The sequence below is a fragment of the Harpia harpyja genome, chromosome 10, assembly GCF_026419915.1.
Source record: "Harpia harpyja isolate bHarHar1 chromosome 10, bHarHar1 primary haplotype, whole genome shotgun sequence".
Lineage (NCBI taxonomy): Eukaryota > Metazoa > Chordata > Aves > Accipitriformes > Accipitridae > Harpia > Harpia harpyja.
Window position 1 is genome coordinate 11,079,951 of NC_068949.1, and position 70,524 is coordinate 11,150,474.

A 70,524-nucleotide genomic window follows, 5' to 3' on the forward strand; every position below is an offset into this window, starting at 1 on the left:
CAAACGTCCGACTCCTTCTCCCACAAGGCAGGTCGCAGCCCTTGAAGCACTTGCGGGTCTTCACCTTCTCTAGGTGCCCTATCTACAGGCAAAACAGCACTGGGGATCTGTGCTTTCCTAGAGACAGCACATCTCATGGTGCTCGTCCTCGGCAGAGCCTCTCCCCGAAAAGGCAAACGTCCGACTCCTTCTCCCACAAGGAAGGTCGCAGCCCTGAAAGCTGGTGCTACTCTTCACCTTCTCTTGGTACCTTATCTACAGGCACAACAGCACTGGGGATCTGTGCTTTCCTAGAGACAGCACATCTCATGGTGCTCGTCCTCGGCAGAGCCTCTTTCCGAAAAGGCAAACGTCCGACTACTTCTCCCACAAGGCAGGTCGCAGCCCTTGAAGCACTTGCGGGTCTTCACCTTCTCTTGGTGCCCTATCTACAGGCACAACAGCACTGAGGATCTCTGCTTTCCTAGAGACAGCACATCTCATGGTGCTCGTCCTCGGCAGAGCCTCTTTCCGAAAAAGCAAACGTCCGACTCCTTCTCCCACAAGGAAGGTCGCAGCCCTGAAAGCTGGTGCTGCTCTTCACTTTCCCTTGGCACCTTATCTATAGGCACAACAGCACTGGGGATCTGTGCTTTCCTAGAGACAGCACATCTCATGGTGCTCGTCCTCGGCAGAGCCTCTCCCCGAAAAGGCAAACGTCCGACTCCTTCTCCCACAAGGCAGGTCGCAGCCCTTGAAGCACTTGCGGGTCTTCACCTTCTCTTGCTGCCCTATCTACAGGCAGAACAGCACTGAGGATCTCTGCTTTCCTAGAGACAGCACATCTCATGGTGCTCGTCCTCGGCAGAGCCTCTTTCCGAAAAGGCAAACGTCCGACTCCTTCTCCTACAAGGCAGGTCGCAGCCCTTGAAGCACTTGCGGGTCTTCACCTTCTCTTGGTGCCCTATCTACAGGCACAACAGCACTGAGGATCTGTGCTTTCCTAGAGACAGCACATCTCATGGTGCTTGTCCTTGGCAGAGCCTCTTTCCGAAAAAGCAAACGTCCGACTCCTTCTCCCACAAGGAAGGTCGCAGCCCTTGAAGCTGGTGCTGCTCTTCACCTTCTCTTGGTGCACTATCTACAGGCACAACAGCACTGGGGATCTGTGCTTTCCTAGAGACAGCACATCTCATGGTGCTTGTCCTCGGCAGAGCCTCTTTCCGATAAAGCAAACGTCCGACTCCTTCTCCCACAAGGAAGGTCGCAGTCCTGAAAGCTGGTGCTGCTCTTCACCTTCTCTTCGTGCACTATCTACAGGCACAAAAGCACTGGGGATCTGTGGTTTCCTAGAGACAGCACATCTCCTGGTGCTTGTCCTCGGCAGAGCCTCTTTCCGAAAAGGCAAACGTCCGACTCCTTGTCCCACAAGGAAGGTCGCAGCCCTGAAAGCTGGTGCTGCTCTTCACCTTCTCTTGGCACCTTATCAACAGGCACAACAGCAGTGGGGATCTGTGCTTTCCTAGAGAGAGCACATCTCATGGTGCTCGTCCTCGGCAGAGCCTATTTCCGAAAAGGGAAACGTCCGACTCCTTCTCCCACAAGGAAGGTCGCAGCCCTGAAAGCTGGTGCTGCTCTTCACCTTCTCTTCGTGCACTATCTACATTCACAAAAAGCACTGGGGATCTCTGCTTTCCTAGAGACAGCACATCTCATGGTGCTTGTCCTTGACAGAGCCTCTTTCCGAAAAAGCAAACGTCCCACTCCTTCTCCTACAAGGAAGGTCGCAGCCGTGAAAGCTGGTGCTGCTCTTCACCTTCTCTTGGTGCACTATCTACAGGCACAAAAGCACTGGGGATCTGTGCTTTCCTAGAGACAGCACATCTCATGGTGCTTGTCCTCGGCAGAGCCTCTTCCCGAAAAGGCAAACGTCCGACTCCCACTCCCACAAGGAAGGTCGCAGCCCTGAAAGCTCGTGCTGCTCTTCACCTTCTCTTGTTTCACTATCTACAGGCACAAAAACAGAGGGGATCTGTGGATTCCTAGAGACAGCACATCTCATGGTGCTCGTCCTCGGCAGAGCCTCTTCCCAAAAAGGCAAACTTCCGACTCCTGCTCCCACAAGGCAGGTCGCAGCCCTTGAAGCACTTGCGGGTCTTCACCTTCTCTAGGTGCCCTATCTACAGGCACAACAGCACTGAGGATCTGTGCTTTCCTAGAGACAGCACATCTCATGGTGCTTGTCCTTGACAGAGCCTCTTTCCGATAAAGCAAACGTCCGACTCCTTCTCCCACAAGGAAGGGCGCCGCCCTGAAAGCTGGTGCTGCTCTTCACTTTCCCTTGGCACCTTATCTATAGGCACAACAGCACTGGGGATCTGTGCTTTCCTAGAGACAGCACATCTCATGGTGCTCGTCCTCGGCAGAGCCTCTCCCCGAAAAGGCAAACGTCCGACTCCTTCTCCCACAAGGAAGGTCGCAGCCCTGAAAGCTGGTGCTACTCTTCACCTTCTCTTGGTACCTTATCTACAGGCACAACAGCACTGGGGATCTGTGCTTTCCTAGAGACAGCACATCTCATGGTGCTCGTCCTCGGCAGAGCCTCTTTCCGAAAAGGCAAACGTCCGACTACTTCTCCCACAAGGCAGGTCGCAGCCCTTGAAGCACTTGCGGGTCTTCACCTTCTCTTGGTGCCCTATCTACAGGCACAACAGCACTGAGGATCTCTGCTTTCCTAGAGACAGCACATCTCATGGTGCTCGTCCTCGGCAGAGCCTCTTTCCGAAAAAGCAAACGTCCGACTCCTTCTCCCACAAGGAAGGTCGCAGCCCTGAAAGCTGGTGCTGCTCTTCACTTTCCCTTGGCACCTTATCTATAGGCACAACAGCACTGGGGATCTGTGCTTTCCTAGAGACAGCACATCTCATGGTGCTCGTCCTCGGCAGAGCCTCTCCCCGAAAAGGCAAACGTCCGACTCCTTCTCCCACAAGGCAGGTCGCAGCCCTTGAAGCACTTGCGGGTCTTCACCTTCTCTTGCTGCCCTATCTACAGGCAGAACAGCACTGAGGATCTCTGCTTTCCTAGAGACAGCACATCTCATGGTGCTCGTCCTCGGCAGAGCCTCTTTCCGAAAAGGCAAACGTCCGACTCCTTCTCCTACAAGGCAGGTCGCAGCCCTTGAAGCACTTGCGGGTCTTCACCTTCTCTTGGTGCCCTATCTACAGGCACAACAGCACTGAGGATCTGTGCTTTCCTAGAGACAGCACATCTCATGGTGCTTGTCCTCGGCAGAGCCTCTTCCCGAAAAGGCAAACGTCCGACACCCACTCCCACATGGAAGGGCGCAGCCCTGAAAGCTCGTGCTGCTCTTCACCTTCTCTTGGCACCTTATCAACAGGCACAACAGCAGTGGGGATCTGTGCTTTCCTAGAGAGAGCACATCTCATGGTGCTCGTCCTCGGCAGAGCCTATTTCCGAAAAGGCAAACGTCCGACTCCTTCTCCCACAAGGAAGGTCGCAGCCCTGAAAGCTGGTGCTGCTCTTCACCTTCTCTTCGTGCACTATCTACATTCACAAAAAGCACTGGGGATCTCTGCTTTCCTAGAGACAGCACATCTCATGGTGCTTGTCCTTGACAGAGCCTCTTTCCGAAAAAGCAAACGTCCCACTCCTTCTCCTACAAGGAAGGTCGCAGCCCTGAAAGCTGGTGCTGCTCTTCACCTTCTCTTGGTGCAATATCTACAGGCACAAAAGCACTGAGGATCTGTGCTTTCCTAGAGACAGCACATCTCATGGTGCTTGTCCTCGGCAGAGCCTCTTCCCGAAAAGGCAAACGTCCGACTCCCACTCCCACAAGGAAGGTCGCAGCCCTGAAAGCTCGTGCTGCTCTTCACCTTCTCTTGTTTCACTATCTACAGGCACAAAAACAGAGGGGATCTGTGGCTTCCTAGAGACAGCACATCTCATGGTGCTCGTCCTCGGCAGAGCCTCTTCCCAAAAAGGCAAACGTCCGACTCCTGCTCCCACAAGGCAGGTCGCAGCCCTTGAAGCACTTGCGGGTCTTCACCTTCTCTTGGTGCCCTATCTACAGGCACAACAGCACTGAGGATCTCTGCTTTCCTAGAGACAGCACATCTCCTGGTGCTCGTCCTCGGCAGAGCCTCTTTCCGAAAAAGCAAACGTCCGACTCCTTCTCCCACAAGGAAGGTCGCAGCCCTGAAAGCTGGTGCTGCTCTTCACTTTCCCTTGGCACCTTATCTATAGGCACAACAGCACTGGGGATCTGTGCTTTCCTAGAGACAGCACATCTCATGGTGCTCGTCCTCGGCAGAGCCTCTTTCCGAAAAGGCAAACGTCCGACTCCTTCTCCCACAAGGAAGGTCGCAGCCCTGAAAGCTGGTGCTGCTCTTCACCTTCTCTTGGCACCTTATCTACAGGCAGAAAAGCAGTGGGGATCTGTGCTTTCCTAGAGAAAGCACATCTCATGGTGCTTGTCCTCGGCAGAGTCTATTTCCGAAAAGGCAAACGTCCGACTCCTTCTCCCACAAGGCAGGTCGCAGCCCTTGAAGCACTTGCGGGTCTTCACCTTCTCTTGCTGCCCTATCTACAGGCAGAACAGCACTGAGGATCTCTGCTTTCCTAGAGACAGCACATCTCATGGTGCTCGTCCTCAGCAGAACCGCTTTCCGAAAAGGCAAACGTCCGACTACTTCTCCTACAAGGAAGGTCGCAGCCCTGAAAGCTGGTGCTGCTCTTCACCTTCTCTTGGTGCCCTATCTAGAGGCACAACAGCACTGAGGATCTCTGCTTTCCTAGAGACAGCACATCTCATGGTGCTCGTCCTGGGAAGAGCCTATTTCCGAAAAGGCAAACGTCCGACTCCTTCTCCCACAAGGAAGGTCGCAGCCCTGAAAGCTGGTGCTGCTCTTCACCTTCTCTTCGTGCACTATCTACATTCACAAAAAGCACTGGGGATCTCTGCTTTCCTAGAGACAGCACATCTCATGGTGCTTGTCCTTGACAGAGCCTCTTTCCGAAAAAGCAAACGTCCCACTCCTTCTCCTACAAGGAAGGTCGCAGCCGTGAAAGCTGGTGCTGCTCTTCACCTTCTCTTGGTGCACTATCTACAGGCACAAAAGCACTGAGGATCTGTGCTTTCCTAGAGACAGCACATCTCATGGTGCTTGTCCTCGGCAGAGCCTCTTCCCGAAAAGGCAAACGTCCGACTCCCACTCCCACAAGGAAGGTCGCAGCCCTGAAAGCTCGTGCTGCTCTTCACCTTCTCTTGTTTCACTATCTACAGGCACAAAAACAGAGGGGATCTGTGGCTTCCTAGAGACAGCACATCTCATGGTGCTTGTTCTTGGCAGAGCCTCTTTCCGAAAAAGCAAACGTCCGACTCCTTCTCCCACAAGGAAGGTCGCAGCCCTTGAAGCACTTGTGGGTCTTCACCTTCTCTTGGTGCCCTATCTACAGGCACAACAGCAGTGGGGATCTCTGCTTTCCTAGAGACAGCACATCTCATGGTGCTTGTCCTCGGCAGAGCCTATTTCCGAAAAGGCAAACGTCCGACTCCTTCTCCCACAAGGCAGGTCGCAGCCCTTGAAGCACTTGCGGGTCTTCACCTTCTCTAGGTGCCCTATCTACAGGCACAACAGCACTGAGGATCTCTGCTTTCCTAGAGACAGCACATCTCATGGTGCTCCTCCTCGGCAGAGCCTCTTTCCGATAAAGCAAACGTCCGACTCCTTCTCCCACAAGGAAGGGCGCCGCCCTGAAAGCTGGTGCTGCTCTTCACTTTCCCTTGGCACCTTATCTATAGGCACAACAGCACTGGGGATCTGTGCTTTCCTAGAGACAGCACATCTCATGGTGCTCGTCCTCGGCAGAGCCTCTCCCCGAAAAGGCAAACGTCCGACTCCTTCTCCCACAAGGAAGGTCGCAGCCCTGAAAGCTGGTGCTACTCTTCACCTTCTCTTGGTACCTTATCTACAGGCACAACAGCACTGGGGATCTGTGCTTTCCTAGAGACAGCACATCTCATGGTGCTCGTCCTCGGCAGAGCCTCTTTCCGAAAAGGCAAACGTCCGACTACTTCTCCCACAAGGCAGGTCGCAGCCCTTGAAGCACTTGCGGGTCTTCACCTTCTCTTGGTGCCCTATCTACAGGCACAACAGCACTGAGGATCTCTGCTTTCCTAGAGACAGCACATCTCATGGTGCTCGTCCTCGGCAGAGCCTCTTTCCGAAAAAGCAAACGTCCGACTCCTTCTCCCACAAGGAAGGTCGCAGCCCTGAAAGCTGGTGCTGCTCTTCACTTTCCCTTGGCACCTTATCTATGGGCACAACAGCACTGGGGATCTGTGCTTTCCTAGAGACAGCACATCTCATGGTGCTCGTCCTCGGCAGAGCCTCTCCCCGAAAAGGCAAACGTCCGACTCCTTCTCCCACAAGGCAGGTCGCAGCCCTTGAAGCACTTGCGGGTCTTCACCTTCTCTTGCTGCCCTATCTACAGGCAGAACAGCACTGAGGATCTCTGCTTTCCTAGAGACAGCACATCTCATGGTGCTCGTCCTCGGCAGAGCCTCTTTCCGAAAAGGCAAACGTCCGACTCCTTCTCCTACAAGGCAGGTCGCAGCCCTTGAAGCACTTGCGGGTCTTCACCTTCTCTTGGTGCCCTATCTACAGGCACAACAGCACTGAGGATCTGTGCTTTCCTAGAGACAGCACATCTCATGGTGCTTGTCCTCGGCAGAGCCTCTTCCCGAAAAGGCAAACGTCCGACACCCACTCCCACATGGAAGGGCGCAGCCCTGAAAGCTCGTGCTGCTCTTCACCTTCTCTTGGTTCACTATCTACAGGCACAAAAACAGAGGGGATCTGTGGCTTCCTAGAGCCAGCACATCTCATGGTGCTCGTCCTCGGCAGAGCCTCTTCCCAAAAAGGCAAACATCCGACTCCTTCTCCCACAAGGCAGGTCGCAGCCCTTGAAGCACTTGCGGGTCTTCACCTTCTCTTGGTGCCCTATCAACAGGCTAACAGCACTGAGGATCTCTGCGTTCCTAGAGACAGCACATCTCATGGTGCTTGTCCTTGGCAGAGCCTCTTTCCGAAAAAGCAAACGTCCGACTCCTTCTCCCACAAGGAAGGTCGCAGCCCTTGAAGCTGGTGCTGCTCTTCACCTTCTCTTGGTGCACTATCTACAGGCACAACAGCACTGGGGATCTGTGCTTTCCTAGAGACAGCACATCTCATGGTGCTTGTCCTCGGCAGAGCCTCTTTCCGATAAAGCAAACGTCCGACTCCTTCTCCCACAAGGAAGGTCGCAGTCCTGAAAGCTGGTGCTGCTCTTCACCTTCTCTTCGTGCACTATCTACAGGCACAAAAGCACTGGGGATCTGTGGTTTCCTAGAGACAGCACATCTCCTGGTGCTTGTCCTCGGCAGAGCCTCTTTCCGAAAAGGCAAACGTCCGACTCCTTGTCCCACAAGGAAGGTCGCAGCCCTGAAAGCTGGTGCTGCTCTTCACCTTCTCTTCGTGCACTATCTACATTCACAAAAAGCACTGGGGATCTCTGCTTTCCTAGAGACAGCACATCTCATGGTGCTTGTCCTTGACAGAGCCTCTTTCCGAAAAAGCAAACGTCCCACTCCTTCTCCTACAAGGAAGGTCGCAGCCGTGAAAGCTGGTGCTGCTCTTCACCTTCTCTTGGTGCACTATCTACAGGCACAAAAGCACTGAGGATCTGTGCTTTCCTAGAGACAGCACATCTCATGGTGCTTGTCCTCGGCAGAGCCTCTTCCCGAAAAGGCAAACGTCCGACTCCCACTCCCACAAGGAAGGTCGCAGCCCTGAAAGCTCGTGCTGCTCTTCACCTTCTCTTGGTTCACTATCTACAGGCACAAAAACAGAGGGGATCTGTGGCTTCCTAGAGACAGCACATCTCATGGTGCTCGTCCTCGGCAGAGCCTCTTCCCAAAAAGACAAACGTCCGACTCCTGCTCCCACAAGGCAGGTCGCAGCCCTTGAAGCACTTGCGGGTCTTCACCTTCTCTAGGTGCCCTATCTACAGGCACAACAGCACTGAGGATCTCTGCGTTCCTAGAGACAGCACATCTCATGGTGCTCCTCCTCGGCAGAGCCTCTTTCCGAAAAGGCAAACGTCCGACTCCTTCTCCCACAAGGAAGGTCGCAGCCCTGAAAGCTGGTGCTGCTCTTCACTTTCCCTTGGCACCTTATCTATAGGCACAACAGCACTGGGGATCTGTGCTTTCCTAGAGACAGCACATCTCATGGTGCTCGTCCTCGGCAGAGCCTCTCCCCGAAAAGGCAAACGTCCGACTCCTTCTCCCACAAGGAAGGTCGCAGCCCTGAAAGCTGGTGCTACTCTTCACCTTCTCTTGGTACCTTATCTACAGGCACAACAGCAGTGGGGATCTGTGGTTTCCTAGAGACAGCACATCTCATGGTGCTCGTCCTCGGCAGAGCCTCTTTCCGAAAAGACAAACGTCCGACTCCTTCTCCCACAAGGCAGGTCGCAGCCCTTGAAGCACTTGCGGGTCTTCACCTTCTCTTGGTGCCCTATCTACAGGCACAACAGCACTGAGGATCTCTGCTTTCCTAGAGACAGCACATCTCATGGTGCTCGTCCTCGGCAGAGCCTCTTTCCGAAAAAGCAAACGTCCGACTCCTTCTCCCACAAGGAAGGTCGCAGCCCTGAAAGCTGGTGCTGGTCTTCACTTTCCCTTGGCACCTTATCTATAGGCACAACAGCACTGGGGATCTGTGCTTTCCTAGAGACAGCACATCTCATGGTGCTCGTCCTCGGCAGAGCCTCTCCCCGAAAAGGCAAACGTCCGACTCCTTGTTCCACAAGGAAGGTCGCAGCCCTGAAAGCTGGTGCTGCTCTTCACCTTCTCTTGGCACCTTATCTACAGGCAGAAAAGCAGTGGGGATCTGTGCTTTCCTAGAGAAAGCACATCTCATGGTGCTTGTCCTCGGCAGAGCCTATTTCCGAAAAGGCAAACGTCCGACTCCTTCTCCCACAAGGCAGGTCGCAGCCCTTGAAGCACTTGCGGGTCTTCACCTTCTCTTGCTGCCCTATCTACAGGCAGAACAGCACTGAGGATCTCTGCTTTCCTAGAGACAGCACATCTCATGGTGCTCGTCCTCAGCAGAACCTCTTTCCGAAAAGGCAAACGTCCGACTACTTCTCCTACAAGGAAGGTCGCAGCCCTGAAAGCTGGTGCTGCTCTTCACCTTCTCTTGGTGCCCTATATAGAGGCACAACAGCACTGAGGATCTCTGCTTTCCTAGAGACAGCACATCTCATGGTGCTCGTCCTGGGAAGAGCCTATTTCCGAAAAGGCAAACGTCCGACTCCTTCTCCCACAAGGAAGGTCGCAGCCCTTGAAGCACTTGCGGGTCTTCACCTTCTCTTGGTGCCCTATCTACAGGCACAACAGCACTGAGGATCTCTGCTTTCCTAGAGACAGCACATCTCCTGGTGCTCGTCCTCGGCAGAGCCTCTTTCCGATAAAGCAAACGTCCGACTCCTTCTCCCACAAGGAAGGTCACCGCCCTGAAAGCTGGTGCTGCTCTTCACCTTCCCTTGGCACCTTATCTACAGGCACAACAGCACTGAGGATCTCTGCTTTCCTAGAGACAGCACATCTCCTGGTGCTTGTCCTCGGCAGAGCCTATTTCCGAAAAGGCAAACGTCCGACTCCTTCTCCCACAAGGAAGGTCGGAGCCGTGAAAGCTAGTGCTGCTCTTCACCTTCTCTTCGTGCACTATCTACAGGCACAAAAACAGAGGGGATCTGTGGTTTCCTAGAGACAGCACATCTCATGGTGCTCTTCCTCGGCAGAGCCTATTTCCGAAAAGGCAAACGTCCGACTCCTTCTCCCACAAGGCAGGTCGCAGCCCTTGAAGCACTTGCGGGTCTTCACCTTCTCTTGGTGCCCTATCTACAGGCACAACAGCACTGAGGATCTCTGCTTTCCTAGAGACAGCACATCTCATGGTGCTCGTCCTCGGCAGAGCCTCTTTCCGATAAAGCAAACGTCCGACTCCTTCTCCCACAAGGAAGGGCGCTGCCCTGAAAGCTGGTGCTGCTCTTCACTTTCCCTTGGCACCTTATCTACAGGCACAACAGCACGGGGGATCTGTGCTTTCCTAGAGACAGCACATCTCCTGGTGCTCGTCCTCGCCAGAGCCTCTCCCCGAAAAGGCAAACGTCCGACTCCTTGTTCCACAAGGAAGGTCGCAGCCCTGAAAGCTGGTGCTGCTCTTCACCTTCTCTTGGCACCTTATCTACAGGCACAAAAGCACTGGGGATCTGTGCTTTCCTAGAGAAAGCACATCTCATGGTGCTCGTCCTCGGCAGAGCCTCTTTCTGAAAAGGCAAACGTCCGACTCCTTCTCCCACAAGGAAGGTCGCAGCCCTTGAAGCACTTGCGGGTCTTCACCTTCTCTTGGTGCCCTATCTACAGGCACAACAGCACTGAGGATCTCTGCTTTCCTAGAGACAGCACATCTCATGGTGCTCGTTCTCGGCAGAGCCTCTTTCCGAAAAAGCAAACGTCCGACTCCTTCTCCCACAAGGAAGGTCGCAGCCCTGAAAGCTGGTGCTGCTCTTCACCTTCTCTTCGTGCACTATCTAGAGGCAGAACAGTACTGGGGATCTGTGCTTTCCTAGAGACAGCACATCTCATGGTGCTCGTCCTCGGCTGAGCCTCTTTCCGAGAAGGCAAACGTCCGACTCCTTGTCCCACAAGGAAGGTCGCAGCCCTGAAAGCTGGTGCTGCTCTTCACCTTCTCTTGGCACCTTATCAACAGGCACAACAGCAGTGGGGATCTGTGCTTTCCTAGAGAGAGCACATCTCATGGTGCTCGTCCTCGGCAGAGCCTCTTTCCGAAAAGGCAAACGTCCGACTCCTTGTCCCACAAGGAAGGTCGCAGCCCTTGAAGCACTTGCGGGTCTTCACCTTCTCTTGGTGCCCTATCTACAGGCACAACAGCACTGAGGATCTCTGCTTTCCTAGAGACAGCACATCTCCTGGTGCTCCTCCTCGGCAGAGCCTCTTTCCGATAAAGCAAACGTCCGACTCCTTCTCCCACAAGGAAGGGCGCCGCCCTGAAGGCTGGTGCTGCTCTTCACCTTCTCTTGGTGCCCTATCTACAGGCACAAAAGCACTGGGGATCTGTGCTTTCCTAGAGACAGCACATCTCATGGTGCTTGTCCTCGGCAGAGCCTCTTCCCGAAAAGGCAAACGTCCGACTCCCACTCCCACAAGGAAGGTCGCAGCCCTGAAAGCTCGTGCTGCTCTTCACCTTCTCTTGTTTCACTATCTACAGGCACAAAAACAGAGGGGATCTGTGGCTTCCTAGAGACAGCACATCTCATGGTGCTCGTCCTCGGCAGAGCCTCTTCCCAAAAAGGCAAACGTCCGACTCCTGCTCCCACAAGGCAGGTCGCAGCCCTTGAAGCACTTGCGGGTCTTCACCTTCTCTAGGTGCCCTATCTACAGGCACAACAGCACTGAGGATCTCTGCGTTCCTAGAGACAGCACATCTCATGGTGCTCCTCCTCGGCAGAGCCTCTTTCCGAAAAGGCAAACGTCCGACTCCTTCTCCCACAAGGAAGGTCGCAGCCCTTGAAGCACTTGTGGGTCTTCACCTTCTCTTGGTGCCCTATCTACAGGCACAACAGCACTGGGGATCTGTGCTTTCCTAGAGACAGCACATCTCATGGTGCTCGTCCTCCGCAGAGCCTCTTTCCGAAAAGGCAAACGTCCGACTCCTTCTCCCACAAGGAAGGTCGCAGCCCTGAAAGCTGGTGCTGCTCTTCACCTTCTCGTGGTGCACTATTTACAGGCACAACAGCAGTGGGGATCTCTGCTTTCCTAGAGACAGCACATCTCATGGTGCTTGTCCTCGGCAGAGCCTCTTTCCGAAAAGGCAAACGTCCGACTCCTTCTCCCACAAGGCAGGTCGCAGCCCTTGAAGCACTTGCGGGTCTTCACCTTCTCTTGGTGCCCTATCTACAGGCACAACAGCACTGAGGATCTCTGCTTTCCTAGAGACAGCACATCTCCTGGTGCTCGTCCTCGGCAGAGCCTCTTTCCGATAAAGCAAACGTCCGACTCCTTCTCCCACAAGGAAGGGCGCAGCCCTGAAAGCTGGTGCTGCTCTTCACTTTCCCTTGGCACCTTATCTATAGGCACAACAGCACTGGGGATCTGTGCTTTCCTAGAGACAGCACATCTCATGGTGCTCGTCCTCGGCAGAGCCTCTCCCCGAAAAGGCAAACGTCCGACTCCTTCTCCCACAAGGAAGGTCGGAGCCGTGAAAGCTAGTGCTGCTCTTCACCTTCTCTTCGTGCACTATCTACAGGCACAAAAACAGAGGGGATCTGTGGTTTCCTAGAGACAGCACATCTCATGGTGCTCTTCCTCGGCAGAGCCTATTTCCGAAAAGGCAAACGTCCGACTCCTTCTCCCACAAGGCAGGTCGCAGCCCTTGAAGCACTTGCGGGTCTTCACCTTCTCTTGGTGCCCTATCTACAGGCACAACAGCACTGAGGATCTCTGCTTTCCTAGAGACAGCACATCTCATGGTGCTCGTCCTCGGCAGAGCCTCTTTCCGATAAAGCAAACGTCCGACTCCTTCTCCCACAAGGAAGGGCGCTGCCCTGAAAGCTGGTGCTGCTCTTCACTTTCCCTTGGCACCTTATCTACAGGCACAACAGTACGGGGGATCTGTGCTTTCCTAGAGACAGCACATCTCCTGGTGCTCGTCCTCGCCAGAGCCTCTCCCCGAAAAGGCAAACGTCCGACTCCTTGTTCCACAAGGAAGGTCGCAGCCCTGAAAGCTGGTGCTGCTCTTCACCTTCTCTTGGCACCTTATCTACAGGCACAAAAGCACTGGGGATCTGTGCTTTCCTAGAGACAGCACATCTCATGGTGCTCGTCCTCGGCAGAGCCTATTTCCGAAAAGGCAAACGTCCGACTCCTTCTCCCACAAGGCAGGTCGCAGCCCTGAAAGCTGGTGCTGCTCTTCACCTTCTCTTGGCACCTTATCTACAGGCAGAACAGCACTGGGGATCTGTGCTTTCCTAGAGACAGCACATCTCATGGTGCTCGTCCTCGGCAGAGCCTCTTTCCGAAAAGGCAAACGTCCGACTCCTTCTCCCACAAGGAAGGTCGCAGCCCTGAAAGCTGGTGCTGCTCTTCACCTTCTCTTGGTGCACTATCTACAGGCACAACAGCAGTGGGGATCTGTGCTTTCCTAGAGACAGCACATCTCATGGTGCTTGTCCTTGACAGAGCCTCTTTCCGAAAAAGCAAACGTCCGACTCCTTCTCCAACAAGGAAGGTCGCCGCCCTGAAAGCTGGTGCTGCTCTTCACCTTCTCTTGGTGCACTATCTACAGGCACAACAGCACTGAGGATCTCTGCTTTCCTAGAGACAGCACATCTCATGGTGCTCGTCCTCGGCTGAGCCTCTTTCCGAGAAGGCAAACGTCCGACTCCTTCTCCCACAAGGCAGGTCGCAGCCCTGAAAGCTGGTGCTGGTCTTCACCTTCTCTTGGTGCACTATCTACAGGCACAAAAGCACTGGGGATCTGTGCTTTCCTAGAGACAGCACATCTCATGGTGCTTGTCCTCGGCAGAGCCTCTTCCCGAAAAGGCAAACGTCCGACTCCTTGTTCCACAAGGAAGGTCGCAGCCCTGAAAGCTGGTGCTGCTCTTCACCTTCTCTTGGCACCTTATCTACAGGCACAAAAGCACTGGGGATCTGTGCTTTCCTAGAGAAAGCACATCTCATGGTGCTCGTCCTCGGCAGAGCCTCTTTCCGAAAAGGCAAACGTCCGACTCCTTCTCCCACAAGGAAGGTCGCAGCCCTTGAAGCACTTGCGGGTCTTCACCTTCTCTTGGTGCCCTATCTACAGGCACAACAGCACTGAGGATCTCTGCTTTCCTAGAGACAGCACATCTCATGGTGCTCGTCCTCGGCAGAGCCTCTTTCCGAAAAAGCAAACGTCCGACTCCTTCTCCCACAAGGAAGGGCGCAGCCCTGAAAGCTGGTGCTGCTCTTCACCTTCTCTTGGTGCACTATCTACAGGCACAAAAGCACTGGGGATCTGTGCTTTCCTAGAGACAGCACATCTCATGGTGCTTGTCCTCGGCAGAGCCTCTTCCCGAAAAGGGAAACGTCCGACTCCTTCTCCCACAAGGAAGGGCGCAGCCCTTGAAGCACTGGCGGGACTTCACCTTCCGTTGGTGCCCTATCTACAGGCACAACAGCACTGAGGATCTCTGCTTTCCTAGAGACAGCACATCTCATGGTGCTCGTCCTCGGCAGAGCCTATTTCCGAAAAGGCAAACGTCCGACTCCTTCTCCCACAAGGCAGGTCGCAGCCCTGAAAGCTGGTGCTGCTCTTCACCTTCTCTTGGTGCACTATCTACAGGCACAACAGCACTGAGGATCTCTGCTTTCCTAGAGACAGCACATCTCATGGTGCTCGTCCTCGGCAGAGCCTCTTTCCGATAAAGCAAACGTCCGACTCCTTCTCCCACAAGGAAGGGCGCAGCCCTGAAAGCTGGTGCTGCTCTTCACTTTCCCTTGGCACCTTATCTATAGGCACAACAGCAGTGGGGATCTGTGCTTTCCTAGAGACAGCACATCTCATGGTGCTCGTCCTCGGCAGAGCCTCTCCCCGAAAAGGCAAACGTCCGACTCCTTCTCCCACAAGGAAGGTCGCAGCCCTGAAAGCTGGTGCTGCTCTTCACCTTCTCTTCGTGCATTATCTACAGGCACAAAAACAGAGGGGATCTGTGGTTTCCTAGAGACAGCACATCTCATGGTGCTCGTCCTCGGCAGAGCCTATTTCCGAAAAGGCAAACGTCCGACTCCTTCTCCCACAAGGCAGGTCGCAGCCCTTGAAGCACTTGCGGGTCTTCACCTTCTCTTGGTGCCCTATCTACAGGCACAACAGCACTGAGGATCTCTGCTTTCCTAGAGACAGCACATCTCCTGGTGCTCGTCCTCGGCAGAGCCTCTTTCCGATAAAGCAAACGTCCAACTCCTTCTCCCACAAGGAAGGGCGCCGCCCTGAAAGCTGGTGCTGCTCTTCACCTTCTCTTGGCACCTTATCTACAGGCACAAAAGCACTGGGGATCTGTGCTTTCCTAGAGACAGCACATCTCATGGTGCTCGTCCTCGGCAGAGCCTCTTTCCGATAAAGCAAACGTCCGACTCCTTCTCCCACAAGGAAGGGCGCCGCCCTGAAAGCTGGTGCTGCTATTCACCTTCTCTTGGCACCTTATCTACAGGCACAAAAGCACTGGGGATCTGTGCTTTCCTAGAGACAGCACATCTCATGGTGCTTGTCCTCGGCAGAGCCTGTTCCCGAAAAGGCAAACGTCCGACTCCTTCTCCCACAAGGAAGGGCGCAGCCCTTGATGCACTGGCGGGACTTCACCTTCCGTTGGTGCCCTATCTACAGGAACAACAGCACTGAGGATCTCTGCTTTCCTAGAGACAGCACATCTCATGGTGCTCGTCCTCCGCAGAGCCTCTTTCCGAAAAGGCAAACGTCCGACTCCTTCTCCCACAAGGCAGGTCGCAGCCCTGAAAGCTGGTGCTGCTCTTCACCTTCTCTTGGTGCACTATCTACAGGAACAACAGCACTGGGGATCTGTGCTTTCCTAGAGACAGCACGTCTCATGGTGCTTGTCCTTGACAGAGCCTCTTTCCGAAAAAGCAAACATCCGACTCCTTCTCCCACAAGGAAGGTCGCAGCCCTGAAAGCTGGTGCTGCTCTTCACCTTCTCTTGGCACCTTATCTACAGGCAGAACAGCACTGGGGATCTGTGCTTTCCTAGAGACAGCACATCTCATGGTGCTCGTCCTCGGCAGAGCCTCTTTCCGAAAAGGCAAACGTCCGACTCCTTCTCCCACAAGGAAGGTCGCAGCCCTGAAAGCTGGTGCTGCTCTTCACCTTCTCTTGGTGCCCTATCTACAGGCACAAAAGCACTGAGCATCTGTGCTTTCCTAGAGACAGCACATCTCATGGTGCTCGTCCTTGGCAGAGCCTCTTTCCGAAAATGCAAACGTCCGACTCCTTCTCCCACAAGGAAGGTCGCAGCCCTGAAAGCTGGTGCTGCTCTTCACCTTCTCTTGGTGCACTATCTACAGGCACAACAGCACTGAGGATCTCTGCTTTCCTAGAGACAGCACATCTCATGGTGCTCGTCCTCGGCAGAGCCTCTTCCCGAAAAGGCAAACGTCCGACTCCTTCTCCCACAAGGCAGGTCGCAGCCCTGAAAGCTGGTGCTGGTCTTCACCTTCTCTTGGTGCACTATCTACAGGCACAAAAGCACTGGGGATCTGTGCTTTCCTAGAGACAGCACATCTCATGGTGCTTGTCCTCGGCAGAGCCTCTTCCCGAAAAGGCAAACGTCCGACTCCTTCTCCCACAAGGAAGGTCGCAGCCCTTGAAGCACTGGCGGGACTTCACCTTCCGTTGGTGCCCTATCTACAGGCACAACAGCACTGAGGATCTCTGCTTTCCTAGAGACAGCACATCTCATGGTGCTCGTCCTCCGCAGAGCCTATTTCCGAAAAGGCAAACGTCCGACTCCTTCTCCCACAAGGCAGGTCGCAGCCCTGAAAGCTGGTGCTGCTCTTCACCTTCTCTTGGTGCACTATCTACAGGCACAACAGCACTGAGGATCTCTGCTTTCCTAGAGACAGCACATCTCCTGGTGCTCGTCCTCGGCAGAGCCTCTTTCCGATAAAGCAAACGTCCAACTCCTTCTCCCACAAGGAAGGGCGCCGCCCTGAAAGCTGGTGCTGCTCTTCACCTTCTCTTGGCACCTTATCTACAGGCACAAAAGCACTGGGGATCTGTGCTTTCCTAGAGACAGCACATCTCATGGTGCTCGTCCTCGGCAGAGCCTCTTTCCGATAAAGCAAACGTCCGACTCCTTCTCCCACAAGGAAGGGCGCCGCCCTGAAAGCTGGTGCTGCTATTCACCTTCTCTTGGCACCTTATCTACAGGCACAAAAGCACTGGGGATCTGTGCTTTCCTAGAGACAGCACATCTCATGGTGCTTGTCCTCGGCAGAGCCTGTTCCCGAAAAGGCAAACGTCCGACTCCTTCTCCCACAAGGAAGGGCGCAGCCCTTGATGCACTGGCGGGACTTCACCTTCCGTTGGTGCCCTATCTACAGGAACAACAGCACTGAGGATCTCTGCTTTCCTAGAGACAGCACATCTCATGGTGCTCGTCCTCCGCAGAGCCTCTTTCCGAAAAGGCAAACGTCCGACTCCTTCTCCCACAAGGCAGGTCGCAGCCCTGAAAGCTGGTGCTGCTCTTCACCTTCTCTTGGTGCACTATCTACAGGAACAACAGCACTGGGGATCTGTGCTTTCCTAGAGACAGCACGTCTCATGGTGCTTGTCCTTGACAGAGCCTCTTTCCGAAAAAGCAAACATCCGACTCCTTCTCCCACAAGGAAGGTCGCAGCCCTGAAAGCTGGTGCTGCTCTTCACCTTCTCTTGGCACCTTATCTACAGGCAGAACAGCACTGGGGATCTGTGCTTTCCTAGAGACAGCACATCTCCTGGTGCTCGTCCTCGGCAGAGCCTCTTTCCGAAAAGGCAAACGTCCGACTCCTTCTCCCACAAGGAAGGTCGCAGCCCTGAAAGCTGGTGCTGCTCTTCACCTTCTCTTGGTGCCCTATCTACAGGCACAAAAGCACTGAGCATCTGTGCTTTCCTAGAGACAGCACATCTCATGGTGCTCGTCCTTGGCAGAGCCTCTTTCCGAAAATGCAAACGTCCGACTCCTTCTCCCACAAGGAAGGTCGCAGCCCTGAAAGCTGGTGCTGCTCTTCACCTTCTCTTGGTGCACTATCTACAGGCACAACAGCACTGAGGATCTCTGCTTTCCTAGAGACAGCACATCTCATGGTGCTCGTCCTCGGCAGAGCCTCTTCCCGAAAAGGCAAACGTCCGACTCCTTCTCCCACAAGGCAGGTCGCAGCCCTGAAAGCTGGTGCTGGTCTTCACCTTCTCTTGGTGCACTATCTACAGGCACAAAAGCACTGGGGATCTGTGCTTTCCTAGAGACAGCACATCTCATGGTGCTTGTCCTCGGCAGAGCCTCTTCCCGAAAAGGCAAACGTCCGACTCCTTCTCCCACAAGGAAGGTCGCAGCCCTTGAAGCACTGGCGGGACTTCACCTTCCGTTGGTGCCCTATCTACAGGCACAACAGCACTGAGGATCTCTGCTTTCCTAGAGACAGCACATCTCATGGTGCTCGTCCTCCGCAGAGCCTATTTCCGAAAAGGCAAACGTCCGACTCCTTCTCCCACAAGGCAGGTCGCAGCCCTGAAAGCTGGTGCTGCTCTTCACCTTCTCTTGGTGCACTATCTACAGGCACAACAGCACTGAGGATCTCTGCTTTTCTAGAGACAGCACATCTCATGGTGCTCGTCCTCGGCTGAGCCTCTTTCCGAGAAAGCAAACGTCCGACTCCTTCTCCCACAAGGAAGGTCGCAGCCCTGAAAGCTGGTGCTGCTCTTCACCTTCTCTTGGTGCGCTATCTACAGGCACAAAAGCACTGGGGATCTGTGCTTTCCTAGAGACAGCACATCTCATGGTGCTTGTCCTCGGCAGAGCCTCTTCCCGAAAAGGCAAACGTCCGACTCCTTCTCCCACAAGGCAGGTCGCAGCCCTTGAAGCACTTGCGGGTCTTCACCTTCTCTTGGTGCCCTATCTACAGGCACAACAGCACTGAGGATCTCTGCTTTCCTAGAGACAGCACATCTCATGGTGCTCGTCCTCGGCAGAGCCTCTTTCCGATAAAGCAAACGTCCGACTCCTTCTCCCACAAGGAAGGGCGCTGCCCTGAAAGCTGGTGCTGCTCTTCACTTTCCCTTGGCACCTTATCTACAGGCACAACAGTACGGGGGATCTGTGCTTTCCTAGAGACAGCACATCTCCTGGTGCTCGTCCTCGCCAGAGCCTCTCCCCGAAAAGGCAAACGTCCGACTCCTTGTTCCACAAGGAAGGTCGCAGCCCTGAAAGCTGGTGCTGCTCTTCACCTTCTCTTGGCACCTTATCTACAGGCACAAAAGCACTGGGGATCTGTGCTTTCCTAGAGACAGCACATCTCATGGTGCTCGTCCTCGGCAGAGCCTATTTCCGAAAAGGCAAACGTCCGACTCCTTCTCCCACAAGGAAGGTCGCAGCCCTGAAAGCTGGTGCTGCTCTTCACCTTCTCTTGGCACCTTATCTACAGGCAGAACAGCACTGGGGATCTGTGCTTTCCTAGAGACAGCACATCTCATGGTGCTCGTCCTCGGCAGAGCCTCTTTCCGAAAAGGCAAACGTCCGACTCCTTCTCCCACAAGGAAGGTCGCAGCCCTGAAAGCTGGTGCTGCTCTTCACCTTCTCTTGGTGCACTATCTACAGGCACAACAGCAGTGGGGATCTGTGCTTTCCTAGAGACAGCACATCTCATGGTGCTTGTCCTTGACAGAGCCTCTTTCCGAAAAAGCAAACGTCCGACTCCTTCTCCCACAAGGAAGGTCGCCGCCCTGAAAGCTGGTGCTGCTCTTCACCTTCTCTTGGTGCACTATCTACAGGCACAACAGCACTGAGGATCTCTGCTTTCCTAGAGACAGCACATCTCATGGTGCTCGTCCTCGGCTGAGCCTCTTTCCGAGAAGGCAAACGTCCGACTCCTTCTCCCACAAGGCAGGTCGCAGCCCTGAAAGCTGGTGCTGGTCTTCACCTTCTCTTGGTGCACTATCTACAGGCACAAAAGCACTGGGGATCTGTGCTTTCCTAGAGACAGCACATCTCATGGTGCTTGTCCTCGGCAGAGCCTCTTCCCGAAAAGGCAAACGTCCGACTCCTTGTTCCACAAGGAAGGTCGCAGCCCTGAAAGCTGGTGCTGCTCTTCACCTTCTCTTGGCACCTTATCTACAGGCACAAAAGCACTGGGGATCTGTGCTTTCCTAGAGAAAGCACATCTCATGGTGCTCGTCCTCGGCAGAGCCTCTTTCCGAAAAGGCAAACGTCCGACTCCTTCTCCCACAAGGAAGGTCGCAGCCCTTGAAGCACTTGCGGGTCTTCACCTTCTCTTGGTGCCCTATCTACAGGCACAACAGCACTGAGGATCTCTGCTTTCCTAGAGACAGCACATCTCATGGTGCTCGTCCTCGGCAGAGCCTCTTTCCGAAAAAGCAAACGTCCGACTCCTTCTCCCACAAGGAAGGGCGCAGCCCTGAAAGCTGGTGCTGCTCTTCACCTTCTCTTGGTGCACTATCTACAGGCACAAAAGCACTGGGGATCTGTGCTTTCCTAGAGACAGCACATCTCATGGTGCTTGTCCTCGGCAGAGCCTCTTCCCGAAAAGGGAAACGTCCGACTCCTTCTCCCACAAGGAAGGGCGCAGCCCTTGAAGCACTGGCGGGACTTCACCTTCCGTTGGTGCCCTATCTACAGGCACAACAGCACTGAGGATCTCTGCTTTCCTAGAGACAGCACATCTCATGGTGCTCGTCCTCGGCAGAGCCTATTTCCGAAAAGGCAAACGTCCGACTCCTTCTCCCACAAGGCAGGTCGCAGCCCTGAAAGCTGGTGCTGCTCTTCACCTTCTCTTGGTGCACTATCTACAGGCACAACAGCACTGAGGATCTCTGCTTTCCTAGAGACAGCACATCTCATGGTGCTCGTCCTCGGCAGAGCCTCTTTCCGATAAAGCAAACGTCCGACTCCTTCTCCCACAAGGAAGGGCGCAGCCCTGAAAGCTGGTGCTGCTCTTCACTTTCCCTTGGCACCTTATCTATAGGCACAACAGCAGTGGGGATCTGTGCTTTCCTAGAGACAGCACATCTCATGGTGCTCGTCCTCGGCAGAGCCTCTCCCCGAAAAGGCAAACGTCCGACTCCTTCTCCCACAAGGAAGGTCGCAGCCCTGAAAGCTGGTGCTGCTCTTCACCTTCTCTTCGTGCATTATCTACAGGCACAAAAACAGAGGGGATCTGTGGTTTCCTAGAGACAGCACATCTCATGGTGCTCGTCCTCGGCAGAGCCTATTTCCGAAAAGGCAAACGTCCGACTCCTTCTCCCACAAGGCAGGTCGCAGCCCTTGAAGCACTTGCGGGTCTTCACCTTCTCTTGGTGCCCTATCTACAGGCACAACAGCACTGAGGATCTCTGCTTTCCTAGAGACAGCACATCTCCTGGTGCTCGTCCTCGGCAGAGCCTCTTTCCGATAAAGCAAACGTCCAACTCCTTCTCCCACAAGGAAGGGCGCCGCCCTGAAAGCTGGTGCTGCTCTTCACCTTCTCTTGGCACCTTATCTACAGGCACAAAAGCACTGGGGATCTGTGCTTTCCTAGAGACAGCACATCTCATGGTGGTCGTCCTCGGCAGAGCCTCTTTCCGATAAAGCAAACGTCCGACTCCTTCTCCCACAAGGAAGGGCGCCGCCCTGAAAGCTGGTGCTGCTCTTCACTTTCCCTTGGCACCTTATCTACAGGCACAACAGCACGAGGGATCTGTGCTTTCCTAGAGACAGCACATCTCCTGGTGCTCGTCCTCGCCAGAGCCTCTCCCCGAAAAGGCAAACGTCCGACTCCTTCTCCCACAAGGAAGGTCGCAGCCCTGAAAGCTGGTGCTGCTATTCACCTTCTCTTGGCACCTTATCTACAGGCACAAAAGCACTGGGGATCTGTGCTTTCCTAGAGACAGCACATCTCATGGTGCTTGTCCTCGGCAGAGCCTCTTCCCGAAAAGGCAAACGTCCGACTCCTTCTCCCACAAGGAAGGTCGCAGCCCTTGAAGCACTGGCGGGACTTCACCTTCCGTTGGTGCCCTATCTACAGGCACAACAGCACTGAGGATCTCTGCTTTCCTAGAGACAGCACATCTCATGGTGCTCGTCCTCCGCAGAGCCTATTTCCGAAAAGGCAAACGTCCGACTCCTTCTCCCACAAGGCAGGTCGCAGCCCTGAAAGCTGGTGCTGCTCTTCACCTTCTCTTGGTGCACTATCTACAGGCACAACAGCACTGAGGATCTCTGCTTTTCTAGAGACAGCACATCTCATGGTGCTCGTCCTCGGCTGAGCCTCTTTCCGAGAAAGCAAACGTCCGACTCCTTCTCCCACAAGGAAGGTCGCAGCCCTGAAAGCTGGTGCTGCTCTTCACCTTCTCTTGGTGCACTATCTACAGGCACAAAAGCACTGGGGATCTGTGCTTTCCTAGAGACAGCACATCTCATGGTGCTTGTCCTCGGCAGAGCCTCTTCCCGAAAAGGCAAACGTCCGACTCCTTCTCCCACAAGGCAGGTCGCAGCCCTTGAAGCACTTGCGGGTCTTCACCTTCTCTTGGTGCCCTATCTACAGGCACAACAGCACTGAGGATCTCTGCTTTCATAGAGACAGCACATCTCCTGGTGCTCGTCCTCGGCAGAGCCTCTTTCCGATAAAGCAAACGTCCGACTCCTTCTCCCACAAGGAAGGTCGCAGCCCTGAAAGCTGGTGCTGGTCTTCACCTTCTCTTGGTGCACTATCTACAGGCACAAAAGCACTGGGGATCTGTGCTTTCCTAGAGACAGCACATCTCATGGTGCTTGTCCTCGGCAGAGCCTGTTCCCGAAAAGGCAAACGTCCGACTCCTTCTCCCACAAGGAAGGGCGCAGCCCTTGAAGCACTGGCGGGACTTCACCTTCCGTTGGTGCCCTATCTACAGGCACAACAGCACTGAGGATCTCTGCTTTCCTAGAGACAGCACATCTCATGGTGCTCGTCCTCGGCAGAGCCTCTTTCCGAAAAGGCAAACGTCCGACTCCTTCTCCCACAAGGAAGGTCGCAGCCCTTGAAGCACTTGCGGGTCTTCACCTTCTCTTGGTGCCCTATCTACAGGCACAACAGCACTGAGGATCTCTGCTTTCCTAGAGACAGCACATCTCATGGTGCTCGTCCTCGGCAGAGCCTCTTTCCGATAAAGCAAACGTCCGACTCCTTCTCCCACAAGGAAGGGCGCCGCCCTGAAAGCTGGTGCTGCTCTTCACTTTCCCTTGGCACCTTATCTACAGGCACAACAGCACGGGGGATCTGTGCTTTCCTAGAGACAGCACATCTCCTGGTGCTCGTCCTCGCCAGAGCCTCTCCCCGAAAAGGCAAACGTCCGACTCCTTCTCCCACAAGGAAGGTCGCAGCCCTGAAAGCTGGTGCTGCTATTCACCTTCTCTTGGCACCTTATCTACAGGCACAAAAGCACTGGGGATCTGTGCTTTCCTAGAGAAAGCACATCTCATGGTGCTCGTCCTCGGTAGAGCCTCTTTCTGAAAAGGCAAACGTCCGACTCCTTCTCCCACAAGGAAGGTCGCAGCCCTTGAAGCACTTGCGGGTCTTCACCTTCTCTTGGTGCCCTATCTACAGGCACAACAGCACTGGGGATCTCTGCTTTCCTAGAGACAGCACATCTCATGGTGCTCGTCCTCGGCAGAGCCTCTTTCCGAAAAAGCAAACGTCCGACTCCTTCTCCCACAAGGAAGGTCGCAGCCCTGAAAGCTGGTGCTGCTCTTCACCTTCTCTTGGTGCACTATCTACAGGAACAACAGCACTGGGGATCTGTGCTTTCCTAGAGACAGCACGTCTCATGGTGCTTGTCCTTGACAGAGCCTCTTTCCGAAAAAGCAAACATCCGACTCCTTCTCCCACAAGGAAGGTCGCAGCCCTGAAAGCTGGTGCTGCTCTTCACCTTCTCTTGGCACCTTATCTACAGGCAGAACAGCACTGGGGATCTGTGCTTTCCTAGAGACAGCACATCTCATGGTGCTCGTCCTCGGCAGAGCCTCTTTCCGAAAAGGCAAACGTCCGACTCCTTCTCCCACAAGGAAGGTCGCAGCCCTGAAAGCTGGTGCTGCTCTTCACCTTCTCTTGGTGCCCTATCTACAGGCACAAAAGCACTGAGGATCTGTGCTTTCCTAGAGACAGCACATCTCATGGTGCTCGTCCTCGGCAGAGCCTCTTTCCGAAAATGCAAACGTCCGACTCCTTCTCCCACAAGGAAGGTCGCAGCCCTGAAAGCTGGTGCTGCTCTTCACCTTCTCTTGGTGCACTATCTACAGGCACAACAGCACTGAGGATCTCTGCTTTCCTAGAGACAGCACATCTCATGGTGCTCGTCCTCGGCTGAGCCTCTTCCCGAAAAGGCAAACGTCCGACTCCTTCTCCCACAAGGCAGGTCGCAGCCCTGAAAGCTGGTGCTGGTCTTCACCTTCTCTTGGTGCACTATCTACAGGCACAAAAGCACTGGGGATCTGTGCTTTCCTAGAGACAGCACATCTCATGGTGCTTGTCCTCGGCAGAGCCTCTTCCCGAAAAGGCAAACGTCCGACTCCTTCTCCCACAAGGAAGGGCGCAGCCCTTGAAGCACTGGCGGGACTTCACCTTCCGTTGGTGCCCTATCTACAGGCACAACAGCACTGAGGATCTCTGCTTTCCTAGAGACAGCACATCTCATGGTGCTCGTCCTCCGCAGAGCCTATTTCCGAAAAGGCAAACGTCCGACTCCTTCTCCCACAAGGCAGGTCGCAGCCCTGAAAGCTGGTGCTGCTCTTCACCTTCTCTTGGTGCACTATCTACAGGCACAACAGCACTGAGGATCTCTGCTTTTCTAGAGACAGCACATCTCATGGTGCTCGTCCACGGCTGAGCCTCTTTCCGAGAAAGCAAACGTCCGACTCCTTCTCCCACAAGGAAGGTCGCAGCCCTGAAAGCTGGTGCTGCTCTTCACCTTCTCTTGGTGCACTATCTACAGGCACAAAAGCACTGGGGATCTGTGCTTTCCTAGAGACAGCACATCTCATGGTGCTTGTCCTCGGCAGAGCCTCTTCCCGAAAAGGCAAACGTCCGACTCCTTCTCCCACAAGGCAGGTCGCAGCCCTTGAAGCACTTGCGGGTCTTCACCTTCTCTTGGTGCCCTATCTACAGGCACAACAGCACTGAGGATCTCTGCTTTCATAGAGACAGCACATCTCCTGGTGCTCGTCCTCGGCAGAGCCTCTTTCCGATAAAGCAAACGTCCGACTCCTTCTCCCACAAGGAAGGGCGCCGTCCTGAAAGCTGGTGCTGCTCTTCACCTTCTCTTGGTGCACTATCTACAGGCACAACAGCACTGGGGATCTGTGCTTTCCTAGAGACAGCACATCTCATGGTGCTTGTCCTCGGCAGAGCCTATTTCCGAAAAGGCAAACGTCCGACTCCTTCTCCCACAAGGAAGGTCGGAGCCGTGAAAGCTGGTGCTGCTCTTCACCTTCTCTTCGTGCACTATCTACAGGCACAAAAGCACTGAGGATCTCTGCTTTCCTAGACACAGCACATCTCATGGTGCTTGTCCTTGACAGAGCCTCTTTCCGAAAAAGCAAACGTCCGACTACTTCTCCCACAAGGAAGGTCGCAGCCCTGAAAGCTGGTGCTGCTCTTCACCTTCTCTTGGTGCACTATCTACAGGCAGAACAGTACTGGGGATCTGTGCTTTCCTAGAGACAGCACATCTCATGGTGCTCGTCCTCGGCTGAGCCTCTTTCCGAGAAGGCAAACGTCCGACTCCTTCTCCCACAAGGCAGGTCGCAGCCCTTGAAGCACTTGCGGGTCTTTACCTTATCTTGGTGCCCTATCTACAGGCACAACAGCACTGGGGATCTGTGCTTTCCTAGAGACAGCACATCTCATGGTGCTTGTCCTCGGCAGAGCCTCTTTCCGAAAAGGCAAACGTCCCACTCCTTCTCCCACAAGGAAGGTCGCAGCCCTGAAAGCTGGTGCTGCTCTTCACCTTCTCTTGGTGCACTATCTACAGGCACAACAGCACTGGGGATCTGTGCTTTCCTAGAGACAGCACATCTCATGGTGCTCGTCCTCGGCAGAGCCTCTTTCCGAAAAGGCAAACGTCCGACTCCTTCTCCCACAAGGAAGGTCACAGCCCTGAAAGCTGGTGCTGCTCTTCACCTTCCCTTGGCACCTTATCTACAGGCACAACAGCACTGAGGATCTGTGGTTTCCTAGAGACAGCACATCTCATGGTGCTCGTCCTCGGCAGAGCCTCTTCCCAAAAAGGCAAACGTCCGACTCCTTCTCCCACAAGGAAGGTCGCAGCCCTGAAAGCTGGTGCTGCTCTTCACCTTCTCTTCGTGCACTATCTAGAGGCAGAACAGCACTGGGGATCTGTGGTTTCCTAGAGACAGCACGTCTCATGGTGCTCGTCCTCGGCAGAGCCTCTTCCCGAAAAGGCAAACGTCCGACTCCCACTCCCACAAGGAAGGTCGCAGCCCTGAAAGCTGGTGCTGCTCTTCACCTTCTCTTGGTTCACTATCTACAGGCACAAAAACAGAGGGGATCTGTGGCTTCCTAGAGACAGCACATCTCCTGGTGCTCGTCCTCGGCAGAGCCTCTTTCCGAAAAGGCAAACGTCCGACTCCTTCTCCCACAAGGAAGGTCGCAGCCCTTGAAGCACTTGCGGGTCTTCACCTTCTCTTGGTGCCCTATCTACAGGCACAACAGCACTGAGGATCTCTGCTTTCCTAGAGACAGCACATCTCCTGGTGCTCGTCCTCGGCAGAGCCTCTTTCCGATAAAGCAAACGTCCGACTCCTTCTCCCACAAGGAAGGTCGCAGCCCTGAAAGCTGGTGCTGCTCTTCACCTTCTCTTGGTGCCCTATCTACAGGCACAACAGCACTGGGGATCTGTGCTTTCCTAGAGACAGCACATCTCATGGTGCTCGTCCTCCGCAGAGCCTATTTCCGAAAAGGCAAACGTCCGACTCCTTCTCCCACAAGGAAGGTCGCAGCCCTGAAAGCTGCTGCTGCTCTTCACCTTCTTTTCGTGCACTATCTAGAGGCAGAACAGCACTGGGGATCTGTGCTTTCCTAGAGACAGCACATCTCATGGTGCTCGTCCTCGGCAGAGCCTCTTTCTGAAAAGGCAAACGTCCGACTCCTTCTCCCACAAGGAAGGTCGCAGCCCTGAAAGCTGGTGCTGCTCTTCACCTTCTCTTGGTGCACTATCTACAGGAACAACAGCACTGGGGATCTGTGGTTTCCTAGAGACAGCACATCTCATGGTGCTTGTCCTCGGCAGAGCCTCTTCCCGAAAAGGCAAACGTCCGACTCCTTCTCCCACAAGGAAGGTCGCAGCCCTTGAAGCACTTGCGGGTCTTCACCTTCTCTTGGTGCCCTATCTACAGGCACAACAGCACTGAGGATCCCTGCTTTCCTAGAGACAGCACATCTCATGGTGCTCGTCCTCCGCAGAGCCTATTTCCGAAAAGGCAAACGTCCGACTCCTTCTCCCACAAGGAAGGTCGCAGCCCTGAAAGCTGGTGCTGCTCTTCACCTTCTCTTGGTGCACTATCTACAGGCACAACAGCACTGGGGATCTGTGCTTTCCTAGAGACAGCACATCTCATGGTGCTCGTCCTCGGCAGAGCCTCTTTCCGAAAAGGCAAACGTCCCACTCCTTCTCCCACAAGGAAGGTCACAGCCCTTGAAGCACTTGCGGGACTTCACCTTCCGTTGGTGCCCTATCTACAGGCTCAACAGCACTGAGGATCTCTGCTTTCCTAGAGACAGCACATCTCATGGTGCTCGTCCTCCGCAGAGCCTATTTCCGAAAAGGCAAACGTCCGACTCCTTCTCCCACAAGGCAGGTCGCAGCCCTTGAAGCACTTGCGGGTCTTCACCTTCTCTTGGTGCCCTATCTACAGGCACAACAGCACTGGGGATCTGTGCTTTCCTAGAGACAGCACATCTCATGGTGCTTGTCCTCGGCAGAGCCTCTTTCCGAAAAGGCAAACGTCCCACTCCTTCTCCCACAAGGAAGGTCGCAGCCCTGAAAGCTGGTGCTGCTCTTCACCTTCTCTTGGTGCACTATCTACAGGCACAACAGCACTGGGGATCTGTGCTTTCCTAGAGACAGCACATCTCATGGTGCTCGTCCTCGGCAGAGCCTCTTTCCGAAAAAGCAAACGTCCGACTCCTTCTCCCACAAGGAAGGTCGCAGCCCTGAAAGCTGGTGCTGCTCTTCACCTTCTCTTCGTGCACTATCTACAGGCACAACAGCACTGGGGATCTCTGCATTCCTAGAGACAGCACATCTCATGGTGCTTGTCCTTGACAGAGCCTCTTTCCGAAAAAGCAAACGTCCGACTCCTTCTCCCACATGGAAGGTCGCCGCCCTGAAAGCTGGTGCTGCTCTTCACCTTCCCTTGGCACCTTATCTACAGGCACAACAGCACTGAGGATCTGTGGTTTCCTAGAGACAGCACATCTCATGGTGCTCGTCCTCGGCAGAGCCTCTTCCCAAAAAGGCAAACGTCCGACTCCTTCTCCCACAAGGAAGGTCGCAGCCCTGAAAGCTGGTGCTGCTCTTCACCTTCTCTTCGTGCACTATCTAGAGGCAGAACAGTACTGGGGATCTGTGCTTTCCTAGAGACAGCACATCTCATGGTGCTCGTCCTCGGATGAGCCTCTTTCCGAGAAGGCAAACGTCCGACTCCTTCTCCCACAAGGAAGGTCGCAGCCCTGAAAGCTGGTGCTGCTCTTCACCTTCTCTTGGTGCACTATCTACAGGCACAAAAGCACTGAGGATCTGTGCTTTCTTAGAGACAGCACATCTCATGGTGCTTGTCCTCGGCAGAGCCTCTTCCCGAAAAGGCAAACGTCCAACTCCTTCTCCCAAAAGGAAGGGCGCAGCCCTTGAAGCACTGGCGGGTCTTAACCTTCTCCTGGTGCCCTATCTAGAGGCTCAACAGCACTGAGGATCTCTGCTTTCCTAGAGACAGCATATCTCATGGTGCTCGTCCTCCACAGAGCCTCTTTCCGAAAAGGCAAACGTCCCACTCCTTCTCCCACAAGGAAGGTCGCAGCCCTGAAAGCTGGTGCTGCTCTTCACCTTCTCTTGGTGCACTATCTACAGGCACAACAGCACTGGGGATCTGTGCTTTCCTAGAGACAGCACATCTCATGGTGCTCGTCCTCGGCTGAGCCTCTTTCCGAAAAGGCAAACGTCCGACTCCTTCTCCCACAAGGAAGGGCGCAGCCCTGAAAGCTGGTGCTGCTCTTCACCTTCTCTTCATGCACTATCTACAGGCACAAAAGCACTGGGGATCTCTGCTTTCCTAGACACAGCACATCTCATGGTGCTTGTCCTTGACAGAGCCTCTTTCCGAAAAAGCAAACGTCCGACTCCTTCTCCCACATGGAAGGTCGCCGCCCTGAAAGCTGGTGCTGCTCTTCACCTTCCCTTGGCACCTTATCTACAGGCACAACAGCACTGAGGATCTGTGGTTTCCTAGAGAGAGCACATCTCATGGTGCTCGTCCTCGGCAGAGCCTCTTCCCAAAAAGGCAAACGTCCGACACCTTCTCCCACAAGGTAGGTCGCAGCCCTGAAAGCTGGTGCTGCTCTTCACCTTCTCTTCGTGCACTATCTAGAGGCAGAACAGCACTGGGGATCTGTGGTTTCCTAGAGACAGCACGTCTCATGGTGCTCGTCCTCCGCAGAGCCTCTTCCCGAAAAGGCAAACGTCCGACTCCTTCTCCCACAAGGAAGGTCGCAGCCCTGAAAGCTGGTGCTGCTCTTCACCTTCTCTTGGTGCACTATCTACAGGCACAACAGCAGTGGGGATCTGTGCTTTCCTAGAGACAGCACATCTCATGGTGCTCGTCCTTAGCAGAACCGCTTTCCGAAAAAGCAAACGTCCGACTCCTTGTCCCACAAGGAAGGTCGCAGCCCTTGAAGCACTTGCGGGTCTTCACCTTCTCTTGGTGCCCTATCTACAGGCACAACAGCACTGAGGATCTCTGCTTTCCTAGAGACAGCACATCTCATGGTGCTCGTCCTATGCACAGCCTATTTCTGAAAAGGCAAACGTCCGACTCCTTCTCCCACAAGGAAGGTCGCCTCCCTGAAAGCTGGTGCTGCTCTTCACCTTCTCTTGGTGCACTATCTACAGGCACAACAGCACTGAGGATCTCTGCTTTCCTAGAGACAGCACATCTCATGGTGCTTGTCCTCGGCAGAGCCTATTTCCGAAAAGGCAAACGTCCGACTCCTTCTCCCACAAGGAAGGTCGCAGCCCTGAAAGCTCTTGCTGCTCTTCACCTTCTCTTGGTGCACTATCTACAGGCAGAACAGCAGTGGGGATCTGTGCTTTCCTAGAGACAGCATATCTCATGGTGCTCGTCCTGGGAAGAGCCTCTTTCGAAAACGCAAACGTCCGACTCCTTCTCCCACAAGGAAGGTCGCAGCCCTGAAAGCCGGTGCTGCTCTTCACCTTCTCTTGGCACCTTATCAACAGGCACAACAGCACTGAGGATCTGTGCTTTCCTAGAGACATCACATCTCATAGTGCTTGTCCTCGGCAGAGCCTCTTTCCGAAAAGGCAAACGTCCGACTCCTTCTCCCACAAGGAAGGTCGCAGCCCTGAAAGCTGGTGCTGCTCTTCACCTTCTCTTCGTGCACTATCTACAGGCAAAAAAACAGAGGGGATCTGTGGCTTCCTAGAGACAGCACATCTCATGGTGCTCGTCCTCAGCAGAGCCTCTTTCCGAAAAGGCAAACGTCCGACTCCTACTCCCAAATGGAAGGGTGCAGCCCTGAAAGCTCTTTCGGGACTTCATCTTCCGTTGGTGCCCTATCTACAGGCACACCGGCTCTGAGGATCTCTGCTTTCCTAGACACAGCACATCTCATGGTGCTTGTCCTTGGCAGAGCCTCTTTCCGAAAAAGCAAACGTCCGACTCCTTCTCCCACAAGGAAGGTCGCAGCCCTGAAAGCTGGTGCTGCTCTTCACCTTCTCTTCGTGCACTATCTACAGGCACAAAAGTACTGGGTATCTGTGGTTTCCTAGAGACAGCACATCTCATGGTGCTCGTCCTCGGCAGTTCCTCTTTCCGAAAAGGCAAACGTCCGACTCCTTCTCCCACAAGGAAGGGCGCAGCCCTTGAAGCACTTGCGGGACTTCACCTTCCGTTGGTGCCCTATCTACAGGCACAACAGCACTGAGGATCTCTGCTTTCCTAGAGACAGCATATCTCATGGTGCTCGTCCTGGGAAGAGCCTCTTTCCGAAAAAGGAAACGTCCGACTCCTTCTCCCACAAGGAAGGTCGCAGCCCTGAAAGCTGGTGCTGCTCTTCACCTTCTCTTGGCACCTTATTAACAGGCACAACAGCAGTGGGGATCTGTGGTTTCCTAGAGACAGCACATCTCATGGTGCTTGTCCTCGGCAGAGCCTATTTCCGAAAAGGCAAACGTCCGACTCCTTCTCCCACAAGGAAGGTCGCAGCCCTTGAAGCACTTGCGGGTCTTCACCTTCTCTTGGTGCCCTATCTACAGGCACAACAGCACTGAGGATCTCTGCTTTCCTAGAGACAGCACATCTCATGGTGCTTGTCCTCGGCAGAGCCTCTTTCCGAAAAGGCAAACGTCCGACTCCTTCTCCCACAAGGAAGGGCGCAGCCCTTGAAGCACTTGCGGGACTTCACATTCCGTTAGTGCCCTATCTACAGGAACACCGGCACTGAGGATCTCTGCTTTCCTAGAGACAGCACATCTCATGGTGCTTGTCCTTGGCAGAGCCTCTATCCGAAAAAGCAAACGTCCGACTCCTTCTCCCACAAGGAAGGTCGCAGCCCTGAAAGCTCTTACTGCTCTTCACCTTCTCTTGGTGCACTATCTACAGGCAGAACAGCAGTGGGGATCTGTGCTTTCCTAGAGACAGCATATCTCATGGTGCTCGTCCTGGGAAGAGCCTCTTTCCGAAAAAGCCAACGTCCGACTCCTTCTCCCACAAGGAAGGTCGCAGCCCTGAAAGCTGGTGCTGCTCTTCACCTTCTCTTGGCACGTTATCAACAGGCACAACAGCAGTGGGGATCTGTGCTTTCCTAGAGACAGCACATCTCATGGTGCTCGTCCTCGACAGAGCCTATTTCCGAAAAGGCAAATGTCCGACTCCTTCTCCCACAAGGAAGGTCGCAGCCCTGAAAGCTGGTGCTGTTCTTCACCTTCTCTTGGTGCCCTATCTACAGGCACAACAGCACTGAGGATCTCTGCTTTCCTAGAGACAGCACATCTCATGGTGCTCGTCCTCGGCAGAGCCTTTTTCCGAAAAGGCAAACGTCCGACTCCTTCTCCCACAAGGAAGGTCGCAGCCCTTGAAGCACTTGCGGGACTTCACCTTCCGTTGGTGCCCTATCTACGGGCACAACAGCACTGAGGATCTCTGCTTTCCTAGAGACAGCACATCTCATGGTGCTCGTCCTCGGCAGAGCCTCTTTCCGAAAAGGCAAATGTCCCACTCCTTCTCCCACAAGGAGGGTCGCAGCTCTTGAAGCACTTGCGGGTCTTCACCTTCTCTTGGTGCCCTATCTACAGGCACAACAGCACTGAGGATCTCTGCTTTCCTAGAGACAGCACATCTCATGGTGCTTGTCCTCGGCAGAGCCTATTTCCGAAAAGGCAAACGTCCGACTCCTTCTCCCACAAGGAAGGTCGCAGCCCTTGAAGCACTTGCGGGTCTTCACCTTCTCTTGGTGCCCTATCTACAGGCACAACAGCACTGAGGATCTCTGCTTTCCTAGAGACAGCACATCTCATGGTGCTTGTCCTCGGCAGAGCCTATTTCCGAAAAGGCAAACGTCCGACTCCTTCTCCCACAAGGAAGGGCGCAGCCCTTGAAGCACTTGCGGGACTTCACATTCCGTTAGTGCCCTATCTACAGGAACACCGGCACTGAGGATCTCTGCTTTCCTAGAGACAGCACATCTCATGGTGCTTGTCCTTGGCAGAGCCTCTATCCGAAAAAGCAAACGTCCGACTCCTTCTCCCACAAGGAAGGTCGCAGCCCTGAAAGCTCTTACTGCTCTTCACCTTCTCTTGGTGCACTATCTACAGGCAGAACAGCAGTGGGGATCTGTGCTTTCCTAGAGACAGCATATCTCATGGTGCTCGTCCTGGGAAGAGCCTCTTTCCGAAAAAGCCAACGTCCGACTCCTTCTCCCACAAGGAAGGTCGCAGCCCTTAAAGCTGGTGCTGCTCTTCACCTTCTCTTGGCACGTTATCAACAGGCACAACAGCAGTGGGGATCTGTGCTTTCCTAGAGACAGCACATCTCATGGTGCTCGTCCTCGACAGAGCCTATTTCCGAAAAGGCAAATGTCCGACTCCTTCTCCCACAAGGAAGGTCGCAGCCCTGAAAGCTGGTGCTGTTCTTCACCTTCTCTTGGTGCCCTATCTACAGGCACAACAGCACTGAGGATCTCTGCTTTCCTAGAGACAGCACATCTCATGGTGCTCGTCCTATGCACAGCCTATTTCTGAAAAGGCAAACGTCCGACTCCTTCTCCCACAAGGCAGGTCGCCGCCCTGAAAGCTGGTGCTGCTCTTCACCTTCTCTTGGTGCACTATCTACAGGCACAACAGCAGTGGGGATCTGTGGTTTCCTAGAGACAGCACATCTCAAGGTGCTCGTCCTTAGCAGAACCGCTTTCCGAAAAAGCAAACGTCCGACTCCTTCTCCCAGAAGGAAGGGCGCAGCCCTTGAAGCACTTGCGGGACTTCAACTCCCGTTAGTGCCCTATCTACAGGCACAACAGCACTGAGGATCTCTGCATTCCTAGAGACAGCATATCTCATGGTGCTCGTCCTGGGAAGAGCCTCTTTCCGAAAAAGGAAACGTCCCACTCCTTCTCCCACAATGAAGGTCGCAGCCCTGAAAGCCGGTGCTGCTCTTCACCTTCTCTTGGCACCTTATCAACAGGCACAAAAGCTCTGGGGATCTGTGGTTTTCTAGAGACAGCACATCTCCTGGTGCTCGTCCTCGGCAGAGCCTCTTCCCAAAAAGGCAAACGTCCGACTCCTTCTCCCACAAGGAAGGTCGCAGCCCTTGAAGCACTTGCGGGACTTCACCTTCCATTAGTGCCCTATCTACAGGCACACCGGCACTGAGGATCTCTGCTTTCCTAGAGACAGCACATCTCATGGTGCTCGTCCTCGGCAGAGCCTTTTTCCGAAAAGGCAAACGTCCGACTCCTTCTCCCACAAGGAAGGTCGCAGCCCTTGAAGCACTTGCGGGACTTCACCTTCCGTTGGTGCCCTATCTACGGGCACAACAGCACTGAGGATCTCTGCTTTCCTAGAGACAGCACATCTCATGGTGCTCGTCCTCGGCAGAGCCTCTTTCCGAAAAGGCAAATGTCCCACTCCTTCTCCCACAAGGAGGGTCGCAGCTCTTGAAGCACTTGCGGGTCTTCACCTTCTCTTGGTGCCCTATCTACAGGCACAACAGCACTGAGGATCTCTGCTTTCCTAGAGACAGCACATCTCCTGGTGCTCGTCCTCGGCAGAGCCTCTTTCCGAAAAGGCAAACGTCCGACTCCTTCTCCCAGAAGGAAGGTCGCAGCCCTTGAAGCACTTGCGGGTCTTCACCTTCTCTTGGTGCCCTATCTACAGGCACAACAGCACTGAGGATCTCTGCTTTCCTAGAGACAGCACATCTCCTGGTGCTCGTCCTCGGCAGAGCCTCTTTCCGAAAAGGCAAACGTCCGACTCCTTCTCCCACAAGGAAGGTCGCCGCCCTGAAAGCTGGTGCTGCTCTTCACCTTCTCTTCGTGCACTATCTACAGGCACAACAGCAGTGGGGATCTGTGCTTTCCTAGAGACAGCACATCTCATGGTGCTCGTCCTCGGCAGAGCCTCTTTCCGAAAAGGAAAACGTCCGACTCCTTCTCCCACAAGGAAGGTCGCAGCCCTGAAAGCTCTTGCTGCTCTTCACCTTCTCTTGGTGCACTATCTACAGGCAGAACAGCAGTGGGGATCTGTGGTTTCCTAGAGACAGCACATCTCATGGTGCTCGTTCTCGGCAGAGCCTTTTTCCGAAAAGGCAAACGTCCGACTCCTTCTCCCACAAGGAAGGGCGCAGCCCTGAAAGCTGGTGCTGCTCTTCACCTTCTCTTGGTGCACTATCTACAGGCACAAAAACACAGGCGATCTGTGGCTTCCTAGAGACAGCACATCTCATGGTGCTCGTCCTCGGCAGAGCCTCTTTCCGAAAAGGCAAACGTCCGACTCCTTCTCCCACAAGGAAGGTCGCCACCCTGAAAGCCGGTGCTGCTCTTCACCTTCTCTTGGCACCTTATCAACAGGCACAAAAGCTCTGGGGATCTGTGGTTTCCTAGAGACAGCACATCTCATGGTGCTCGTCCTCGGCAGAGCCTCTTCCCAAAAAGGCAAACGTCCGACTCCTTCTCCCACAAGGAAGGTCGCAGCCCTTGAAGCACTTGCGGGACTTCACCTTCCATTAGTGCCCTATCTACAGGCACACCGGCACTGAGGATCTCTGCTTTCCTAGAGACAGCACATCTCATGGTGCTTGTCCTCGGCAGAGCCTCTTACCGAAAAGGCAAACATCCGACTCCTTCTCCCACAAGGAAGGTCGCAGCCCTTGAAGCACTTGCGGGACTTCACCTTCCGTTGGTGCCCTATCTACGGGCACAACAGCACTGAGGATCTCTGCTTTCCTAGAGACAGCACATCTCATGGTGCTCCTCCTCGGCAGAGCCTATTTCCGAAAAGGCAAACGTCCCACTCCTTCTCCCAGAAGGAAGGTCGCAGCCCTTGAAGCACTTGCGGGTCTTCACCTTCTCTTGGTGCCCTATCTACAGGCACAACAGCACTGAGGATCTCTGTTTTCCTAGACACAGCACATCTCATGGTGCTCGTCCTCGGCAGAGCCTCTTTCCGAAAAGGCAAACGTCCGACTCCTTCTCCCACAAGGAAGGTCGCCTCCCTGAAAGCTGGTGCTGCTCTTCACCTTCTCTTCGTGCACTATCTACAGGCACAACAGCAGTGGGGATCTGTGCTTTCCTAGAGACAGCACATCTCATGGTGCTCGTCCTCGGCAGAGCCTCTTTCCGAAAAGGAAAACGTCCGACTCCTTCTCCCACAAGGAAGGTCGCAGCCCTGAAAGCTCTTGCTGCTCTTCACCTTCTCTTGGTGCACTATCTACAGGCAGAACAGCAGTGGGGATCTGTGCTTTCCTAGAGACAGCATATCTCATGGTGCTCGTCCTGGGAAGAGCCTCTTTCCGAAAAGGCAAACGTCCGACTCCTTCTCCCACAAGGAAGGTCGCAGCCCTGAAAGCTGGTGCTGCTCTTCACCTTCTCTTGGTGCCCTATCTACAGGCACAACGGCACTGAGGATCTCTGCTTTCCTAGAGACAGCACATCTCATTCTGCTTGTCCTTGGCAGAGCCTCTTTCCGAAAAAGCAAACGTCCCACTCCTTCTCCCAGAAGGAAGGTCGCAGCCCTTGAAGCACTTGCGGGTCTTCACCTTCTCTTGGTGCCCTATCTACAGGCACAACAGCACTGAGGATCTCTGCTTTCCTAGAGACAGCACATCTCCTGGTGCTCGTCCTCGGCAGAGCCTCTTCCCGAAAAGGCAAACGTCCGACTCCTTCTCCCACAAGGAAGGTCGCCTCCCTGAAAGCTGGTGCTGCTCTTCACCTTCTCTTGGTGCACTATCTACAGGCACAACAGAAGTGGGGATCTGTGGTTTCCTAGAGACAGCACATCTCCTGGTGCTCGTCCTCGGCAGAGCCTTTTTCCGAAAAGGCAAACGTCCGACTCCTTCTCCCACAAGGAAGGGCGCAGCCCTGAAAGCTGGTGCTGCTCTTCACCTTCTCTTGGTGCACTATCTACAGGCACAAAAACACAGGCGATCTGTGGCTTCCTAGAGACAGCACATCTCATGGTGCTCGTCCTCGGCAGAGCCTCTTTCCGAAAAGGCAAACGTCCGACTCCTTCTCCCACAAGGAAGGTCGCCGCCCTGAAAGCTGGTGCTGCTCTTCACCTTCTCTTGGTTCACTATCTACAGGCAGAACAACACTGAGGATCTCTGCTTTCCTAGAGACAGCACATCTCCTGGTGCTCGTCCTCGGCAGAGCCTCTTCCCGAAAAGGCAAACGTCCGACTCCTTCCCCCACAAGGAAGGGCGCAGCCCTAAAAGCTGGTGCTGCTCTTCACCTTCTCTTGGTGCACTATCTACAGGCACAACAGCAGTGGGGATATGTGCTTTCCTAGAGACAGCACATCTCATGGTGCTCGTCCTATGCACAGCCTATTTCTGAAAAGGCAAACGTCCGACTCCTTCTCCCACAAGGCAGGTCGCCGCCCTGAAAGCCGGTGCTGCTCTTCATCTTCTCTTCGTGCACTATCTACAGGCACAACAGCAGTGGGGATCTGTGGTTTCCTAGAGACAGCACATCTCATGGTGCTCGTCCTTAGCAGAACCGCTTTCCGAAAAAGCAAACGTCCGACTCCTTCTCCCAGAAGGAAGGTCGCAGCCCTTGAAGCACTTGCGGGTCTTCACCTTCTCTTGGTGCCCTATCTACAGGCACAACAGCACTGAGGATCTCTGCTTTCCTAGAGACAGCACATCTCCTGGTGCTCGTCCTCGGCAGAGCCTCTTTCCAAAAAGGCAAACGTCCGACTCCTTCTCCCACAAGGAAGGTCGCCTCCCTGAAAGCTGGTGCTGCTCTTCACCTTCTCTTCGTGCACTATCTACAGGCACAACAGCAGTGGGGATCTGTGCTTTCCTAGAGACACCACATCTCATGGTGCTCGTCCTCGGCAGAGCCTCTTTCCGAAAAGGAAAACGTCCGACTCCTTCTCGCACAAGGAAGGTCGCAGCCCTGAAAGCTCTTGCTGCTCTTCACCTTCTCTTGGTGCACTATCTACAGGCAGAACAGCAGTGCGGATCTGTGCTTTCCTAGAGACAGCACGTCTCATGGTGCTCGTCCTCGGCAGAGCCTCTTTCCGAAAAGGCAAACGTCCGACTCCTTCTCCCACAAGGAAGGTCGCAGCCCTTGAAGCACTTGCGGGACTTCACCTTCCATTAGTGCCCTATCTACAGGCACACCGGCACTGAGGATCTCTGCTTTCCTAGAGACAGCACATCTCATGGTGCTTGTCCTCGGCAGAGCCTCTTACCGAAAAGGCAAACATCCGACTCCTTCTCCCACAAGGAAGGTCGCAGCCCTTGAAGCACTTGCGGGACTTCACCTTCCGTTGGTGCCCTATCTACGGGCACAACAGCACTGAGGATCTCTGCTTTCCTAGAGACAGCACATCTCATGGTGCTCCTCCTCGGCAGAGCCTATTTCCGAAAAGGCAAACGTCCCACTCCTTCTCCCAGAAGGAAGGTCGCAGCCCTTGAAGCACTTGCGGGTCTTCACCTTCTCTTGGTGCCCTATCTACAGGCACAACAGCACTGAGGATCTCTGTTTTCCTAGACACAGCACATCTCATGGTGCTCGTCCTCGGCAGAGCCTCTTTCCGAAAAGGCAAACGTCCGACTCCTTCTCCCACAAGGAAGGTCGCCTCCCTGAAAGCTGGTGCTGCTCTTCACCTTCTATTCGTGCACTATCTACAGGCACAACAGCAGTGGGGATCTGTGCTTTCCTAGAGACAGCACATCTCATGGTGCTCGTCCTCGGCAGAGCCTCTTTCCGAAAAGGAAAACGTCCGACTCCTTCTCCCACAAGGAAGGTCGCAGCCCTGAAAGCTCTTGCTGCTCTTCACCTTCTCTTGGTGCACTATCTACAGGCAGAACAGCAGTGGGGATCTGTGCTTTCCTAGAGACAGCATATCTCATGGTGCTCGTCCTGGGAAGAGCCTCTTTCCGAAAAGGCAAACGTCCGACTCCTTCTCCCACAAGGAAGGTCGCAGCCCTGAAAGCTGGTGCTGCTCTTCACCTTCTCTTGGTGCCCTATCTACAGGCACAACGGCACTGAGGATCTCTGCTTTCCTAGAGACAGCACATCTCATTCTGCTTGTCCTTGGCAGAGCCTCTTTCCGAAAAAGCAAACGTCCCACTCCTTCTCCCAGAAGGAAGGTCGCAGCCCTTGAAGCACTTGCGGGTCTTCACCTTCTCTTGGTGCCCTATCTACAGGCACAACAGCACTGAGGATCTCTGCTTTCCTAGAGACAGCACATCTCCTGGTGCTCGTCCTCGGCAGAGCCTCTTCCCGAAAAGGCAAACGTCCGACTCCTTCTCCCACAAGGAAGGTCGCCTCCCTGAAAGCTGGTGCTGCTCTTCACCTTCTCTTGGTGCACTATCTACAGGCACAACAGAAGTGGGGATCTGTGGTTTCCTAGAGACAGCACATCTCCTGGTGCTCGTCCTCGGCAGAGCCTTTTTCCGAAAAGGCAAACGTCCGACTCCTTCTCCCACAAGGAAGGGCGCAGCCCTGAAAGCTGGTGCTGCTCTTCACCTTCTCTTGGTGCACTATCTACAGGCACAAAAACACAGGCGATCTGTGGCTTCCTAGAGACAGCACATCTCATGGTGCTCGTCCTCGGCAGAGCCTCTTTCCGAAAAGGCAAACGTCCGACTCCTTCTCCCACAAGGAAGGTCGCCGCCCTGAAAGCTGGTGCTGCTCTTCACCTTCTCTTGGTTCACTATCTACAGGCAGAACAACACTGAGGATCTCTGCTTTCCTAGAGACAGCACATCTCCTGGTGCTCGTCCTCGGCAGAGCCTCTTCCCGAAAAGGCAAACGTCCGACTCCTTCCCCCACAAGGAAGGGCGCAGCCCTAAAAGCTGGTGCTGCTCTTCACCTTCTCTTGGTGCACTATCTACAGGCACAACAGCAGTGGGGATATGTGCTTTCCTAGAGACAGCACATCTCATGGTGCTCGTCCTATGCACAGCCTATTTCTGAAAAGGCAAACGTCCGACTCCTTCTCCCACAAGGCAGGTCGCCGCCCTGAAAGCCGGTGCTGCTCTTCATCTTCTCTTCGTGCACTATCTACAGGCAGAACAGCAGTGGGGATCTGTGGTTTCCTAGAGACAGCACATCTCATGGTGCTCGTCCTTAGCAGAACCGCTTTCCGAAAAAGCAAACGTCCGACTCCTTCTCCCAGAAGGAAGGTCGCAGCCCTTGAAGCACTTGCGGGTCTTCACCTTCTCTTGGTGCCCTATCTACAGGCACAACAGCACTGAGGATCTCTGCTTTCCTAGAGACAGCACATCTCCTGGTGCTCGTCCTCGGCAGAGCCTCTTCCCGAAAAGGCAAACGTCCGACTCCTTCTCCCACAAGGAAGGTCGCCTCCCTGAAAGCTGGTGCTGCTCTTCACCTTCTCTTGGTGCACTATCTACAGGCACAACAGAAGTGGGGATCTGTGGTTTCCTAGAGACAGCACATCTCCTGGTGCTCGTCCTCGGCAGAGCCTTTTTCCGAAAAGGCAAACGTCCGACTCCTTCTCCCACAAGGAAGGGCGCAGCCCTGAAAGCTGGTGCTGCTCTTCACCTTCTCTTGGTGCACTATCTACAGGCACAAAAACACAGGCGATCTGTGGCTTCCTAGAGACAGCACATCTCATGGTGCTCGTCCTCGGCAGAGCCTCTTTCCGAAAAGGCAAACGTCCGACTCCTTCTCCCACAAGGAAGGTCGCCGCCCTGAAAGCTGGTGCTGCTCTTCACCTTCTCTTGGTTCACTATCTACAGGCAGAACAACACTGAGGATCTCTGCTTTCCTAGAGACAGCACATCTCCTGGTGCTCGTCCTCGGCAGAGCCTCTTCCCGAAAAGGCAAACGTCCGACTCCTTCCCCCACAAGGAAGGGCGCAGCCCTAAAAGCTGGTGCTGCTCTTCACCTTCTCTTGGTGCACTATCTACAGGCACAACAGCAGTGGGGATATGTGCTTTCCTAGAGACAGCACATCTCATGGTGCTCGTCCTATGCACAGCCTATTTCTGAAAAGGCAAACGTCCGACTCCTTCTCCCACAAGGCAGGTCGCCGCCCTGAAAGCCGGTGCTGCTCTTCATCTTCTCTTCGTGCACTATCTACAGGCACAACAGCAGTGGGGATCTGTGGTTTCCTAGAGACAGCACATCTCATGGTGCTCGTCCTTAGCAGAACCGCTTTCCGAAAAAGCAAACGTCCGACTCCTTCTCCCAGAAGGAAGGTCGCAGCCCTTGAAGCACTTGCGGGTCTTCACCTTCTCTTGGTGCCCTATCTACAGGCACAACAGCACTGAGGATCTCTGCTTTCCTAGAGACAGCACATCTCCTGGTGCTCGTCCTCGGCAGAGCCTCTTTCCAAAAAGGCAAACGTCCGACTCCTTCTCCCACAAGGAAGGTCGCCTCCCTGAAAGCTGGTGCTGCTCTTCACCTTCTCTTCGTGCACTATCTACAGGCACAACAGCAGTGGGGATCTGTGCTTTCCTAGAGACACCACATCTCATGGTGCTCGTCCTCGGCAGAGCCTCTTTCCGAAAAGGAAAACGTCCGACTCCTTCTCGCACAAGGAAGGTCGCAGCCCTGAAAGCTCTTGCTGCTCTTCACCTTCTCTTGGTGCACTATCTACAGGCAGAACAGCAGTGCGGATCTGTGCTTTCCTAGAGACAGCACGTCTCATGGTGCTCGTCCTCGGCAGAGCCTCTTTCCGAAAAGGCAAACGTCCGACTCCTTCTCCCACAAGGAAGGTCGCAGCCCTTGAAGCACTTGCGGGACTTCACCTTCCATTAGTGCCCTATCTACAGGCACACCGGCACTGAGGATCTCTGCTTTCCTAGAGACAGCACATCTCATGGTGCTTGTCCTCGGCAGAGCCTCTTACCGAAAAGGCAAACATCCGACTCCTTCTCCCACAAGGAAGGTCGCAGCCCTTGAAGCACTTGCGGGACTTCACCTTCCGTTGGTGCCCTATCTACGGGCACAACAGCACTGAGGATCTCTGCTTTCCTAGAGACAGCACATCTCATGGTGCTCCTCCTCGGCAGAGCCTATTTCCGAAAAGGCAAACGTCCCACTCCTTCTCCCAGAAGGAAGGTCGCAGCCCTTGAAGCACTTGCGGGTCTTCACCTTCTCTTGGTGCCCTATCTACAGGCACAACAGCACTGAGGATCTCTGTTTTCCTAGACACAGCACATCTCATGGTGCTCGTCCTCGGCAGAGCCTCTTTCCGAAAAGGCAAACGTCCGACTCCTTCTCCCACAAGGAAGGTCGCCTCCCTGAAAGCTGGTGCTGCTCTTCACCTTCTCTTCGTGCACTATCTACAGGCACAACAGCAGTGGGGATCTGTGCTTTCCTAGAGACAGCACATCTCATGGTGCTCGTCCTCGGCAGAGCCTCTTTCCGAAAAGGAAAACGTCCGACTCCTTCTCCCACAAGGAAGGTCGCAGCCCTGAAAGCTCTTGCTGCTCTTCACCTTCTCTTGGTGCACTATCTACAGGCAGAACAGCAGTGGGGATCTGTGCTTTCCTAGAGACAGCATATCTCATGGTGCTCGTCCTGGGAAGAGCCTCTTTCCGAAAAGGCAAACGTCCGACTCCTTCTCCCACAAGGAAGGTCGCAGCCCTGAAAGCTGGTGCTGCTCTTCACCTTCTCTTGGTGCCCTATCTACAGGCACAACGGCACTGAGGATCTCTGCTTTCCTAGAGACAGCACATCTCATTCTGCTTGTCCTTGGCAGAGCCTCTTTCCGAAAAAGCAAACGTCCCACTCCTTCTCCCAGAAGGAAGGTCGCAGCCCTTGAAGCACTTGCGGGTCTTCACCTTCTCTTGGTGCCCTATCTACAGGCACAACAGCACTGAGGATCTCTGCTTTCCTAGAGACAGCACATCTCCTGGTGCTCGTCCTCGGCAGAGCCTCTTCCCGAAAAGGCAAACGTCCGACTCCTTCTCCCACAAGGAAGGTCGCCTCCCTGAAAGCTGGTGCTGCTCTTCACCTTCTCTTGGTGCACTATCTACAGGCACAACAGAAGTGGGGATCTGTGGTTTCCTAGAGACAGCACATCTCCTGGTGCTCGTCCTCGGCAGAGCCTTTTTCCGAAAAGGCAAACGTCCGACTCCTTCTCCCACAAGGAAGGGCGCAGCCCTGAAAGCTGGTGCTGCTCTTCACCTTCTCTTGGTGCACTATCTACAGGCACAAAAACACAGGCGATCTGTGGCTTCCTAGAGACAGCACATCTCATGGTGCTCGTCCTCGGCAGAGCCTCTTTCCGAAAAGGCAAACGTCCGACTCCTTCTCCCACAAGGAAGGTCGCCGCCCTGAAAGCTGGTGCTGCTCTTCACCTTCTCTTGGTTCACTATCTACAGGCAGAACAACACTGAGGATCTCTGCTTTCCTAGAGACAGCACATCTCCTGGTGCTCGTCCTCGGCAGAGCCTCTTCCCGAAAAGGCAAACGTCCGACTCCTTCCCCCACAAGGAAGGGCGCAGCCCTAAAAGCTGGTGCTGCTCTTCACCTTCTCTTGGTGCACTATCTACAGGCACAACAGCAGTGGGGATATGTGCTTTCCTAGAGACAGCACATCTCATGGTGCTCGTCCTATGCACAGCCTATTTCTGAAAAGGCAAACGTCCGACTCCTTCTCCCACAAGGCAGGTCGCCGCCCTGAAAGCCGGTGCTGCTCTTCATCTTCTCTTCGTGCACTATCTACAGGCAGAACAGCAGTGGGGATCTGTGGTTTCCTAGAGACAGCACATCTCATGGTGCTCGTCCTTAGCAGAACCGCTTTCCGAAAAAGCAAACGTCCGACTCCTTCTCCCAGAAGGAAGGTCGCAGCCCTTGAAGCACTTGCGGGTCTTCACCTTCTCTTGGTGCCCTATCTACAGGCACAACAGCACTGAGGATCTCTGCTTTCCTAGAGACAGCACATCTCCTGGTGCTCGTCCTCGGCAGAGCCTCTTTCCAAAAAGGCAAACGTCCGACTCCTTCTCCCACAAGGAAGGTCGCCTCCCTGAAAGCTGGTGCTGCTCTTCACCTTCTCTTCGTGCACTATCTACAGGCACAACAGCAGTGGGGATCTGTGCTTTCCTAGAGACACCACATCTCATGGTGCTCGTCCTCGGCAGAGCCTCTTTCCGAAAAGGAAAACGTCCGACTCCTTCTCGCACAAGGAAGGTCGCAGCCCTGAAAGCTCTTGCTGCTCTTCACCTTCTCTTGGTGCACTATCTACAGGCAGAACAGCAGTGCGGATCTGTGCTTTCCTAGAGACAGCACGTCTCATGGTGCTCGTCCTCGGCAGAGCCTCTTTCCGAAAAGGAAAACGTCCGACTCCTTCTCCCACAAGGAAGGTCGCAGCCCTGAAAGCCGGTGCTGCTCTTCACCTTCTCTTGGCACCTTATCAATCAGGCACAACAGCAGTGGGGATCTGTGGTTTCCTAGAGACAGCACATCTCATGGTGCTCGTCCTCAGCAGTTCCTCTTTCCGAAAAGGCAAACGTCCGACTCCTTCTCCCACAAGGAAGGGCGCAGCCCTTGAAGCACTTGCGGGACTTCACCTTCCGTTGGTGCCCTATCTACAGGCACAACAGCACTGAGGATCTCTGCTTTCCTAGAGACAGCATATCTCATGGTGCTCGTCCTGGGAAGAGCCTCTTTCCGAAAAAGGAAACGTCCCACTCCTTCTCCCACAATGAAGGTCGCAGCCCTGAAAGCCGGTGCTGCTCTTCACCTTCTCTTGGCACCTTATCAACAGGCACAAAAGCTCTGGGGATCTGTGGTTTCCTAGAGACAGCACATCTCATGGTGCTCGTCCTCGGCAGAGCCTCTTCCCAAAAAGGCAAACGTCCAACTCCTTCTCCCACAAGGAAGGTCGCAGCCCTTGAAGCGCTTGCGGGACTTCACCTTCCATTAGTGCCCTATCTACAGGCACACTGGCACTGAGGATCTCTGCTTTCCTAGAGACAGCACATCTCATGGTGCTTGTCCTCGGCAGAGCCTCTTACCGAAAAGGCAAACGTCCGACTCCTTCTCCCACAAGGAAGGTCGCAGCCCTTGAAGCACTTGCGGGACTTCACCTTCCGTTGGTGCCCTATCTACGGGCACAACAGCACTGAGGATCTCTGCTTTCCTAGAGACAGCACATCTCATGGTGCTCGTCCTCGGCAGAGCCTCTTTCCGAAAAGGCAAATGTCCCACTCCTTCTCCCACAAGGAGGGTCGCAGCTCTTGAAGCACTTGCGGGTCTTCACCTTCTCTTGGTGCCCTATCTACAGGCACAACAGCACTGAGGATCTCTGCTTTCCTAGAGACAGCACATCTCATGGTGCTCGTCCTCGGCAGAGCCTATTTCCGAAAAGGCAAACGTCCGACTCCTTCTCCCAGAAGGAAGGTCGCAGCCCTTGAAGCACTTGCGGGTCTTCACCTTCTCTTGGTGCCCTATCTACAGGCACAACAGCAGTGGGGATCTGTGCTTTCCTAGAGACAGCACATCTCATGGTGCTCGTCCTCGGCAGAGCCTCTTTCCGAAAAGGAAAACGTCCGACTCCTTCTCCCACAAGGAAGGTCGCAGCCCTGAAAGCTCTTGCTGCTCTTCACCTTCTCTTGGTGCACTATCTACAGGCAGAACAGCAGTGGGGATCTGTGGTTTCCTAGAGACAGCACATCTCATGGTGCTCGTCCTCGGCAGAGCCTTTTTCCGAAAAGGCAAACGTCCGACTCCTTCTCCCACAAGGAAGGGCGCAGCCCTGAAAGCTGGTGCTGCTCTTCACCTTCTCTTGGTGCACTATCTACAGGCACAAAAACACAGGCGATCTGTGGCTTCCTAGAGACAGCACATCTCATGGTGCTCGTCCTCGGCAGAGCCTCTTTCCGAAAAGGCAAACGTCCGACTCCTTCTCCCACAAGGAAGGTCACCGCCCTGAAAGCTGGTGCTGCTCTTCACCTTCTCTTGGTTCACTATCTACAGGCAGAACAGCACTGAGGATCTCTGCTTTCCTAGAGACAGCACATCTCATGGTGCTCGTCCTCGGCAGAGCCTATTTCCGAAAAGGCAAACGTCCGACTCCTTCTCCCACAAGGAAGGTTGCAGCCCTTGAAGCACTTTTGGGTCTTCACCTTCTCTTGGTTCACTATCTACAGGCACAACAGCACTGAGGATCTCTGCTTTCCTAGAGACAGCACATCTCCTGGTGCTCGTCCTCGGCAGAGCCTCTTCCCGAAAAGGCAAACGTCCGACTCCTTCTCCCACAAGGAAGGGCGCAGCCCTGAAAGGTGGTGCTGCTCTTCACCTTCTCTTGGTGCACTATCTACAGGCACAACAGCAGTGGGGATATGTGCTTTCCTAGAGACAGCACATCTCATGGTGCTCGTCCTCGGCAGAGCCTCTTTCCGAAAAATCAAACGTCCGACTCCTTCTCCCATAATGAAGGTCGCCGCCCTGAAAGCTGGTGCTGCTCTTCACCTTCTCTTGGTTCACTATCTACAGGCAGAACAGCACTGAGGATCTGTGGTTTCCTAGAGACACCACATCTCATGGTGCTCGTCCTCGGCAGAGCCTCTTTCCGAAAAGGCAAACGTCCGACTCCTTCTCCCACAAGGAAGGTTGCAGCCCTTGAAGAACTTGTGGGTCTTCACCTTCTCTTGGTTCACTATCTACAGGCACAAAAGCACTGGGGATCTGTGGTTTCCTAGAGACAGCACATCTCATGGTGCTCATCATCGGCAGAGCCTCTTTCCGAAAAAGCAAACGTCCGATTCCTTCTCCCACAAGGAAGGTCGCAGCCCTGAAAGCTGGTGCTGCTCTTCACCTTCTCTTGGTGTACTATCTACAGACTCAACAGCACTGAGGATCTCTGCTTTCCTAGAGACAGCACATCTCCAGTGGCTCGTCCTCGGCAGAGCCTCTTTCCGAAAAAGCAAACGTCCGACTCCTTCTCCCACAAGGAAGGTCGCAGCCCTGAAAGCTAGATCTGCTTTTCACCTTCTCTTGGTGCACTATCTACAGGCAAAACAGCAGTGGGGATCTGTGCTTTCCTAGAGACAGCACATCTCATGGTGCTCGTCCACGGCAGAGCCTCTTTCCGAAAAAGCAAACGTTCGACTCCTTCTCTCACAAGAAACGTCGCAGCCCTGAAAGCTGGTGCTGCTCTTCACCTTCCCTTGGCACCTTATCTACAGGCACAACAGCAGTGGGGATATGTGCTTTCCTAGAGACAGCACATCTCACGGGGCTCGTCCTCGGCAGAGCCTCTTTCCGAAAAGGCAAACGTCCGACTCCTTCTCCCACAAGGAAGGTCGCAGCCCTGAATGCTGGTGCTGCTCTTCACCTTCTCTTGGTGCACTATCTAGAGGCAGAAAAGCAGTAGTGATATGTCCTTTCCTAGAGACAGCACATCTCATGGTGCTCGTCCTCGGCAGAGCCTATTTCCGAAAAAGCAAACGTCCGACTCCTTCTCCCACAAGGAAGGTCGCAGCCCTGAAAGCTGGTGCTGCTCTTCACTTTCCTTGGCACCTTATCTACAGGCACAAAAGCACTGGGGATCTGAGCTTTCCTAGAGACAGCACATCTCCTGGTGCTCGTCCTCGGCAGAGCCTCTTTCCGAAAAGGCAAACGTCGGACTCCTTCTCCCACATGGAAGGTCGCAGCCCTGAAAGATCTTGCTGCTCTTTAGCATCCCTTGGTGCCCTATCTACAGGCACAACAGCAGTGGGGATCTTTGCTTTCCTAGAGACAGCACATCTCATGGTGCTCGTCCTCGGCAGAGCCTCTTTCCGAAAAGGCAAACGTCCCACTCCTTCTCCCAGAAGGAAGGTCGCAGCCCTGAAAGCTGGTGCTGCTCTTCACCTTCTCTTGGTTCACTATCTACAGGCACAACAGCAGTGGGGATCTGTGCTTTCCTAGAGACAGCACATATCATGGTGCTCTTCCTCGGAAGAGCCTCCTTCCGAAAAAGAAAACGTCCGACGCGTTCTCCCAAAAGGAAGGTCGCAGCCGTGAAAACTAGTGCTGCTCTTCACTTTCCATTGGTACTTTATCTACAATCACAAAAGCACTGGGGATCTGTGCTTTCCTAGAGACAGCACATCTCATGGTGCTCGTCCTCGGCAGAGCCTCTTTCCGAAAAGGCAAATGTCCGAATCCTTCTCCCACAAGGAAGGTCGCAGCCCTGAAACCTGGTGCTGCTCTTCACCTTCTCTTGTTGCTCTATCTACAGGCAGAATAGCAGTGGGGATCTGTGCTTTCCCATAGACAGCACGTCTCATGGTGCTCGTCATCGGCAGAACCATTTTCCGAAAAAGCAAAAGTCCCACTCCTTCTCCCACAAGGAAGGTCGCAGCCCTTGAAGCACTTGCGGGTCTTCACCTTCTCTTGGTGCACTATCTACAGGCACAAAAGCACTGGGGATCTGTGCTTTCCTAGAGACAGCACATCTCATGGTGCTCGTCCTCGGCAGAGCCTCTTCCCGAAAAGGCAAACGTCCGACTCCTTCTCCCACAAGGAAGGTCGCAGCCCTGAAAGCTGGTGCTGCTCTTCACCTTCTCTTGGTGCACTATCTACAGGCACAAAAGCACTGGGGATCTGTGGTTTCCTAGAGACAGCACGTCTCATGGTGCTCATTCTCGGCAGAGCCTCTTCCCGAAAAGGCAAACGTCCAACTCCTTCTCCCACAAGGAAGGTCGCAGCCCTGAAAGCTGGTGCTGCTCTTCACCTTCTCTTGGTGCACTATCTACAGGCACAAAAGCACTGGGGATCTGTGGCTTCCTAGAGACAGCACATCTCATGATGCTTGTCCTCCGCAGAGCCTCTTCCCGAAAAGGCAAATATCCGACTCCTTCTCCCACAAGGAAGGTCGCAGCCCTGAAAGTTCGTGCTGCTCTTCACCTTCTCTTGGTGCACTATCTACAGGCAGAACAGCACTGGGGATCTGTGCTTTTCTAGAGACAGCACATCTCATGGTGCTTGTCCTCGGCTGAGCCTCTTTCCGAAAAGGCAAACGTTAGACTCCTTCTCCCACAAGGAAGGTCGCAGCCCTGAAAGCTGGTGCTGCTCTTCACCTTCTCTTGGTGCACTATCTACAGGCAGAACAGCACTGAGGATCTCTGCTTTCCTAGAGACACCACATCTCCTGGTGCTCGTCCTCGGCAGAGCCTCTTTCCGAAAAGGCAAACGTCCCACTCCTTCTCCCACAAGGAAGGTCGCAGCCCTGAAAGCTGGTGCTGCTCTTCACCTTCTCTCCGTGCACTATCTACAGGCACAAAATCACTGGGGATCTGTGCTTTCCTGGAGACAGCACATCTCATGGTGCTTGTCCTCGGCTGAGCCTCTTTCCGAAAAGGCAAACGTTAGACTCCTTCTCCCACAAGGAAGGTCGCAGCCCTGAAAGCTGGTGCTGCTCTTCACCTTCTCTTGGTGCACTATCTACAGGCACAAAAGCACTGGGGATCTGTGCTTTCCTAGAGACAGCACATCTCATGGTGCTCGTCCTCGGCAGAGCCTCTTCCCGAAAAGGCAAACGTCCGACTCCTTCTCCCACAAGGAAGGTCGCCGCCCTGAAAGCTGGTGCTGCTCTTCACCTTCTCTTGGTGCACTATCTACAGGCACAAAAGCACTGGGGATCTGTGGTTTCCTAGAGACAGCACATCTCATGGTGCTCGTCCTCAGCAGAGTCTCTTTCCGAAAAGGCAAACGTCCGACTCCTTCTCCCACAAGGAAGGTCGCAGCCCTTGAAGCACTTGCGGGACTTCACCTTCCGTTGGTGCCCTATCTACAGGCACAAAATCACTGGGGATCTGTGCTTTCCTGGAGACAGCACATCTCATGGTGCTTGTCCTCGGCAGAGCCTCTTTCCGAAAAAGCAAATGTCCGACTCCTTCTCCCACAAGGAACGGCGCAGCCCTGAAAGCTGGTGCTGCTCTTCACCTTCTCTTGGTGCACTATCTACAGGCACAACAGCACTGAGGATCTCTGCTTTCCTAGAGACAGCACATCTCCTGGTGCTCGTCCTCGGCAGAGCCTCTTTCCGAAAAAGCAAACGTCCGACTCCTTCTCCCACAAGGAAGGTCGCAGCCCTGAAAGCTGGTGCTGCTCTTCACCTACTCTTGGTGCACTATCTACAGGCATAACTGCTCTGGGGATCTCTGCTTTCCTAGAGACAGCACATCTAATGGTGCTTGTCCTCGGCAGAGCCTCTTTCCGAAAAAGCAAACGTCCGACTCCTTCTCCCACAAGGAAGGTCGCAGCCCTGAAAGCTGGTGCTGCTCTTCACCTTCTCTTGGCACCTTATCTACAGGCACAAAAGCACTGGGGATCTGTGGTTTCCTAGAGACAGCACATCTCATGGTGCTCATCCTCGGCAGAGCCTCTTCCCGAAAAGGCAAACGTCCAACTCCTTCTCCCACAAGGAAGGTCGCAGCCCTGAAAGCTGGTGCTGCTCTTCACCTACTCTTGGTGCACTATCTACAGGCATAACTGCTCTGGGGATCTGTGGCTTCCTAGAGACAGCACATCTCATGATGCTTGTCCTCCGCAGAGCCTCTTCCCGAAAAGGCAAATATCCGACTCCTTCTCCCACAAGGAAGGTCGCAGTCCTGAAAGCTGGTGCTGCTCTTCACCTTCTCTTGGTGCACTATCTACAGGCAGAACAGCACTGGGGATCTGTGCTTTTCTAGAGACAGCACATCTCATGGTGCTCGTCCTCCGGTGAGCCTCTTTCCGATAAAGCAAACGTCCGACTCCTTGTCCCACAAGGAATGTCACAGCCCTGAAAGCTGGTGCTGCTCTTCACCTTCTCTTGGTGCACTATCTACAGGCACAACAGCACTGAGGATCACTGCTTTCCTAGAGACCGCACATCTCCTGGTGCTCGTCCTTGGCAGAGCCTGTTTCCGAAAAAGCATACGTCCCACTCCTTCTCCCACAAGGAAGGTCGCCGCCTTGAAAGCTGGTGCTGCTCTTCAACTTCTCTTGGTGCACTATCTACAGGCACAAAAGCACTGGGGATCTGTGCTTTCCTAGAGACAGCACATCTCATGGTGCTCGTCCTCGGCTGAGCCTCTTTCCGAAAAGGCAAACATCCCACCCCTTCTCCCACAAGGAAGGTCGCAGCCCTGAAAGCTGGTGCTGCTCTTCACCTTCTCTTGGTGTACTATCTACAGGCACAAAAGCACTGGGGATCTGTGGTTTCCTAGAGACAGCACATCTCATGGTGCTTGTCCTCGGCCGAGCCTCTTCCCGAAAAGGCAAATATCCGACTCCTTCTCCCACAAGGAAGGTCGCAGCCCTGAAAGCTGGTGCTGCTCTTCACCTTCTCTTGGTGCACTATCTACAGGCACAAAAGCACTGGGGATCTGTGGTTTCCTAGAGACAGCACATCTCCTGGTGCTTGTCCTCGGCAGAGCCTCTTCCCGAAAAGGCAAACGTCCGACACCTTCTCCCACAAGGAAGGGCGCAGCCCTGAAAGCTGGTGCTGCTCTTCACCTTCTCTTGGTGCACTATCTACAGGCACAACAGCACTGAGGATCTCTGCTTTCCTAGAGACAGCACATCTCCTGGTGCTCGTCCTCGGCAGAGCCTCTTTCCGAAAAAGCAAAAGTCCCACTCCTTCTCCCACAAGGAAGGTCGCAGCCCTTGAAGCACTTGCGGGTCTTCACCTTCTCTTGGTGCACTATCTACAGGCAGAACAGCACTGAGGATCTCTGCTTTCCTAGAGACAGCACATCTCCTGGTGCTCGTCCTCGGCAGAGCCTCTTTCCGAAAAGGCAAACGTCCCACTCCTTCTCCCACAAGGAAGGTCGCAGCCCTGAAAGCTGGTGCTGCTCTTCACCTTCTCTCCGTGCACTATCTACAGGCACAAAATCACTGGGGATCTGTGCTTTCCTGGAGACAGCACATCTCATGGTGCTTGTCCTCGGCTGAGCCTCTTCCCGAAAAGGCAAACGTCCGACTCCTTCTCCCACAAGGAAGGTCGCCGCCCTGAAAGCTGGTGCTGCTCTTCAACTTCTCTTGGTGCACTATCTACAGGCACAAAAGCACTGGGGATCTGTGCTTTCCTAGAGACAGCACATCTCATGGTGCTCGTCCTCGGCAGAGCCTCTTCCCGAAAAGGCAAACGTCCGACTCCTTCTCCCACAAGGAAGGTCGCCGCCCTGAAAGCTGGTGCTGCTCTTCACCTTCTCTTGGTGCACTATCTACAGGCACAAAAGCACTGGGGATCTGTGGTTTCCTAGAGACAGCATATCTCATGGTGCTCGTCCTCAGCAGAGTCTCTTTCCGAAAAGGCAAACGTCCGACTCCTTCTCCCACAAGGAAGGTCGCAGCCCTTGAAGCACTTGCGGGACTTCACCTTCCGTTGGTGCCCTATCTACAGGCACAAAATCACTGGGGATCTGTGCTTTCCTGGAGACAGCACATCTCATGGTGCTTGTCCTCGGCAGAGCCTCTTCCCGAAAAGGCAAATGTCCGACTCCTTCTCCCACAAGGAAGGGCGCAGCCCTGAAAGCTGGTGCTGCTCTTCACCTTCTCTTGGTGCACTATCTACAGGCAGAACAGCAGTGAGGATCTCTGCTTTCCTAGAGACAGCACATCTCCTGGTGCTAGTCCTCGGCAGAGCCTCTTTCCGAAAAAGCAAACGTCCGACTCCTTCTCCCACAAGGAAGGTCGCCGCCGTGGTAGCTGGTGCTGCTCTTCACCTACTCTTGGTGCACTATCTACAGGCATAACTGCTCTGGGGATCTGTGGCTTCCTAGAGACAGCACATCTCATGATGCTTGTCCTCCGCAGAGCCTCTTCCCGAAAAGGCAAATATCCGACTCCTTCTCCCACAAGGAAGGTCGCAGCCCTGAAAGCTGGTGCTGCTCTTCACCTTCTCTTGGTGCACTATCTACAGGCACAACAGCACTGGGGATCTCTGCTTTCCTAGAGACAGCACATCTCATGGTGCTCGTCCTCGGCTGAGCCTCTTCCCGAAAAGGCAAACGTCCGACTCCTTCTCCCACAAGGAAGGTCGCAGCCCTGAAAGCTGGTGCTGCTCTTCACCTTCTCTTGGTGCACTATCTACAGGCACAAAAGCACTGGGGATCTGTGCTTTCCTAGAGACAGCACATCTCATGGTGCTCGTCCTCGGGTGAGCCTCTTTCCGATAAAGCAAACGTCCGACTCCTTGTCCCACAAGGAATGTCACAGCCCTGAAAGCTGGTGATGCTCTTCACCTTCTCTTGGTGCACTATCTACAGGCACAACAGCACTGGGGATCTCTGCTTTCCTAGAGACAGCACATCTCATGGTGCTCGTCCTCGGCTGAGCCTCTTTCCGAAAAAGCAAACGTCCCACTCCTTCTCCCACAAGGAAGGTCGCCGCCTTGAAAGCTGGTGCTGCTCTTCACCTTTTCTTGGTGCACTATCTACAGGCACAAAAGCACTGGGGATCTGTGGTTTCCTAGAGACAGCACATCTCATGGTGCTTGTCCTCGGCAGAGCCTCTTCCCGAAAAGGCAAATGTCCCACTCCTTCTCCCACCAGGAAGGGCGCAGCCCTGAAAGCTGGTGCTGCTCTTCACCTTCTCTTGGTGCACTATCTACAGGCACAAAAGCACTGGGGATCTGTGGTTTCCTAGAGACAGCACATCTCATGGTGCTTGTCCTCGGCAGAGCCTCTTCCCGAAAAGGCAAATGTCCGACTCCTCCTCCCACAAGGAAGGTTGGAGCCGTGAAAGCTGGTACTGCTCTTCACCTTCTCTTGGTGCCCTATCTACAGGCACAACAGCACTGAGGATCTGTGCTTTCCTAGAGACAGCACATCTCATGGTGCTCTTCCTCGGCAGAGCCTCTTTCCGAAAAAGCAAAAGTCCCACTCTTTCTCCCACAAGGAAGGTCGCAGCCCTGAAAGCTGGTGCTGCTCTTCACCTTCTCTTGGTGCACTATCTACAGGCACAAAAGCACTGGGGATCTGTGGTTTCCTAGAGACAGCACATCTCCTGGTGCTTGTCCTCGGCAGAGCCTCTTCCCGAAAAGGCAAACGTCCCACTCCTTCTCCAACAAGGAAGGTCGCCGCCCTGGTAGCTGGTGCTGCTCTTCACCTTCTCTTGGTGCACTATCTACAGGCAGAACAGCAGTGGGGATCTGTGCTTAACTAGAGACAGCACATCTCATGGTGCTCGTCCTCGGCAGAGCCTCTTTCCGAAAAGGCAAACGTCCCACTCCTTCTCCCACAAGGAAGGGCGCAGCCCTGAAAGCTGGTGCTGCTCTTCACCTTCTCTTCGTGCACTATCTACAGGCACAAAATCACTGGGGAACTGTGCTTTCCTGGAGACAGCACATCTCATGGTGCTCGTCCTCGGCTGAGCCTCTTTCCGAAAAGGCAAACGTCCGACTCCTTCTCCCACAAGGAACGGCGCAGCCCTGAAAGCTGGTGCTGCTCTTCACCTTCTCTTGGTGCACTATCTACAGGCACAACAGCACTGGGGATCTCTGCTTTCCTAGAGACAGCACATCTCATGGTGCTCGTCCTCGGCTGAGCCTCTTCCCGAAAAGGCAAACGTCCGACTCCTTCTCCCACAAGGAAGGTCGCAGCCCTGAAAGCTGGTGCTGCTCTTCACCTTCTCTTGGTGCACTATCTACAGGCACAAAAGCACTGGGGATCTGTGCTTTCCTAGAGACAGCACATCTCATGGTGCTCGTCCTCGGGTGAGCCTCTTTCCGATAAAGCAAACGTCCGACTCCTTGTCCCACAAGGAATGTCACAGCCCTGAAAGCTGGTGATGCTCTTCACCTTCTCTTGGTGCACTATCTACAGGCACAACAGCACTGGGGATCTCTGCTTTCCTAGAGACAGCACATCTCATGGTGCTCGTCCTCGGCTGAGCCTCTTTCCGAAAAAGCAAACGTCCGACTCCTTCTCCCACAAGGAAGGTCGCAGCCCTGAAGCACTTGCGGGTCTTCACCTTCTCTTGGTGCACTATCTACAGGCAGAACAGCACTGAGGATCTCTGCTTTCCTAGAGACAGCACATCTCCTGGTGCTCGTCCTCGGCAGAGCCTCTTTCCGAAAAAGCAAACGTCCCACTCCTTCTCCCACAAGGAAGGTCGCCGCCTTGAAAGCTGGTGCTGCTCTTCACCTTTTCTTGGTGCACTATCTACAGGCACAAAAGCACTGGGGATCTGTGGTTTCCTAGAGACAGCACATCTCATGGTGCTTGTCCTCGGCAGAGCCTCTTCCCGAAAAGGCAAATGTCCCACTCCTTCTCCCACCAGGAAGGGCGCAGCCCTGAAAGCTGGTGCTGCTCTTCACCTTCTCTTGGTGCACTATCTACAGGCACAAAAGCACTGGGGATCTGTGGTTTCCTAGAGACAGCACATCTCATGGTGCTTGTCCTCGGCAGAGCCTCTTCCCGAAAAGGCAAATGTCCGACTCCTCCTCCCACAAGGAAGGTTGGAGCCGTGAAAGCTGGTACTGCTCTTCACCTTCTCTTGGTGCCCTATCTACAGGCACAACAGCACTGAGGATCTGTGCTTTCCTAGAGACAGCACATCTCATGGTGCTCTTCCTCGGCAGAGCCTCTTTCCGAAAAAGCAAAAGTCCCACTCTTTCTCCCACAAGGAAGGTCGCAGCCCTGAAAGCTGGTGCTGCTCTTCACCTTCTCTTGGTGCACTATCTACAGGCACAAAAGCACTGGGGATCTGTGGTTTCCTAGAGACAGCACATCTCCTGGTGCTTGTCCTCGGCAGAGCCTCTTCCCGAAAAGGCAAACGTCCCACTCCTTCTCCAACAAGGAAGGTCGCCGCCCTGGTAGCTGGTGCTGCTCTTCACCTTCTCTTGGTGCACTATCTACAGGCAGAACAGCAGTGGGGATCTGTGCTTAACTAGAGACAGCACATCTCATGGTGCTCGTCCTCGGCAGAGCCTCTTTCCGAAAAGGCAAACGTCCCACTCCTTCTCCCACAAGGAAGGGCGCAGCCCTGAAAGCTGGTGCTGCTCTTCACCTTCTCTTCGTGCACTATCTACAGGCACAAAATCACTGGGGAACTGTGCTTTCCTGGAGACAGCACATCTCATGGTGCTCGTCCTCGGCTGAGCCTCTTTCCGAAAAGGCAAACGTCCGACTCCTTCTCCCACAAGGAACGGCGCAGCCCTGAAAGCTGGTGCTGCTCTTCACCTTCTCTTGGTGCACTATCTACAGGCACAACAGCACTGAGGATCTCTGCTTTCCTAGAGACAGCACATCTCCTGGTGCTCGTCCTCGGCAGAGCCTCTTTCCGAAAAAGCAAACGTCCGACTCCTTCTCCCACAAGGAAGGTCGCAGCCCTGAAAGCTGGTGCTGCTCTTCACCTACTCTTGGTGCACTATCTACAGGCATAACTGCTCTGGGGATCTGTGGCTTCCTAGAGACAGCACATCTCATGATGCTTGTCCTCCGCAGAGCCTCTTCCTGAAAAGGTAAATATCCGACTCCTTCTCCCACAAGGAAGGTCGCAGCCCTGAAAGCTGGTGCTGCTCTTCACCTTCTCTTGGTGCACTATCTACAGGCACAAAAGCACTGGGGATCTGTGGTTTCCTAGAGACATCACATCTCATGGTGCTTGTCCTCGGCAGAGCCTCTTCCCGAAAAGGCAAATGTCCGACTCCTTCTCCCACAAGGAAGGGCGCAGCCCTGAAAGCTGGTGCTGCTCTTCACCTTCGCTTGGTGCACTATCTACAGGCACAAAAGCACTGGGGATCTCTGCTTTCCTAGAGACAGCACATCTCCTGGTGCTCGTCCTCGGCAGAGCCTCTTTCCGAAAAAGCAAACGTCCGACTCCTTCTCCCACAAGGAAGGTCGCAGCCCTGAAAGCTGGTGCTGCTCTTCACCTTCTCTTGGCACCTTATCTACAGGCACAAAAGCACTGGGGATCTGTGGTTTCCTAGAGACAGCACATCTCATGGTGCTCATCCTCGGCAGAGCCTCTTCCCGAAAAGGCAAACGTCCAACTCCTTCTCCCACAAGGAAGGTCGCAGCCCTGAAAGCTGGTGCTGCTCTTCACCTACTCTTGGTGCACTATCTACAGGCATAACTGCTCTGGGGATCTGTGGCTTCCTAGAGACAGCACATCTCATGATGCTTGTCCTCCGCAGAGCCTCTTCCCGAAAAGGCAAATATCCGACTCCTTCTCCCACAAGGAAGGTCGCAGCCCTGAAAGCTGGTGCTGCTCTTCACCTTCTCTTGGTGCACTATCTACAGGCACAAAAGCACTGGGGATCTGTGCTTTTCTAGAGACAGCACATCTCATGGTGCTCGTCCTCCGGTGAGCCTCTTTCCGATAAAGCAAACATCCAACTCCTTGTCCCACAAGGAAGGTCGCAGCCCTGAAAGCTGGTGCTGCTCTTCACCTACTCTTGGTGCACTATCTACAGGCATAACTGCTCTGGGGATCTGTGCTTTTCTAGAGACAGCACATCTCATGGTGCTCGTCCTCGGCAGAGCCTCTTTCCGAAAAGGCAAACGTCCCACTCCTTCTCCCACAAGGAAGGGCGCAGCCCTGAAAGCTGGTGCTGCTCTTCACCTTCTCTTCGTGCACTATCTACAGGCACAAAATCACTGGGGAACTGTGCTTTCCTGGAGACAGCACATCTCATGGTGCTCGTCCTCGGCTGAGCCTCTTTCCGAAAAGGCAAACGTCCGACTCCTTCTCCCACAAGGAACGGCGCAGCCCTGAAAGCTGGTGCTGCTCTTCACCTTCTCTTGGTGCACTATCTACAGGCACAACAGCACTGGGGATCTCTGCTTTCCTAGAGACAGCACATCTCATGGTGCTCGTCCTCGGCTGAGCCTCTTCCCGAAAAGGCAAACGTCCGACTCCTTCTCCCACAAGGAAGGTCGCAGCCCTGAAAGCTGGTGCTGCTCTTCACCTTCTCTTGGTGCACTATCTACAGGCACAAAAGCACTGGGGATCTGTGCTTTCCTAGAGACAGCACATCTCATGGTGCTCGTCCTCGGGTGAGCCTCTTTCCGATAAAGCAAACGTCCGACTCCTTGTCCCACAAGGAATGTCACAGCCCTGAAAGCTGGTGATGCTCTTCACCTTCTCTTGGTGCACTATCTACAGGCACAACAGCACTGGGGATCTCTGCTTTCCTAGAGACAGCACATCTCATGGTGCTCGTCCTCGGCTGAGCCTCTTTCCGAAAAAGCAAACGTCCGACTCCTTCTCCCACAAGGAAGGTCGCAGCCCTGAAGCACTTGCGGGTCTTCACCTTCTCTTGGTGCACTATCTACAGGCAGAACAGCACTGAGGATCTCTGCTTTCCTAGAGACAGCACATCTCCTGGTGCTCGTCCTCGGCAGAGCCTCTTTCCGAAAAAGCAAACGTCCCACTCCTTCTCCCACAAGGAAGGTCGCCGCCTTGAAAGCTGGTGCTGCTCTTCACCTTTTCTTGGTGCACTATCTACAGGCACAAAAGCACTGGGGATCTGTGGTTTCCTAGAGACAGCACATCTCATGGTGCTTGTCCTCGGCAGAGCCTCTTCCCGAAAAGGCAAATGTCCCACTCCTTCTCCCACCAGGAAGGGCGCAGCCCTGAAAGCTGGTGCTGCTCTTCACCTTCTCTTGGTGCACTATCTACAGGCACAAAAGCACTGGGGATCTGTGGTTTCCTAGAGACAGCACATCTCATGGTGCTTGTCCTCGGCAGAGCCTCTTCCCGAAAAGGCAAATGTCCGACTCCTCCTCCCACAAGGAAGGTTGGAGCCGTGAAAGCTGGTACTGCTCTTCACCTTCTCTTGGTGCCCTATCTACAGGCACAACAGCACTGAGGATCTGTGCTTTCCTAGAGACAGCACATCTCATGGTGCTCTTCCTCGGCAGAGCCTCTTTCCGAAAAAGCAAAAGTCCCACTCTTTCTCCCACAAGGAAGGTCGCAGCCCTGAAAGCTGGTGCTGCTCTTCACCTTCTCTTGGTGCACTATCTACAGGCACAAAAGCACTGGGGATCTGTGGTTTCCTAGAGACAGCACATCTCCTGGTGCTTGTCCTCGGCAGAGCCTCTTCCCGAAAAGGCAAACGTCCCACTCCTTCTCCAACAAGGAAGGTCGCCGCCCTGGTAGCTGGTGCTGCTCTTCACCTTCTCTTGGTGCACTATCTACAGGCAGAACAGCAGTGGGGATCTGTGCTTAACTAGAGACAGCACATCTCATGGTGCTCGTCCTCGGCAGAGCCTCTTTCCGAAAAGGCAAACGTCCCACTCCTTCTCCCACAAGGAAGGGCGCAGCCCTGAAAGCTGGTGCTGCTCTTCACCTTCTCTTCGTGCACTATCTACAGGCACAAAATCACTGGGGAACTGTGCTTTCCTGGAGACAGCACATCTCATGGTGCTCGTCCTCGGCTGAGCCTCTTTCCGAAAAGGCAAACGTCCGACTCCTTCTCCCACAAGGAACGGCGCAGCCCTGAAAGCTGGTGCTGCTCTTCACCTTCTCTTGGTGCACTATCTACAGGCACAACAGCACTGAGGATCTCTGCTTTCCTAGAGACAGCACATCTCCTGGTGCTCGTCCTCGGCAGAGCCTCTTTCCGAAAAAGCAAACGTCCGACTCCTTCTCCCACAAGGAAGGTCGCAGCCCTGAAAGCTGGTGCTGCTCTTCACCTACTCTTGGTGCACTATCTACAGGCATAACTGCTCTGGGGATCTGTGGCTTCCTAGAGACAGCACATCTCATGATGCTTGTCCTCCGCAGAGCCTCTTCCTGAAAAGGTAAATATCCGACTCCTTCTCCCACAAGGAAGGTCGCAGCCCTGAAAGCTGGTGCTGCTCTTCACCTTCTCTTGGTGCACTATCTACAGGCACAAAAGCACTGGGGATCTGTGGTTTCCTAGAGACATCACATCTCATGGTGCTTGTCCTCGGCAGAGCCTCTTCCCGAAAAGGCAAATGTCCGACTCCTTCTCCCACAAGGAAGGGCGCAGCCCTGAAAGCTGGTGCTGCTCTTCACCTTCGCTTGGTGCACTATCTACAGGCACAAAAGCACTGGGGATCTCTGCTTTCCTAGAGACAGCACATCTCCTGGTGCTCGTCCTCGGCAGAGCCTCTTTCCGAAAAAGCAAACGTCCGACTCCTTCTCCCACAAGGAAGGTCGCAGCCCTGAAAGCTGGTGCTGCTCTTCACCTTCTCTTGGCACCTTATCTACAGGCACAAAAGCACTGGGGATCTGTGGTTTCCTAGAGACAGCACATCTCATGGTGCTCATCCTCGGCAGAGCCTCTTCCCGAAAAGGCAAACGTCCAACTCCTTCTCCCACAAGGAAGGTCGCAGCCCTGAAAGCTGGTGCTGCTCTTCACCTACTCTTGGTGCACTATCTACAGGCATAACTGCTCTGGGGATCTGTGGCTTCCTAGAGACAGCACATCTCATGATGCTTGTCCTCCGCAGAGCCTCTTCCCGAAAAGGCAAATATCCGACTCCTTCTCCCACAAGGAAGGTCGCAGCCCTGAAAGCTGGTGCTGCTCTTCACCTTCTCTTGGTGCACTATCTACAGGCACAAAAGCACTGGGGATCTGTGCTTTTCTAGAGACAGCACATCTCATGGTGCTCGTCCTCCGGTGAGCCTCTTTCCGATAAAGCAAACATCCAACTCCTTGTCCCACAAGGAAGGTCGCAGCCCTGAAAGCTGGTGCTGCTCTTCACCTACTCTTGGTGCACTATCTACAGGCATAACTGCTCTGGGGATCTGTGCTTTTCTAGAGACAGCACATCTCATGGTGCTCGTCCTCGGCAGAGCCTCTTTCCGAAAAGGCAAACGTCCCACTCCTTCTCCCACAAGGAAGGGCGCAGCCCTGAAAGCTGGTGCTGCTCTTCACCTTCTCTTCGTGCACTATCTACAGGCACAAAATCACTGGGGAACTGTGCTTTCCTGGAGACAGCACATCTCATGGTGCTCGTCCTCGGCTGAGCCTCTTTCCGAAAAGGCAAACGTCCGACTCCTTCTCCCACAAGGAACGGCGCAGCCCTGAAAGCTGGTGCTGCTCTTCACCTTCTCTTGGTGCACTATCTACAGGCACAACAGCACTGGGGATCTCTGCTTTCCTAGAGACAGCACATCTCATGGTGCTCGTCCTCGGCTGAGCCTCTTCCCGAAAAGGCAAACGTCCGACTCCTTCTCCCACAAGGAAGGTCGCAGCCCTGAAAGCTGGTGCTGCTCTTCACCTTCTCTTGGTGCACTATCTACAGGCACAAAAGCACTGGGGATCTGTGCTTTCCTAGAGACAGCACATCTCATGGTGCTCGTCCTCGGGTGAGCCTCTTTCCGATAAAGCAAACGTCCGACTCCTTGTCCCACAAGGAATGTCACAGCCCTGAAAGCTGGTGATGCTCTTCACCTTCTCTTGGTGCACTATCTACAGGCACAACAGCACTGGGGATCTCTGCTTTCCTAGAGACAGCACATCTCATGGTGCTCGTCCTCGGCTGAGCCTCTTTCCGAAAAAGCAAACGTCCGACTCCTTCTCCCACAAGGAAGGTCGCAGCCCTGAAGCACTTGCCGGTCTTCACCTTCTCTTGGTGCACTATCTACAGGCAGAACAGCACTGAGGATCTCTGCTTTCCTAGAGACAGCACATCTCCTGGTGCTCGTCCTCGGCAGAGCCTCTTTCCGAAAAAGCAAACGTCCCACTCCTTCTCCCACAAGGAAGGTCGCCGCCTTGAAAGCTGGTGCTGCTCTTCACCTTTTCTTGGTGCACTATCTACAGGCACAAAAGCACTGGGGATCTGTGGTTTCCTAGAGACAGCACATCTCATGGTGCTTGTCCTCGGCAGAGCCTCTTCCCGAAAAGGCAAATGTCCCACTCCTTCTCCCACCAGGAAGGGCGCAGCCCTGAAAGCTGGTGCTGCTCTTCACCTTCTCTTGGTGCACTATCTACAGGCACAAAAGCACTGGGGATCTGTGGTTTCCTAGAGACAGCACATCTCATGGTGCTTGTCCTCGGCAGAGCCTCTTCCCGAAAAGGCAAATGTCCGACTCCTCCTCCCACAAGGAAGGTTGGAGCCGTGAAAGCTGGTACTGCTCTTCACCTTCTCTTGGTGCCCTATCTACAGGCACAACAGCACTGAGGATCTGTGCTTTCCTAGAGACAGCACATCTCATGGTGCTCTTCCTCGGCAGAGCCTCTTTCCGAAAAAGCAAAAGTCCCACTCTTTCTCCCACAAGGAAGGTCGCAGCCCTGAAAGCTGGTGCTGCTCTTCACCTTCTCTTGGTGCACTATCTACAGGCACAAAAGCACTGGGGATCTGTGGTTTCCTAGAGACAGCACATCTCCTGGTGCTTGTCCTCGGCAGAGCCTCTTCCCGAAAAGGCAAACGTCCCACTCCTTCTCCAACAAGGAAGGTCGCCGCCCTGGTAGCTGGTGCTGCTCTTCACCTTCTCTTGGTGCACTATCTACAGGCAGAACAGCAGTGGGGATCTGTGCTTAACTAGAGGCAGCACATCTCATGGTGCTCGTCCTCGGCAGAGCCTCTTTCCGAAAAGGCAAACGTCCCACTCCTTCTCCCACAAGGAAGGGCGCAGCCCTGAAAGCTGGTGCTGCTCTTCACCTTCTCTTCGTGCACTATCTACAGGCACAAAATCACTGGGGAACTGTGCTTTCCTGGAGACAGCACATCTCATGGTGCTCGTCCTCGGCTGAGCCTCTTTCCGAAAAGGCAAACGTCCGACTCCTTCTCCCACAAGGAACGGCGCAGCCCTGAAAGCTGGTGCTGCTCTTCACCTTCTCTTGGTGCACTATCTACAGGCACAACAGCACTGAGGATCTCTGCTTTCCTAGAGACAGCACATCTCCTGGTGCTCGTCCTCGGCAGAGCCTCTTTCCGAAAAAGCAAACGTCCGACTCCTTCTCCCACAAGGAAGGTCGCAGCCCTGAAAGCTGGTGCTGCTCTTCACCTACTCTTGGTGCACTATCTACAGGCATAACTGCTCTGGGGATCTGTGGCTTCCTAGAGACAGCACATCTCATGATGCTTGTCCTGCGCAGAGCCTCTTCCTGAAAAGGTAAATATCCGACTCCTTCTCCCACAAGGAAGGTCGCAGCCCTGAAAGCTGGTGCTGCTCTTCACCTTCTCTTGGTGCACTATCTACAGGCACAAAAGCACTGGGGATCTGTGGTTTCCTAGAGACATCACATCTCATGGTGCTTGTCCTCGGCAGAGCCTCTTCCCGAAAAGGCAAATGTCCGACTCCTTCTCCCACAAGGAAGGGCGCAGCCCTGAAAGCTGGTGCTGCTCTTCACCTTCGCTTGGTGCACTATCTACAGGCACAAAAGCACTGGGGATCTCTGCTTTCCTAGAGACAGCACATCTCCTGGTGCTCGTCCTCGGCAGAGCCTCTTTCCGAAAAAGCAAACGTCCGACTCCTTCTCCCACAAGGAAGGTCGCAGCCCTGGTAGCTGGTGCTGCTCTTCACCTTCTCTTGGCACCTTATCTACAGGCACAAAAGCACTGGGGATCTGTGGTTTCCTAGAGACAGCACATCTCATGGTGCTCATCCTCGGCAGAGCCTCTTTCCGAAAAAGCAAACGTCCGACTCCTTCTCCCACAAGGAAGGGCGCAGCCCTGAAAGCTGGTGCTGCTCTTCACCTTCTCTTGGCACCTTATCTACAGGCACAAAAGCACTGGGGATCTGTGGTTTCCTAGAGACAGCACGTCTCATGGTGCTCGTCCTCGGCAGAGCCTCTTCCCAAAAAGGCAAATATCCGACTCCTTCTCCCACAAGGAAGGTCGCAGCCCTGAAAGCTGGTGCTGCGCTTCACCTTCTCTTGGTGCACTATCTACAGGCACAAAAGCACTGGGGATCTGTGCTTTCCTAGAGACAGCACATCTCATGGTGCTCGTCCTCGGCTGAGCCTCTTCCCGAAAAGGCAAACGTCCGACTCCTTCTCCCACAAGGAAGGTCGCAGCCCTGAAAGCTGGTGCTGCTCTTCACCTTCTCTTGGTGCACTATCTACAGGCACAAAAGCACTGGGGATCTGTGCTTTCCTAGAGACAGCACATCTCATGGTGCTCGTCCTCGGCTGAGCCTCTTCCCGAAAAGGCAAACGTCCGACTCCTTGTCCCACAAGGAAGGTCGCAGCCCTGAAAGCTGGTGCTGCTCTTCACCTTCTCTTGGTGCACTATCTACAGGCACAACAGCACTGGGGATCTCTGCTTTCCTAGAGACAGCACATCTCATGGTGCTCGTCCTCGGCTGAGCCTCTTTCCGAAAAAGCAAACGTCCGACTCCTTCTCCCACAAGGAAGGGCGCAGCCCTTGAAGCACTTGCGGGTCTTCACCTTCTCTTGGTGCACTATCTACAGGCAGAACAGCACTGAGGATCTCTGCTTTGCTAGAGACAGCACATCTCCTGGTGCTCGTCCTCGGCAGAGCCTCTTTCCGAAAAAGCAAACGTCCCACTCCTTCTCCCACAAGGAAGGTCGCCGCCTTGAAAGCTGGTGCTGCTCTTCACCTTTTCTTGGTGCACTATCTACAGGCACAAAAGCACTGGGGATCTGTGGTTTCCTAGAGACAGCACATCTCATGGTGCTTGTCCTCGGCAGAGCCTCTTCCCGAAAAGGCAAATGTCCCACTCCTTCTCCCACCAGGAAGGGCGCAGCCCTGAAAGCTGGTGCTGCTCTTCACCTTCTCTTGGTGCACTATCTACAGGCACAAAAGCACTGGGGATCTGTGGTTTCCTAGAGACAGCACATCTCATGGTGCTTGTCCTCGGCAGAGCCTCTTCCCGAAAAGGCAAATGTCCGACTCCTCCTCCCACAAGGAAGGTTGGAGCCGTGAAAGCTGGTGCTGCTCTTCACCTTCTCTTGGTGCACTATCTACAGTCAGAACAGCAGTGGGGATCTGTGCTTAACTAGAGACAGCACATCTCATGGTGCTCGTCCTCGGCAGAGCCTCTTTCCGAAAAGGCAAACGTCCCACTCCTTCTCCCACAAGGAAGGGCGCAGCCCTGAAAGCTGGTGCTGCTCTTCACCTACTCTTCGTGCACTATCTAGAGGCACAAAATCACTGGGGAACTGTGCTTTCCTGGAGACAGCACATCTCATGGTGCTCGTCCTCGGCTGAGCCTCTTTCCGAAAAGGCAAACGTCCGACTCCTTCTCCCACAAGGAAGGTCGCAGCCCTGAAAGCTGGTGCTGCTCTTCACCTTCTCTTCGTGCACTATCTACAGGCACAAAAGCACTGGGGATCTGTGGCTTCCTAGAGACAGCACATCTCATGGTGCTCGTCCTAGGCAGAGCCTCTTTCCGAAAACGCAAACGTCCCACTCCTTCTCCCACAAGGAAGGTCGCAGCCCTGAAAGCTGGTGCTGCTCTTCACCTTCTCTTGGTGCACTATCTACAGGCACAAAAGCACTGGGGATCTGTGGTTTCCTAGAGACAGCACATCTCATGGTGCTTGTCCTCGGCAGAGCCTCTTCCCGAAAAGGCAAATGTCCGACTCCTTCTCCCACAAGGAAGGTCGCAGCCCTGAAAGCTGGTGCTGCTCTTCACCTTCTCTTGGTGCACTATCTACAGGCACAACAGCACTGAGGATCTCTGCTTTCCTAGAGACAGCACATCTCATGGTGCTCATCCCCGGCAGAGCCTCTTTCCGAAAAAGCAAACGTCCGTCTCCTTCTCCCACAAGGAAGGTCACAGCCCTGAAAGCTGGTGCTGCTCTTCACCTTCTCTTGGTGTACTATCTACAGACACAACAGCACTGAGGATCTCTGCTTTCCTAGAGACAGCACATCTCCTGGTGCTCGTCCTCGGCAGAGCCTCTTTCCGAAAAGGCAAACGTCCCACTCCTTCTCCCACAAGGAAGGTCGCAGCCCTGAAAGCTGGTGCTGCTCTTCACATTCTCTTGGTGCACTATCTACAGGCAGAACAGCAGTGGGGATCTGTGCTTAACTAGAGACAGCACATCTCATGGTGCTCGTCCTCGGCAGAGCCTCTTTCCGAAAAAGCAAACGTCCCACTCCTTCTCCCACAAGGAAGGTCGCCGCCGTGGTAGCTGGTGCTGCTCTTCACCTTCTCTTGGTGCACTATCTACAGGCAGAACAGCACTGGGGATCTCTGCTTTCCTAGAGACAGCACATCTCCAGTTGCTCGTCCTCGGCAGAGCCTCTTTCCGTAAAAGCAAAAGTCCCACTCCTTCTCCCACAAGGAAGGTCGCAGCCCTTGAAGCACTTGCGGGTCTTCACCTTCTCTTGGTGCACTATCTACAGGCAGAGCAGCACTGAGGATCTCTGCTTTCCTAGAGACAGCACATCTCCTGGTGCTCGTCCTCGGCAGAGCCTCTTTCCGAAAAGGCAAACGTCCCACTCCTTCTCCCACAAGGAAGGTCGCAGCCCTGAAAGCTGGTGCTGCTCTTCACATTCTCTTGGTGTACTATCTACAGGCAGAACAGCAGTGGGGATCTGTGCTTAACTAGAGACAGCACATCTCCTGGTGCTCGTCCTCGGCAGAGCCTCTTTCCGAAAAGGCAAACGTCCCACTCCTTCTCCCACAAGGAAGGTCGCAGCCCTGAAAGCTGGTGCTGCTCTTCACCTTCTCTTCGTGCACTATCTACAGGCACAAAAGCACTGGGGATCTGTGGTTTCCTAGAGACAGCACATCTCATGGTGCTTGTCCTCGGCAGAGCCTCTTTCCGAAAAAGCAAACGTCCCACTCCTTCTCCCACAAGGAAGGTCGCAGCCCTGAAAGCTGGTGCTGCTCTTCACCTTCTCTTGGTGCACTATATACAGGCACAAAAACACTGGGGATCTGTGGTTTCCTAGAGACAGCACATCTCATGGTGCTTGTCCTCGGCAGAGCCTCTTCCCGAAAAGGCAAACGTCCGACTCCTTCTCCCACAAGGAAGGGCGCAGCCCTGAAAGCTGGTGCTGCTCTTCACCTTCTCTTCGTGCCCTATCTAGAGGCACAAAATCACTGGGGATCTGTGCTTTCCTACAGACAGCACATCTCATGGTGCTCGTCCTCGGCTGAGCCTCTTCCCGAAAAGGCAAACGTCCGACTCCTTCTCCCACAAGGAAGGTCGCCGCCCTGAAAGCTAGTGCTGCTCTTCACCTTCTCTTGTTGCACTATCTACAGGCAGAGCAGCACTGAGGATCTCTGCTTTCCTAGAGACAGCACATCTCATGGTGCTCGTCCTCGGCAGAGCCTCTTTCCGAAAAGGCAAACGTCCCACTCCTTCTCCCACAAGGAAGGTCGCCGCCGTGGTAGCTGGTGCTGCTCTTCACCTTCTCTTGGTGCACTATCTACAGGCAGAACAGCACTGGGGATCTCTGCTTTCCTAGAGACAGCACATCTCCAGTTGCTCGTCCTCGGCAGAGCCTCTTTCCGTAAAAGCAAAAGTCCCACTCCTTCTCCCACAAGGAAGGTCGCAGCCCTTTAAGCACTTGCGGGTCTTCACCTTCTCTTGTTACACTATCTACAGGCAGAGCAGCACTGAGGATCTCTGCTTTCCTAGAGACAGCACATCTCATGGTGCTCGTCCTCGGCAGAGCCTCTTTCCGAAAAGGCAAACGTCCGACTCCTTCTCCCACAAGGAAGGTCGCAGCCCTGAAAGCTGGTGCTGCTCTTCACCTTTTCTTGGTGCACTATCTACAGGCACAAAAGCACTGGGGATCTGTGCTTTCCTAGAGACAGCACATCTCATGGTGCTCGTCCTCGGCTGAGCCTCTTATCGAAAAGGCAAACGTCCGACTCCTTCTCCCACAAGGAAGGTCGCAGCCCTGAAAGCTGGTGCTGCTCTTCACCTTCTCTTGGTGCACTATCTACAGGCACAAAAGAACTGGGGATCTGTGCTTTCCTAGAGACAGCACATCTCATGGTGCTCGTCCTCGGGTGAGCCTCTTTCCGATAAAGCAAACGTCCGACTCCTTGTCCCACAAGGAATGTCACAGCCCTGAAAGCTGGTGCTGCTCTTCACCTTCTCTTGGTGCACTATCTACATTCACAACAGCACTGGGGATCTGTGGTTTCCTAGAGACAGCACATCTCATGGTGCTCGTCCTCGGCTGAGCCTCTTTCCGAAAAAGCAAACGTCCGACTCCTTCTCCCACAAGGAAGGTCGCAGCCCTGAAGCACTTGCGGGTCTTCACCTTCTCTTGGTGCACTATCTACAGGCAGAACAGCACTGAGGATCTCTGCTTTCCTAGAGACAGCACATCTCCTGGTGCTCGTCCTCGGCAGAGCCTCTTTCCGAAAAAGCAAACGTCCCACTCCTTCTCCCACAAGGAAGGTCGCCGCCTTGAAAGCTGGTGCTGCTCTTCACCTTTTCTTGGTGCACTATCTACAGGCACAAAAGCACTGGGGATCTGTGGTTTCCTAGAGACAGCACATCTCATGGTGCTTGTCCTCGGCAGAGCCTCTTCCCGAAAAGGCAAATGTCCCACTCCTTCTCCCACAAGGAAGGGCGCAGCCCTGAAAGCAGGTGCTGCTCTTCACCTTCTCTTGGTGCACTATCTACAGGCACAAAAGCACTGGGGATCTGTGGTTTCCTAGAGACAGCACATCTCATGGTGCTTGTCCTCGGCAGAGCCTCTTCCCGAAAAGGCAAATGTCCGACTCCTCCTCCCACAAGGAAGGTTGGAGCCGTGAAAGCTGGTACTGCTCTTCACCTTCTCTTGGTGCCCTATCTACAGGCACAACAGCACTGAGGATCTGTGGTTTCCTAGAGACAGCACATCTCCAGTTGCTCGTCCTCGGCAGAGCCTCTTTCCGAAAAAGCAAAAGTCCCACTCTTTCTCCCACAAGGAAGGTCGCAGCCCTGAAAGCTGGTGCTGCTCTTCACCTTCTCTTGGTGCACTATCTACAGGCACAAAAGCACTGGGGATCTGTGCTTTCCTAGAGACAGCACATCTCCTGGTGCTTGTCCTCGGCAGAGCCTCTTCCCGAAAAGGCAAACGTCCCACTCCTTCTCCAACAAGGAAGGTCGCCGCCCTGGTAGCTGGTGCTGCTCTTCACCTTCTCTTGGTGCACTATCTACAGGCAGAACAGCAGTGGGGATCTGTGCTTAACTAGAGACAGCACATCTCCTGGTGCTCGTCCTCGGCAGAGCCTCTTTCCGAAAAGGCAAACGTCCCACTCCTTCTCCCACAAGGAAGGGCGCAGCCCTGAAAGCTGGTGCTGCTCTTCACCTTCTCTTCGTGCACTATCTACAGGCACAAAATCACTGGGGAACTGTGCTTTCCTGGAGACAGCACATCTCATGGTGCTCGTCCTCGGCTGAGCCTCTTTCCGAAAAGGCAAACGTCCGACTCCTTCTCCCACAAGGAAGGTCGCAGCCCTGAAAGCTGGTGCTGCTCTTCACATTCTCTTCGTGCACTATCTACAGGCACAAAAGCACTGGGGATCTGTGCTTTCCTAGAGACAGCACATCTCATGGTGCTCGTCCTCGGCTGAGCCTCTTTCCGAAAAAGCAAACGTCCGACTCCTTCTCCCACAAGGAAGGTCGCAGCCCTGAAGCAGTTGCGGGTCTTCACCTTCTCTTGTTGCACTATCTACAGGCAGAGCAGCACTGAGGATCTCTGCTTTCCTAGAGACAGCACATCTCATGGTGCTCGTCCTCGGCTGAGCCTCTTTCCGAAAAAGCAAACGTCCGACTCCTTCTCCCACAAGGAAGGTCGCAGCCCTGAAGCAGTTGCGGGTCTTCACCTTCTCTTGTTGCACTATCTACAGGCAGAGCAGCACTGAGGATCTCTGCTTTCCTAGAGACAGCACATCTCATGGTGCTCGTCCTCGGCAGAGCCTCTTTCCGAAAAGGCAAACGTCCCACTCCTTCTCCCACAAGGAAGGTCGCCGCCGTGGTAGCTGGTGCTGCTCTTCACCTTCTCTTGGTGCACTATCTACAGGCAGAACAGCAGTGGGGATCTGTGCTTAACTAGAGACAGCACATCTCATGGTGCTCGTCCTCGGCAGAGCCTCTTTCCGAAAAGGCAAACGTCCCACTCCTTCTCCCACAAGGAAGGGCGCAGCCCTGAAAGCTGGTGCTGCTCTTCACCTACTCTTCGTGCACTATCTACAGGCACAAAATCACTGGGGAACTGTGCTTTCCTGGAGACAGCACATCTCATGGTGCTCGTCCTCGGCTGAGCCTCTTTCCGAAAAGGGAAACGTCCGACTCCTTCTCCCACAAGGAAGGTCGCAGCCCTGAAAGCTGGTGCTGCTCTTCACATTCTCTTCGTGCACTATCTACAGGCACAAAAGCACTGGGGATCTGTGGTTTCCTAGAGACAGCACATCTCCTGGTGCTTGTCCTCGGCTGAGCCTCTTTCCGAAAAGGCAAACGTCCCACTCCTTCTCCCACAAGGAAGGTCGCAGCCCTGAAAGCTGGTGCTGCTCTTCACCTTCTCTTCGTGCACTATCTACAGGCACAAAAGCACTGGGGATCTGTGGCTTCCTAGAGACAGCACATCTCATGGTGCTCGTCCTAGGCAGAGCCTCTTTCCGAAAACGCAAACGTCCGACTCCTTCTCCCACAAGGAAGGTCGCAGCCCTGAAAGCTGGTGCTGCTCTTCACCTTCTCTTGGTGCCCTATCTACAGGCACAAAAGCACTGGGGATCTGTGGTTTCCTAGAGACAGCACATCTCATGGTGCTTGTCCTCGGCAGAGCCTCTTCCCGAAAAGGCAAATGTCCGACTCCTTCTCCCACAAGGAAGGTCGCAGCCCTGAAAGCTGGTGCTGCTCTTCACCTTCTCTTGGTGCACTATCTACAGGCACAACAGCACTGAGGATCTCTGCTTTC